Here is a 64766-nt window from a genome sequence, read left to right on the forward strand (position 1 = left end):
ATCCCATGATGTGGACAATTCCTCAACAATCGTTTAAACCTTTGGAATGATTCATAGAAAGTTTCACCGGTGATCTGCTGAAAGTTTCGAATGTTGTTGCGGGCCTCTGTGGTTCTCTGGGGGGTATAATACTCATCTAAAAACTGTTGTGCCAAATCTCCCCAAGTGAAAATACTAGCTGATGGCAACGATAGAAACCACTGCTTTGCCGCATCTTTCAAACTGAACTGGAAAACTACCATCTTCACCTCTTCCGTAGTAAAACCTTGACTCGAGATGAGTGCCCATATCGAGTTGAAATCAATCAAGTGTAAATATGGTTCTTCTGTAGCATTTCCATGAAATGTCGGTAATCCCGTTAAACTGTTCTGCCTTACCGAAAAAGTTCTTCCCTGTTTGACTGGAATGATGATTGGTAGAGGATTCGTAGCCACTTGTGGAATTAAATGGCTTTTAACGCCTCTGACTGGCGGTGGAACAAACGCCCTTGGAACTCCATCATCAAAATCATAATACGGCTGTTCATGGTGTTTTATCGTCTCGGTGCTCGATCACTCTGATTTTCTGGATGATTCTGTCTAATTTCTTGGTCATCACGGGGATCTTGTTGCTGATATCGACCCCCCTGTTCATCTCTGCGTTCCTCCTCATCCTCATAATCGTAACCAAAATCGTCCCCTATGCGCCAATTTTCCACCCGTGCACGAGCACGATCAATCTCGGGTCTTTCCTCTCTCAAATCATTGTGTCGTTGATGGTTCACTGAAGCTGATCTGATTGACAAGTTATCATCCATGTTCCTGGGATTACGGTAGATTGTGGTTTCTATCACGGTTAACGTTCTGGTTTTGTGGGATTGGTTGTTCTTGGTCATGTGGTTGGTAAAAATTTGGGTCTCTTCTGTTTCGGTTACTCATGGTCTTTTCTTTTGGTGCTATGAATTCGGGTATTTGGTTTAGTATGGGTTTTATAAGCTGCTCAGTTTCGTCTTGCTGTTTTCTCTATTTCGGGATCAAATTGGAGCCGCTCTTTCTCACGGGAATATCTCGTCTGCATCAACTTGTGAAGTTACCTGCACAGACACAAACACTAACACCCCGCATAAAATCAACGAAGAAAAATTAAAAACAAAAACTAAAAACTAAGCTAAACTAGCACTTTGCGCGTTGATTCCCCGGCAACGGCGCCATTTTGATCGATGTCGAAAGGTCAATCAAAACATTTATAAAATACCTTTACTAGCTAGGGCAAGTAAGGTCGTCTCCACAGGGAATCGGTGGAAAGTGCAAGTAAAGTTCATAATTATTAATTAATTAACTAAGGTGGACAAACGATGTCAAGCGATTTATAAAAGATGATTTAATAAAAACACACGGTTACTTGGAAAAGTTTGTAAACAATAATGGGAAAATAACCAAACTCCAGGGTTCTGGTTTTGCAACAAGTTAAGGAATTGATAAACTTCTTTGGACGGTTTCTTGTTAAAAATATGTAAATCAAAAGACTTAACTATTGGCTATGTTTATTGTCAGAACTGAATCCGAACAATTGACACGGCTTAATGAAAATCTAACTGATAATCGATTTTACTTATTGAAACACAAAATCAATAATATGGTTAATGATAAACAGGTCAATGATGAAAGAACTTAATCCTAATTGTTGATGACCACAAATCAATAACTGACAAAAGATTAAGCAATCAATATATAAAAACCGTTTAAGCACATAAGCAAACACAAAGAATTGATCAACCGAATGATTAACCAAATCCAAAGTTAAAGTTTAGAATAACAAAACCTAATCATGCAACTCAACCCTACACCCAGAGATAATTATGAAACCTTTAGCCTTGCATCTTGATCTTCATGCTCTTGATGGTTGTGTTGAGGAATGATTTCATGGATCAATTTTGTGATTAGGATGGGTTATGATGGTGGAATATCGCCTCCTCAAAGTCCCTCAACTGATAATTATTGAATGCATTCGATATTAGGGTTTTTGGGCCTTAAATATGGATGAAAAATCATCAAAATCTCTTTTTTCGTCAGACCAGACCGTAAGCTAAGATCTGGCCACCGTAAGCTACGGTCTGGAGACTCTGCTTTACGGTCTGTTAGGCCAAAACATTGTTTCCTTCATAGAATCTTCGTTTCAACTCCGTTTTCCTCCCCGTTTGCGGCCACATCTTCGTATTTCAATTCTCTATCATCTTAGAGATCATAAATTTCATTTCCACTCCATCATGAATGCTCCAAATTAGCTTCTTTAAGCTCCATTAAGCTCCGTTAAGCTCCGCACACCTGTAAACATAAAACCTATCAAAGTATTTGTGTTCGATACATATAAACAAGTAAAACACACAATATAAAACACTTAAAGCATTTACTTTTACCCACACATCACTTCGCGAACTATCTTGCTGACGGGTACCTCCCGAAGATGCCTTACCAGCAAAAGAAGAAATTCTTTGCTGATGTTAAGTTCTACTTGTGGGACGACCCGTATCTTTTCCGTAACAGTGCTGATAAGCTTATTAGGAAGTGTGTAAATGTTAAGGAGGGATGGCAAATTCTGAGCCATTGTCATGTGGGACCGACAGGAGGTCACCACGGTGCGAGTTCGACGGCGAAGAAGGTGTTTGATTCTGGAATCTATTGGCCATCGATTTTCAAATATGCTCATTTGTTCGTTAAAGGTTGTGACCGATGCCAACGTGTCGGTAATATCTCATCCCGGAATGAGAAGCCCCAAAATGCGATTCGGGTATGCGAGGTTTTTGATATTTTGGGTATTGATTTTATGGGCCCGTTCCCGTCGTCTAGAGGGAACAAGTACATCCTTGTGGCTATTGATTACGTTTCAAAGTGGGTCAAGGCCAAAGCCTTACCCACTAACGACGCCCAAGTTGTAGTGAGATTTTTGAAGAATCTTTTCTCTCGTTTTGGAGTCCCGAAAGCCTTGATCAGTGATCGAGGTACTCACTTCTGCAATGTGCAGATGGAGAAGATGTTGCAGCGCTATGGGGTCACCCACCGGCTTGCGACTACCTACCACCCACAGACTAGTGGGCAGGTGGAAGTGAGTAGTCAGGGAATCAAACGTATTCTTGAGAAAACCGTTAGTGTGAATCGTCGGGATTGGTCCGACAAATTAGATGACGTTTTGTGGGCCTTCCGTATAGCCTACAAGACTCCGACTTGTTTCACACCATTTCGGATGATTTATGGGAAGGCCTGTTATCTTCCTATTGAGTTGGAGCACCGCGCTTCATGGGCCCTTCAATAGGTTAATCTTGATTTATCCGTCGCAGGGGGCAATTGTTTCCACCAGTTACACGAGTTAGAGGAGCCCCGGGATCATGCATATACACAGTCATTTAAGTATAAGGAGCGGACGAAGGAACTGCATGATAGAAAGCTGAAGGGTAATAAGCAGTTCAAGTGTGGGGATAAGGTCTTATTGTATAACTCTTGGTTGAGGTTATTCCCGGGAAATTTGAAATCCCGATGGTCGGGACCGTTCACGGTCACTGAGGTATTCCCGTATGGCACTATTGAGATACAAGATCATAGCGGGAAGTTTAAGGTGAACGGTCATAGGTTGAAGCATTACATAGGCGAGCCGATAGCTGATCAGACAGTCGAGGTGTTCTACCTTGACGCATTCACCGAGACGTAGACGTGTTGTATGCGTCACTCAGGAGACAGCCCGAGTTGTAGAGTGTGTATTATGATTTTCTTTATTATATGTTTTTATTTTTGTTAGTTTATAAAAAAATTAAAAAAAGTTTTAAAAATTATTAAAAGTAAAAAAGAATTGAAAAATACAAAAACACAAAAATATGTTTATTTCTTATGTTTTTGTTTTCTGCTTTGTATGCCGCTACATGCGAGCGAGTTTGAGTTATTGCAGGTATTATTATGCGCATGGTAGCTCTAATGGCGTTTTGGAACTGGTTCTTCCGAGGTTGCGGCCGCGAATGAAATGCTATACGGTCGTTCGATTGATACACAGCTGATGAAGATTCTGCATATAAACCAGGAGAGTAACCCGTTCTTTGTTTTACTTTTGATTACTTTAAGTTTTATTTTTATTTTATTTTATTTATTTTCCTTGTTCTCATCGAGGAAGATTTCGTTCTAAGTGTGGGGACGAGAATTTATTTTACTTAGTTGTAGAAAAAAAATAAAAAAAGTAAAAAATAAAAAGTTTTAAAGAAAAATGTCCCTTGAAAATTGTTTTTGTTCTACGTTAAGCAGAAAATGATATTATTACCGTTGTGTTAACGAACTCTTGAAACTTTTGAAAAATATAATATAATAATAAAAGAAGAGGTGGTTTGCATATCTGATTTGGGATGTGCCGGTAGGCCCAACTAGCTTTAATAGTCCCCTTTAGCAGTTTTTATATATATAATAATTTGAAAAATGGTGAAACCGAATTTCTATGCTTAGGGAGGATTACCATAATCTGAGAACTTTGAGATGGTTATACTTAGATGCACTCAAACCAGCACACACCACATGTCCATCTTTTTACGAGCTTAGAAATAGTTATATATTTTAGGGTGATATAAAAGATTGAAAAAAAATGAAAAAAAAAGAGAAAAAAAGAGATGTATGTTTTGAAAGTTATGTGTATTATCAAAAGTTGTCCAAGAAAAGCAATTGTATTGAGAAAGTTATGTATTGCAAAATGCCAAAGAAGCATTATTTAAAGTTAGTAAAAGAGGCCAAAAATGCATATACTAGACGGGACTTAGAGTTTACGTGTTACCTTGGGGATAGTGACTCTGAGGATACACTATTGGGGCTCAAAGGTTCTTAGTCAATAAATTATAAATTAAAATTTATAGGACAAAGTCCAATAGTACGGGGGCTTGATTGGTTAGTGGCTGGGTTTAAGTGGACAACAATATCGGCAATCGCGATCATATGTCGAGCTATTTCTTGTGTTTTGATAATGATTAATAATCGGAGAGTTTGTTGTTTTTCACTTGGTTATGATCCTGTGTAGATTTCTTTTTCAGGGACGAAAAAGTGTTAAGTGTGGGGATTTTTGATGTGTTGTAAAACATATTTACTTTCCATACCTTTTACCATGTTTTAAGTGCTTAATAGTTTAATAAATAAGAGTTATGGATTGTTTTTACATGATTTTACAAAGATTGATGATTGTTTGTAGGTTATGAGTTTTAAGGAAGAAAAGTTTCAAGTTTGAAGATTCTAGGGACCTTAATGATCAACTTTGAAGACTACAACTCAAGGCCCGACCCATGCCCATAAGATCCAAACCTTTCTTGCATAATATATGAAGTTAATTAAAAAAAAAAACCTAAGCAAGCATCCTAGCGGCTCTCTTTTTTGGCGACCGAACAGAAGAAGAAGAATTTGTTTTGTTTGTTTGGTGAAAGTGGTTGGCTAGGAGAATTTATATGTTGTCTTCTTAAAAGAGACAACATATAAATTGTGTTTTCATTGATTGAAGTCACGTGGAGCAGCAACAATCAAGGAAATGTCAAGAATTTAAACCCCCTTTGGGGATTGATTTGCGTACAGGACAGCAAGGAGGAAAGAAAACAAAAAAAAATGTTTTTTTTGTTGTGGTGTTAATTGGGACAGCCAAGGAGAATTCAGAAAAGCAGCTCGGGATCGTTTTCCATCACTAATCTCAGCCATATACAATAGTAAAACATTCATAAACTTTGTTCTTTTGTTCAAGGTTCATAACTTGTTGATTTGATCTTTAAACTTGAATTGTTTTGCAATTAAATTGAAGATTGAGTTGTGCTTGATTGATATTGATTGTTGAATGAGTTTAATTATTTTTTGGTTGAGTTTTACGATGTTTACATTAAGTGTTTGCTGCTGTCCAAAAATTATGTTAGGCTAAACTTGTTAGTTCTACCTGGGTTAGATGAATATTGTTAGGTTTTAGTGAGTTTTATGGATTGTTGATCATCATGACTTGATTTGTTAATGAAAGTTTGGTTTAATATTGAATTAGGTTGTGTTTAGTGGCTGTTTTTTTATTAATTATACACATATACCTCTTGCTTTGATTGATTGAATCAGTTTTGATTGATTTTAGCTTGTTTGAACTCTTTACTTTGTGTTTAGAGATTGTTTGCGGGGTGTACAACCGTAGGGTTTATTTGGGTGTGTTAATTGATTGAATTCAACGGGTAGGCACCTTCTTAGAGACCGAGAGGTGATAGGAAGTAAGGTCGTCTCATAGCTTTAACTTGTTAAGATTAGGATCGTGCGAGAGCGGGTTCGGTTCTTGTCGGGTTTGTGTTTGTGAGCAATTAGTTGATCTGGTTTAAGTTAAACTAAATGGTTCCTCTATCCTTGGTTGTGTAGTATTCGTTTCCATTAGGGTCGTGTGTTGGTGAGACCGAGAGGTGAGTCGACATTAGAACACTTTAGCAATTCATTTCCCGATTTGTTCTTAAAATCAATTTAAGTGTAAGTTAGGGTTTGTTAGTGAGACCGAGAGGTGATCTAGATTTCTTGAGCGAACCTTAGTTGTGCCATCCTTAGATACCGGTGTCGTGAGATTATTCAATCCATTAGCTTATTATACCTTCAATATGATTCTTACCTAGGTAGACGTTTACTCCAATTGCAGTTAAGTCTCTAAGTTTTATCAAGTGGTTAGTTAAGTTAAGTTAAGTTAAGTTAAGTTTAGTTAATTAATTTAGTTAAATTAAGTTAGGTCAAGTAGTTAATTATTAAAAATTATTTAAATATTTTTAGGTGAGTCTTGGTTAGGGTTAAGTATTAAAAACGTTTTCACGTGTCCTTGTGTTCGATACTCGGACTTCCTTAGTTCTATACTATTAGTGATCGGTACACTTGCCAGTTTTGTGTGGTTTCTTTAGGAGTCCTGTTTAATAAATTTAAAGCTTAGTTGTGAGTTACTTAAAAAGAGAATTCATTAGACACACATCATTTTCCCTTCTCACTTATCAGCAAAGCCTACAAATGGCTGAAGTCACTACATGCTGGATCCATCACCACTTGGGCGGGCCTTCAAGAGAAATTCATAACCAAATTCTTTCTGCCATCTAAATACGCTCGACTCCGTGAGGAGATTTGTTCCTTCCGCATGAGATCCGACGAGTCTTTCGGGGATGTTTGGGAAAGATTCAAGGACCTACTTCTTAGTTTTCCTCATCATGGTTTAGATAAGTGGATGCTCATCGAGAAATTCTACAATGAAGCCACACAACACGTGAGAGAGATGTTGAACCAGACTGCTAACGAGAACATCCTCAAGAACAACGATCCCGATGAGTGCGTCGTCCTTTTTGGTGATATAGCAGCGAGCTACGAGGGGCACGGGGGCAGAAATTCTTCCACGTCATCGAGTGGAGTACTTCAGGTCGATTCGAAGACTAGCATGAAGGCCCAAATTGATGCTTAGAACAAACTCGTTAGAGATCTTACCGTTAAGAGAGTCGCGAAGTGTGAGGTTTGCCTAGGGGGTCACGACACCATTGACTATCTTGTTAAGCCTGGTAGCCATCAGGAGGAGTTTGACTTCATCAACAACCCGTTGAGGTATCAAAATCCCGCCTTCGACGGAAACACTGGCTGGAGAAATCAAAATAACTATCGAGGGCGACAAGCCAGTGGCTACCAAGCCCAATATCAAAACCAGCGTTGAGAGAATCTATTTGGGCAGGTCTGGAGAGTTCGGAACAAGTGGGCAGAGAGGAGAATAAAGACTCACTGGAGGACATGATGGCGGAGCTGCTAAAGTATGATGAGAGAAACCGAGTGACAAATGAAGCTAAATTCGCAGAATACGATGCTATGCTGAAGAACCAAGCCACATCTCTAGCTAATCTTGAGCATCACGTCAGAGAGATTTCCAGCCAATTGTCCGAAAAAGCACCAGGTTCACTGCTGAGTGATACCGAGAAAGACCCGAGAGGTTTCGCTAAAGCAGTGACTACCAGGAGTGGTGCATAAAAAGGAAGAGAGGCTAATCCTTCAAGAATTGTCACACCTGCGGTCGATGAAGAAGAGAAGGTGGACGAGGAGATCCAGATGGAGTGTCCTCCGGTCGAGGTACACCAGCAGCATATTCCAGCGAGTACGAAGCCAACCGATAAACCTTCATCATCATCAAACCCACCTCTGAGAGTCTATAAACCCGAATTGCCTTATCGTAGGATACTTCGAACGAACAGATACGAGGATCAAAACTCCAAGTTCCTTGAACTTCTCAAACATCTTCACCAAAACATTCCTTTCCTTGAGACACTCTTTCAAACAAGGAGAAGTTAGCTGAGGTCTCTTCTATTTCGTTAAGTGCTGGGTGCTTTGCAGTGATGCAGGGCAAGTTTCTTGAAAAGATGGCCGATCTTGGGAATTTCACCATTCCCTACATATTAGGTGACGATACGGTTCGACATGGATTTGGTCTAACCTTGGGGCTAACATCAATCTTATGTCGTATTCTATTTTTAGTAAGTTGGGTCTTGGCGAACCAAGGCCAACCCAAATGAGTATTCAGCTTGCTGATCGTTCTATTAAGTACCCATGAGGGGTGATCGAGAATATGCTCGTTTGTATTGAAAAGTTCGTCTTCCCGATGGACTTTGTCATTCTGGATATGAATGAAGATGATAGTGTCCCACTCATTTTAGGCCGACCATTCCTTGCCACTGCATATGCGTTGATTGAAGTCCATGAGGGCAAAATGATTCTGATAGTTGGGGATGATACGTCACCTTTGACGTAAGTCAGTCACTTAAACACCCCAAGTAGGCGGACGACTCCCTGGATTTAGTTGATACCATCGTGTCTCTTGTGCGGGAGGTTTTCACTGACATCTGTGTAGGACCTTCCTTGGACCCACAGATTCTCGATAGGGAGATTTCATAGGTCGAGATGGTTGCCATGACCGCTCAACCATTGATGGATGACATCGTGTCACCACCCCTAGATTCAGAGTCAGCTGTTGGATCGAGAGAGACGATCCGAGGGACTGACCTTCCGTTGAGAGCCCTCCTCCTTCCTTAGAAATTAAGGATCTACCCGCTCATTTGGAGTATGACTTTCTGGATGAGGAGAGGAAGCTACTCGTCTTCATCGCGCCTGCCTTGACGGAGGTCGAGAAGATGAAGTTGCTGAAAGCGCACAAGGAGGCGTTATGATAGAAGATTATCAACATCAAGGGGATTAGTCCTTCATTCTGCACTCATAAAATCCTCATGGAGGATAATTTCAAATTCGTGTTCAGCCTCAACGGAGGCTTAATCCGAAAATGCTAGAAGTTGTTAAGAAAGAAATCATTAAACTCCTTGATGCGGGAATCATTTTTCCCATCTCTGATAGCGCCTGAGTGAGTCCGGTCCAAGTGGTTTTCAAGAAGGGAGGCATGACTGTCGTCACCATGAAAGGAATGAGCTTATTCCCACTAGGACCATGACTGGTTGTAGAGTCGGTATCAACTACCGCAGACTGAACGATGCCACTAGGAAAGATCACTTTCCTCTGCCCTTCATTGATCAGATGTTGGAGGGTTTGGTAGGTCAACAGTACTACTTTTTTCTGGATGGTTTCTCCGGGTATTTCCAAATCCCGATCTCCGCAGATGATCAGGAGAAAACCACATTCACCTGCCCCTACAACACGTTTGCCTATAAACGCATGCCCTTTGGACTCTTTAACGCTCCAACCACTTTCCAGAAATGTATGTTGGCGTTCTTTCATGACATGATCGAGAATTCCATGGAGGTCTTCATGGACGATTTTTCTATCTTCAGGAATTCTTTCAATCATTGTCTCTCCAACCTTGATAGGATGATGGCTCATTGCGTCAACACCAACCTAGTCCTTAACTGGGAGAAATGTCACTTCATGGTACGTGAGGGCATCGTTCTAGGACATAGGATCTCGAGTGCGGGGATCGAGGTTGATCGAGCTAAAATTAAAACCATTTTAATCTTCCCCCGCCCACTTCTGTGAGATCCATCCGTAGCTTCTTAGGTCATGCTGGTTTCTATCGCCAGTTCATCAAAGATTTCTTAAAAAGTGCGAGACCAATGACCAAGCTACTGGAAAAAGACGCTCCATTTGTCTTCTTTGAATAGTGTATCGATGCGTTTAATCTTTTAAAAGACAAACTCATTAACGCCCCAATCATGATTATTCCCGACTATTCGTTGCCATTCGAATTGATGTGCGACGCGAGCGACTATGCCGTCAAAGCAATGCTTGGACAGCGGAAGGAGAAGCATTTCCACCCAATATATTATGCGAGATGGACCTTAAACAGTGCTCAGGAGAATTACACCACCACTGAGAAAGAGCTGTTAGCTGTGGTGTTTGCATTTGATAATTTAGGTCATATCTTGTTCTGTCCAAAACAGTCGTCTACACGGATCATGCTTCCATGTGTTATCTTTTCAGCAAGTAGGACGCTAAGCCTCTTCTTATCTGATGTATCCTACTACTTTTGGAGTTTAATATCGAAATCCGTGATAGAAGCGGACTGAGAATGTGGCGGCCGATCACTTGTCCCGTCTTGAGAGGGATGAGATTGGAGATGCTGGGTCAACATCAATGACCATTTCCCAATAGAGAATATCATGTTTGTCAGAGCCCGGGATGATGGCTACCCGTGGTTTGCCGATATCGCGAACTTTCTCGTTGATGGCTCCCTCCCTAGGAAGATGTCTCACAAGAAAAACAAGAAATTCTTTGCTAACATAAAGTTCTACATCTGGGATGACTCGTTTCTTTTTCGTATAGGTGCTGATTAGCTGGTGAGGATATGTGTGTACGTTGAAGAGGGGTGGTGGATTTTGAGCCACTGTCATGAGGAACCGACAGGAGGTCATCATGGTGTTGTTCTTACTGCTAAGAAGGCCTTCGATTTGGGATTCTATTGGCCTTTTATTTTCAAAGATGCTCATGCGTTCGTTAAAAGCTGTGACTGATGCCAACGTGTCAGTAACATCTCATCCCGAAATGAGATGCCCCAAAATGCTATTCAGGTTTGCGAGGTTTTTGGCATTTGGGGTATTAGTTTTATGGGCCCGTTCCCGTCGTTTAGAGGGAAAAATACATACTTGTGGCAGTTGATTACGTCTCCAAGTGGGTCGAGGCCAAAGCCTTTCCCACTAACGACGCCCGAGTTGTTGTGAGATTTCTGAAAAATCTCTTCTCTCATTTTGGTGTACCACAATACTTGATCAGCGATCGAGGTACTTACTTATGCAACACACAAATGAAGAAGGCGTTGCAAGGCTATGGGGTCACCCATCGGCTTGCGACTGCCTACCACCCAGAGATTAGTGGATATGTAGAGGTGAGTAACCGGGGCCTTAAACGCATTCTTGAGAAGACGGTTGGGCTAAACCGAATGGATTGGTCCGAAAAATTAGATGATGCTTTGTGGGCTTTCCTTATAATGTACAAAACTCCAACCGGTTCCACACCGTTTTAGATGATTTATGGGAAAGCCTGCCATATGTCTGCTGAGTTGGAGCATCGTGCTTCTTGGGCACTTCAAACAGTTAACCTCGATCTTTCGACTGCGGGAATTCACCGTGTCCATCAGATACATGAGTTAGAGGAACTCCGCGATCATGCCTATGCACACTCGTACAATTATAAGCTGAAGACCAAAGAGCTGCATGACAGGAAGTTGAGAAGCGATAAACAATTCATGTGTGGGGGCTCCATATTCTTGTTTAATTCCCGACCCAAGTTGCATCCCCGAAAGTTGCGTTCTCGATGGTACAGATCATACACAGTTAAGGAAGTCTTCCCGTATGAAGAGATTGAAATTGAAGACAAGAATGGTGAAAAGGAAAGCATGGAGGAAGGAGAGGTTTTGTGCCTTACAGTATCTTTGGGTTAGACGTTAGAGAGGGGTCAGGCTGAGGACCCGTTAAACCAAGCACTCTAGAGAGGCAGCCAGAGTTTTTGATTTATCTATTTTTATTTTATTCTTGTTACTAAGGATCCTCTAGATTAAAGCCGCTCGTACTCAATCTCCATTCTCCAAAAACTTGACGTGGGAAAATATATACAAATATAAATAATAAACATGAACCGCAACTAAGCTTAAAAAACCAAACAATCTATCCTAGTTCACACAAACGGCAAGTATATCGGTTGCGTATGGCAAACACAAGGAAAGTCCAGATATCAAACTCGAAGACACGTGAGAACGGCTCAGATTATAAACCCTAATCCAACACCTACCTAATAATACTTAACTGATTTTATTTTAAATTATTTTATTCTAATTAATTTAAACTAACTTCACTTAACTAACTAAATTACTAAGAAATAACTCAACCTAACGAAACTAACTGGAAGATTTAACGGGATTTAACGATAATGGGAAAGCGAATCACCTAGGTAGAATGACTTAACGACTGTAGGATGACTCGCATGCTAACACGTGTTGAAATCAGGGTTCTAAAGATGAGCTAACAAAGGTGAAGCCAAGGTAACTGGGTCCCTACGGTCAGTTCTACCTAGAAAACCCTAATGGCGTCTAGTTAACTTTTAATTCTTGGTTGTTAATTCTAAGTACCCTAATAACTCAACATTTGGTCCATGCTTAAATTACAAGACTCGCTAAGGTTCAAGCTATTATAAACCTAGGAGAAAAGGGGTAATTCAACACTAAGGACAAAACAACTCAACTTACAAACTTAACCTAGCCGACAGTGGGAAAAACCGCACGTGGTCTAGCAACGACAAACCCGATCAACTAACTAGCAATATAAACCGACACCTATGGTTTTGGTCCAACTCAACAGAGGTTAATCTACTGACTTTAATGAGTCAAATAACATAAACCCTAATGATACGTCTATCACAATCAATCAACACACAAAGTATTAATCGAACTATGCAATTAACACCTACAAAAAACTAATTCATGCAATAATAAATCACACGGGGCACATGCAACTTGATATATATCTAGGAAGCATATATAAACAGGATTAAATCACAAAATATGAACTTGACAATAGAAAAACAATCAACTACTTGTTAGGCACCCTAAACTAGTTAATTGTAACTGTTAAACATCAAATCTACGTGATTCAAGAAAGTTTAGCGAATCATATTAAACGAACATCAGATAATACTGATATAAACGATAAACATGTTCAAATATAAATGATTAAAACTTGTCTTATGGTTTAAAACTTCAAAACGAACTTACAAACGTTAAAATATTCAAAACAGAACAAAAGAATGATCAAACAATGAACTGACAACTTATTCTCTTTATTTCTTCGACCCTCAGACCTCTTTGGTGGATGGAATGAAATCTTAATCGATCTAGGGTTTTATCTCTATATCTAGATGAGTTAAACTTGTAATAAGTTAAAATATCAAAAGCTCGATTGGACCAGCCCACAAGATGACAAAATAGACGGGTTAAGGCTTTTGGCAGCTGGAGGGACATCCTAGTACGTCGCTTATCATGGGCTTCGTGGCTCAACCTGGTCGCGTGTGGCGGCCAAGTCTTTTTCTGATTTTTTTTCGGTTTTTAATCGCTTAAACTTCATATGAGCGCTCCGGCTTCTTCTCGATCCTTGTTAAGCCTCATTCCCACTTCTTAGGACTTGTTTTCCATGCTCTTCTCATCCACGAGACCTACAATAAATGAAAACATGTAATTTCATGCGATAAAAAATTGATATTCGTTAACAGTTAGTGCATAAAATGCTTATAGCTTAGGTCGTGTAATAGTTAGTGAAGTTGGAATATACTTTTATGTTTTAGAACGTATAGGTCACATAAATAGCGGATATGTACACTACAAATAAAAAGCCATTTAATGGCACATAAAAAGTGTCACAATAATCAAAGGAGGTGTCACTAAAGAACCATGTTAGAATGAGTGGCACACAAAAAAAGTGTCACTAGAAGCGCTACCACTAAAGCCTTTTAGTAACACTTTTTTTACCTGTCACTACAAAATTTTGGGCCTTTTGTGGCACTTTTTTTATAAGCCATTAAAAAAAATTTACACTTTTAGTGGCACTTTTTTTGTCTGCCGCTAATACCTTTTGACTTTTAGTAAACCTTTTCCTATGGCGCTATAAACTTTCAACTTTTGATGGCACTTTTTTTGTGTTGCCACTGCAAACTTCTAGACTTTTCAGTTGCACTTTTTTTTGTATACCATAATTTTTTAACTTGGTTTCACTTTTTTCAACTACAACTAAAAACTTTTTGAATATATAAATCATAATAATAATAATAATAATATCTTCACCAAGATTAAAATCTCGATCACATTCAAAACATATACCAAATATATGATAAATTTAAACTCTTAAGACAAAATATAAAAAAGGAAAGTTAAATAAAAACTAAACACTTAACCGGGCTCATTAATCTCTTTCGCCATCTTCAATTTTCATGCAAAGACCTAATAAGAAAAACAAAGAGTTTTCAATATGTAAACAATATGAACACTAACTTGAGTAATCAGCTTAATTATTAACCTAAACCCGTTCATAACCTATTGAAATAAACCATATCAACACTAGCCTTATTTAAGGAAGCAAACGAGCTGAGTGGCTTAAATATTTTAACACTTACATGTAACGCCATGACAGGACCTGAGCTTTTTCTTGTTGACTTTTCCAGAATCAGCCCGCAAAATAGACCTATTTTCTAACTCACATAAGAAAAGAAAGTAGTTAGTAATTATGATGAAAAAACATTAAATAGAGTTCACTACTTTGACTTTCGTAGAACTTACGAGGTTTCAAGATCCCAGTTTTAGACTAGTTTAAAATGATTCACATGATATCTTATGAAATCCAAAAAAAAAAAAACAATTAGTTTAATATTCTTACCTTGGGAGTTTTAGATGGTTGACAGTCCTAAAGGCGAAGGGTGACTAAAACAACCAATCAATCCAAATTGCATGTCAATATAAACAAAACAAGCTAAAAGATATTACAATTCAATATAAAAGATTAAAATACTCACTTTAGGAACTCAAAACTCTTGGTGACACATTCGCTTAAGTTACATCTTGGATTTTTATCATTTGTACCATCTGAAATATACGAAAGTGCCCAACAAGCATCAGCCAAAACTTAAATATCGTTTGAATGATTAAGTTGTTGAATATGCAGAAACGCAAGTCTTGTCTGTCAAAACAAATGAAAATTAGTAATAACAATTGAAGTTAGTGAAATGGAATCCTATAGCGATAATAAAAGACATTTTTTTAAAGACCAACCTAATCAAAAGAAACTCCAATCTCAACAAGGCGAGTAACATCTAACAACACCAGCTTGAATAATTTCTTTAATGGGCGGGCTGTTATTATAATTATCTAGAAACCCATATTAAAACCGTTAATTTCATATAAACAAATATGAATCATCACAAATTTACAATCTAACATGTTTTAGTCAAATTGGGAAGATTAGTCTCTCACATTGTTCATGGCCCTTGACAACATCTTCACACGAGTTGCAACATTCCTCATATGACTGTAAAAATCCGAGATAGTTTAAAAGAATTCACACATACATATTATATAAAACAAAATTAAAACATGCTGATTATGCACCAAAACATGAACCACAGTATGTCTCATTATTTTCAAGCCTAGCAGCCTACCATCATGTATTTGCAAAGGCTTCTCAATCTGTTGTTAAATATATAATTTTATGAGCAAAATATCAAAAACATTTTTATCTTTTTGTAAATTAGCAAAAGTAGTTTATTTGTCGTGTAGGATTTTTTGCAAGAAATGAACGACTTCATTTTTGTGTATCTTTGTTTTTATCAATATAAGCAAACTGCTCACAAATATTACTGAACATAGATAAAGTAATATAACTAAGCTAAAACCAATTATAAGTAAATGTGAACACATTATTGGGCCTAAAAAGTTATTAAAACTAGACTAAAATGGATATATTAACAAACTTAAACAAAGATAAACTAACAAACACCCCTCCCCCCCCCCCCAACTAAAATAGATATATTAACAAACTTAAACAAAGATAAACTAACCAACCCCCCCCCCCCCACCCCCACCCCCACCCCATTTCACTATAGTAATAAATAAAGCTTAGAGAAAATTATGTACACACCTTCAAAAGTAACAAATTTTACTATAGCAATAAATAAAGCTTTAAAAAAATTATGAGTGTTAATTATATATCATGAATAAATATTATTATATGAAATAGTTTGCGCCTTCATAATTAACAAATTTTAGTAAACGCATTCATTAACAAATTTTACTATATGAAATAGTTTTAGGATCTTTATGGATTATCAGTATGAGTAGTTGAGAACTACTACTTCTGGAACTTGATCTCAATCTTTAAGTTTGCTGCAGGAATGAAGTGTAAACTAAAGTCTAAAATCATAAAATAACATATTATTATAAGAATATATATATAGATCTAGTGAGTCAATGAAGTTATTATTATAATTAGATCTAACAGCTTCAGTTGACAGTTGTTAAAAGTCTAAAGCAGAATAAGTAAACTATGAGGCGTGAACTCAAAATTTGACTGGAATTTAAGCCAAATTCAACATTATCTGAACAATTTCTATGAAACTTCCGTCATAAATCAAGTATTTTGTTATTAACAACGCTAATTCGAATATACCGAAAATAAACTAACCTAAACCCTAACTGTCATGAAATTAGGTTAAAATTCAACAAATTACAAAATGCAAACATTAAACCAATCTAAACAAGCTAAAGTGAGATTAAAACAATAAAAATAATGGCGGACCTTTGAATCGATCGAATTGAGAAAGAAGTAGTCGGATAGGACGTATTGTGATGACTATTTGCCGATCAAATCGCAACCATTGGTAGCGCACAAACCAGCATAATCTCCGGTGCCGACGTTTGATATCGAACGAAGGAGAAGAGAATAGGCGGAGGCGATTGCGGTGGTGGTTATATTGGAAGAGGAGAAACAGTCGTACCTGGTAAACTAGGGTTTGAGAAATTGGGAAATATATAACATTTTTATATTGTTTTTGCAAATGAGTTTAAATGGTGGCAGTTCCCCCATTTTATTTTTGTTTTTTATATGTTTTATTTTTATCATATTAAAAATTAAAAATTCCAATAAATCTTAAATTAGTGGCATAAACATACTACCACTAAATCTTAAATTAGTGGCATTAAAACTAAATACCACAAAAAAGATATTTTATATTCAAAGATGGCATACGCAAAATGCCATTAAAAACTAAATTAGTGACATATAAGCTAAATGCTATTATAATCGTATTAAATTAGATTTTTAGCGGCATACGCAAAGTGTCACTAAAATCATAAATTAGTGGCATTAAAACTATGTGCCACTAAAAATTTGTTATAAGCAAAGATGACATAAGCAGAGTGCCACTAAAAACGTAAATTAGTGGCACAAAAGCTAAATGTCATTAAAAATGTGTGGCATTGGATTTTAGTGGCATACGCAAAGTGCCACTAAAATCATAATTTAGTGGCATTAAAATTAAGTGCCACTAAACATGTGTTAGTGGCACAAAATCAAAATGTCATTAAAATTAAGTGCCACTAAGCAAAGGTGGCATACAAGAAGTGCCATTAAAACCTAAATTAGTGGCACAAAATCAAAATGTCATTAAAGATGTGTGCCACTAAATGCCTTTTTGTTTGTAGTGGTACTTATATGGCGTATATGTACACATACGCCGGATAAGACATATACGCCGTATATGGTGTTTTTCATGTCTATAAATAGGTCTTTAGGATTATACGTTCATTGTCCTTCTGGTCCAAATTGTACTTGTTACGTAATTGTCATATCATATTGTACTTCACTACTATTGATGGAGATATATGAGAAATAGAGAGAATATAATGAGTAATCTTGTTGTTTTCTATCACGTTCAGGGATTCTGCACATTCACGTTGATTCGAGATATCGATCTACATCTTTTTCATGACACGAACACATTCCTACATGTGGTATCAGAGCTTTGGTGCTCGATATCGGAAAAAAAGACAAGACACGGTCGTTTCATGTCAAGAATCGATCTGTTTCTCAATTCATTAAAAGTTTGTTTCAGATTCGTTAAAGTCAAATCATGTTAAAGATATATGAGATTGTTTGTTTTTGTTTATAGATCAAGTCTGGAAAGGTTTGTTGGTTTTCGAGTTCGTTTACTTGCTTAAACGTAAAAAATCGTTAAAAAACGTTAAAATTGGCATGTTCCAAAATCACAATCCGATTGCACTAAAATGTTCGTTTTTATGTTGGGAACATTTCTGGAAAATTTCATGTGATTTCAAGCTCGTTTGATAGGTCAAATGTCGAAAAACGTTAAAATTGTTTTGGATGTTTGGACTTATACGCCCGGATATGTACATATACGCCCATATAAGAACTTATACACCCGGATATGTTCTGGATTTATATGGAGGATAAGTTTTAGGACTTATACGCTACAAAGGACTTATATGCCGCCAAGAACTTAAACGCTCGAAATTTGTTTAACACGAATTATAGCATCAATCAATAGAATTTGTCATATTGATTAAATCGAGGATCTAGTTATGTGATTAGTATAGATCGATAATGTTAATTGAAGGGTTGAGAGAACAAATTGGCAGAGTAACAGTATACTTTAAGAACACTTCAATTATGAAAGGCATGAACAGCCTTATATAGAAGACGAGTTGCCATTCGTTACACATCTTGTAACGAATGGCCTTCATTCGTCTTCAATACAAACGTTATCTCTATTGTATAGAGAATGACTCATTCGCTATACCCCATTCGTCAACATTCCATGATGAATGGCTATAATAATTAATGACTAAGGTCCATTCGTTAGACATCCTTAACGAATGGACATATACCTATAACGATTAAGGTTCATTCGTTAAACATCCTTAACGAACGAACTAAAAATAACAACGAATGGACTCATTCGTTAAACATCCTTAACGAATGAGCCATACATAGCGAATGGGTCTTAAATACATAATTGCCCTTTTACATTAAAATAATAATAAATTATAAAGACTATTACAAATACTCGAGACGACAAAACCGTGCACTAACAAACACCCCCTCGTCTTGAGCTCTGTTTATTTAAATTACTTGAATCTCTTAGTCTTTGATATACATCTATTTATACATATCGAATCCCTTGTAAAGTTATGTTTATTTAATTTTTTGAGTTTGGTTTAGTTTGTGTTTTGTTAGTCTTTTATTATTTAAGGTTTTGAGTCAAGTTTTATATGTTTATCGTGTTTTAAATCGTTTGGTGTCTTGAATGTTAAGCTTTAATTCTTTCTATCTTTTCATGCGAAGTTTATGCTCGTTTTGCTCATCATTGGTTACATGATTACTTCACTTATGAGTTTTGATTTATTTGCATGTAGATGGTGGCTTGAAAGTTAAGGGAAAGAAGGTCTAAAAGCTTCTATGCGTTACTTGGAGTTCAATAAGGATATCTAAGATGATTAATCAAGAAATAACAAGAAAAATCTCGTAGCCCCTCCTATAGTGCGCCGCGCCGCGCGGAGCCTAAGGGCAAGGGGGTCGCGCGGCGCCTAGTGCCCACTGTTCATCCATTTTGTGCAAATCCAAGCCCATATCGTTTATATATATACACTATTGCAAACCTAGACGGAGTGAGAACCTTTGGCAGCCGATTTTGAGAAGGATAACCAAGACTTCAAGGTGTTTTTGAGGCTAGTAATCAAGGAGGATCATAGAGCTTTCATACAAGTGTTCAAGGGTCGATTAAGACGGGTTCTCTCGTTCTTTATCTTTGTTCTTGTTCATTATTTTTCATGATGTTTCTCCTTGTTCTTTGGTTTAGTTATTTATCTTTGATTATGACTATTCTAGGCTAGACTTCATGTCTACCTAGGTTTGATTAACATGTTTGATGCATGATTTTTGCTTTGGGCTAATGTTTTGATTATGGATTTGTTAATTTAATAGTAAAGACTTGATTTTGTTTTGATGATGCATATGAGTATTTGCTATCTTGATTGATTATTAATTATTGCTTCACATAGATCTTTTATCTCTTGATTGTGTTCTTTAGATTTAGGGTTTATGTTTAATCATTACTTGGTTTTTTGATTATTGTGGTTGATTGGGCCCATTAGATCATAGAAGCTTGTTAATCGTTGATTAGGATTTTAAATGTTTTGCTAAATTCCAATAGCTGTAAGGTGAGGAGTTGTTCATGTGTCTTGATCAATTGCATGCTAGGATAGATTAGTGACTATATTCTTGATTATTGTGTTGATCCTTGTTCATGATGTCATGTTAAGTTTATCAAATTATCTAGAGTTTTGTGTTTCGTAAGATTGCTTGCTTTAGATACTATTAATTAACCCTATTTGATAACCGTAAAGAAATCAATATAACTGATTGCTTAATAATCTAATATTCATTCTTTGGGATTTCGTTTGATTCAGTCAAGGGTCCTTAAGGGTTTGTTAGATGAATACGTTTAGAAATCAGTTTTCATAATCATGTTATTGTCCATTGCTTGATGATTGTTGATACATGGGATTCTTACCTAGGTAGATTCCTTCTCTGATTGGTTTCGATCTCGTGATTAATTGCTTGTTTTCTCGTTTAGTTGCTTATTTAATTTCTTATATTAATCTTAGTTTAAAAACCCCCTATAAACATTAATAATAAATACTCGTGTCGTAAGTCGAGTCTAATTAGTTAATTAACGTAATTTATAGAGTCCTGTGGGTTCGATATTCCAGACTTACTTAGCTTTAGTACAATTGACCAGTTCACTTGCTGGTGTTTTGTTTAGTTGAGTCTTAGGTCTAGTTTTTATTACTTGTTTAATTTAGTTAATATTTAATTGACTGTTTTGAGCACATCAGTCTTCCAATATCGAAAACTATGAATCCCGAACGCATGACACACACGCACGACGCGTTGGAATTGCATAGCTCGATCGTAGTCTTCTTGTCTTTCAAACAAAATCTTATTCTCAAATAATACATCGTTGTCGATCTCTGATAAATTAACAAGCCACATCGGATCGATGACTTGTATGAAGTTAGTTTTCAAGCACTTTCCCAGAACAATGACCGCCTCGCCAGTCCTATTATCATAGTACAATCGATTGAAAATAGGTGAAGACTCTGCAGAAAAGTCTTCACCAGTACACGTTTCACGGTTTTAGGCGGTTTAACTTTAAGGAAAAGTTTCCTCCAACCCGTGCGAGGATCAATTTTATCAACATACTTACGGGTTGGGACTTGTGGTTTAAAGAATTTAAATCCATGGTTGACCTTGAAGAGCAGATGTTGGTGGAACCATTCTGCTAATCGATCTCCACCACGATTAATAAACGGCCGATTGACGAGTGTCCGCACATTCCAACTCGGTAATGAAAAAACGTCAGTGACATATTGAAAATACCGAACGCCGTTTTCCTGCTTAATTATACAGACCTTCAACTCAGAATCATACAACCAAGAAACAATATCACATTTAACTGTTTGCAAGGCCTTAAATGTCGTTTTCTGATTGGCTTTGGCCCGTGCAGCAGCATCCAGTTGTTGTGATCAACATTGTTATTGTTAACCACGGGACCTACAATAATCAAAAACATGTAATTTCATGCAAGAAACAATCGATAATTGTTAACGTTTAAGAATAAAACAAACAAAAAAATGGGATAAAACGCTATGTGTTTTGCAACACATCAAATATCCCCACACTTGAACCTTTTTCGTCACTAAAAAGTGAACTGCAAATGATCATACCCTAGAAAAAAAATAACAACTCTCGGTTTATTTATTATTTTATTTTATTAAAGCATCAGAAACAAATTGACGTATTAACCGCGATTGCCGATATATCGATCCACTTTAAACCCACCAACCGAGAATCTGAATTCACGAATGAAGCAAGAAATTATGCAATTAATGATTATCAATCACCCTATAGGTACCGTTAGAAAAGTTTAAAGTCCTAGATGATGTTTAAACCCACTAAACACAATGAATTTAAGTCGGTTAATGTTAAAATCAAGCTTTGGTCCATAACTCAAAAATTAGCCGTTGTTAGAGCATTGAACTTATATATTTGAGTTCGCGTAGTGATTTCACACCTTATTGTGTGAGTAACAAGCAGTTTTATGAAAGTTGAATATTTTGATGTTCATCGTGTAACTTCGCCGTCTAGGTTTAACAGGAGTTGACCAAATTTGACCTAAAATCTGTATTTACAGTTTCTGCAAAACTTCGCCAATTTGACCTAACTTCCGTATTTATAGTTTTTGCAAACCTTCGGCGAAGTTATGTTAACTTCTCTTACCCTAAGCGAAGTTATGGCAACTTTGCCTGTGGAAGCTGAAAGGTCATTCATAAAAGAATGCATCGGGATCAACACCCAACCCAACTTAAAATATAACAGACACCGAGTGTCTGAGTAAAAAAACAATAAGCAAGCTACACATGTCACAAACCACATCGAATACCGCAAATAGTCCCTTTTGTGAGAAACGTGTTTAACCTAGCACCATATAACTTACCTGAAGTTGACCAACCAAACCAAACCAAACATAGAGATATATCTAGCCATAGAAACCCATATTAGCACCAGAATATATAAAATAAACAAGGCATTATACTGGTGTTTGGTTGGAATGAGCCATGGTCTAGTGCCGTCACTTGCATGAAAACATGTAGATAAACTAACGTGAATGCATCGCGTTAGACGAAATTCCCATCAAACCACACATAAATAATTTGGAAAAATTATGACAAAAATGAAGTTTTTTGACCTCTATATATAAGCAGGTGGATCGTCAGGCGAAGTTAATGATAACTTCATCGTTAGTTGCGGTGAAGTTTTTCACCCATAAATATCAACTTAAACAACTTTGTGTAAAAATCGCATTTTAATATGTTAAATCCCGAGTAAAACCAAGTAACAATAAAAGAAGAAAGAATTAAATTAACCCAAAAGTTTTAAAAGTTTTAACACCTCGGATAAGGATCAAACATTCTAGGTTCGACCTTGGGACACTTTTCAACACAAACATACTTTGCTAAATCTGGTCCATTTTCGGTATTGTTGTCCACTTAAACCCATGCCCGAAATACTTACTTAGTGAGATAAGACCGGACACAATTTAAGTTTGTATGATCAAGTGGGACCCACACTCAAAATTCTAGAAACCACTACACCGAGTTTCATTACCGTTTTACCGGTCCAAGTCACTCCAACTTAACTTAAACCTTTTGCCACTTCATCAAAATAATTTTGACACAATATAAAACCTACAAACTATAAAGTGGTCCTTGCAGGAAAGATTGACCGACAGTAGTTTCCATCATGGTGGTTTAACTAGAAACTTGATATAGCTAGTGCTTGTGCACTTTGCTATTTGCCTTTTGGCTTTTATTTGCGTTAAAAATTTTTCATTAAACATTTTAGGATTGTGCCTTATTGATAATTTGACTCTATAAAAATCCACTATGTTGGACAATTTACAGACTGCTTCAAGACTCTAGTTTGCGCCATCGCGCAACATAGTGTTGGGAAAATTATGTCTTCCTCTAGCATCAACATTTAGGTATGCACCATCGTGAAACAAAGTACAGAGCTTCGTGGGTATAAATACATATACATAGGATTTATATACATAGAATATGTATACAAAAAGTAGGTTTTCATAATTTGTGATCAAGTGACCGAGGCTTGAGTATGACTCGAGCTTTCATCCCGGTCCTTACACAAGGCTTAGTTAAGTTAATAAGACCCTAAGATGTTTCCCACTCAGATAATGTTCATTAATTTTCAACAATTCAACGGTCAGATGGATTGTTCATTCTCAAGGGCTGAGTCTACCAGCACATAGGTTACAAGTCTTTTTGTTTTTGCTACAGTACTTTATATGTGGTGATCTTACTATTAACATATCATTTCCCATAGAGAGTGTATAAACAAAAACAATATATATATATATATATATATATAGTTTTACTTTTAAACCAAAAAAATAATTTGGATTTGTAATACTGTTTAGTTGAATTAACTTTGAAAAACGAGTATGTTCAAAAGCTTTAGTGTAATGATCAGCTAAATTATCCAGTGTGTCGACCTTTTCCAACATGATCAACTTTTTTTAGAACAATCCCGTATAAAGTGATGACAAATTTCAGTATGTTTAGTTTTTCTATGTTGTACATGATGATTAGTTACTGAGATGGCAAAAATGTTATCAATTAACATCAGAGTATGAGCAAAATTCATACCATAATCGCACATTTCTGTTGTATCCACAAAACCTATGAACAGTAACTTGAGGCTGCTTCACATGTGGGAATAGCAACTGAAGTATGTTTTTTGAACTGCCATGACACCAATATTCCTAGTGAAAATTGACAACCACCAGTAGTAAACTTCCTGTTTTGGTTACATCCCCCGTAGTCAGAATCTGTATATGCTACAAGATCCACGTCTCCTCCATTTGGATACCAAAGTCCTAGCTTTGGTTTTCCTTTGAGATACTGCAAGATCCTCTTTACTGTCTTCAAGTTTGACTCCTTGGGTTTTGCCTAAAAATGAACACACAAACAAACTGCAAAAATATCAGGTTTAGAAGCGGTAAGATAAATTAAAGAACCTATTATGGCGTGGTAATGAGTATGATCCACATCTTCATCACATTCTGGGTCTGGTCTTAGCTTGTATATGGCACAAATTAGAGTAATATATGGTGAACGTTATTCCATATTAAATCTTTTCAACACATCATGCACATAATTCGTCTGATGAATGAATCTTTCGGTCAACTTGTTGTACCAAAAGTAAAGTAAGCTCCCCCATAACACTCATCTCAAACTTTTTCTTCATGGCCTACTCAAAATCCTAACACATTTTCAATATTAATGCGCCGAAAATGATATCATCCACGTATACCTAGACCAACAGAAAATCCTTTTCATGCCAATTGACGAACGGAGTGTTGTCAACATTTCCTTGTTCAAAACCATTCTCTTGAAGATATTCTGACAAAGTCTCATACCATGCCTAAGGTTCCTAATGCAAATCATATAGAGATTACTAAGTCGATACATATGATCTGGATAATCTAGATCGGTAAACCCTAATGGTTGTTCGACATACACTAGCTCATCTACTATGCCATTTAGAAGTGCACTCTTGGCATACAATTGAAAGACTTTGAAGTAGCCTTATGGCTTCCATACGGGCTATGGCTTCCAGTTGAACACCCATTTTTTCCCTATAGCATGAACACCTCTAGGCTTTTCTACCAAAGTCCACACATCATTCTTCTTAAATTGAGTAAGGCCTCTTGCATGGCTTCAACCTAGGAAATGTTTTTTAAAGCCATTTAATAATTTTTGGGTTCCACTTGACTGATAAAGCAAGTTTAAAGACATTCATCAATTATCTCGGTCTCTTTCATTTCAACATAGACACAAATAGTTTCCGTAATACTTTTTTTTTTGTTTGCACACCTTCATTTGGGTTTCCAGTCATATTCTTGATTTGGTGATATTTGTGAACTTTCAGATATGAGAATAAGTTAACCACCAAATCGTCACCCAAATTTGTGTCAATCTCCCCCAAACTACTTTGACTATGGAAGGGATTATTAAAATCATCATCATTGCAATTTTCCATATTAGAGGTGCTTGGCTTGTCAATGTCAATACGTGAGGAACCACTTGATCTTGGAATAACAAGGTCCTACTCATCATACAACATCTGAGTTGCCAGTTTTCCTCCAAATTTGCATCATACAAGTTAGGAAAGTTAAAAGATTTAAAGAGCTTATTATAATTGAAAGCCCATTCGGATCCCGAAAAAGGTAAAGTTGTTGAGTAACTAGTAATGTCCGTGTTACAAACCACTTATATCCTATTCGTTGGTATGTTAAATACCCTTTTATTTGGTGATACAACTACGTAGCCAACAAAGAAACCTTCATCAGCCATTTCACCAATTTGAATTTTACTTTAAAATCGTGCAAGGGGATCCAAAAGGTTCAAATTCTTTCAGATTAGGCTTTCATTTATGCATAAGTAAAATGTTTTATTTAATCATTTAACAATAAGGACTCTATTAAGGATGTAACAAGCTGCAGCAACAACCTCTACCCAGAACATGACTGGCAGCTGGGAATCAGCTAGCATAGTTCTTAAGGCTTCAATTAGTGTCTTGTTCTTCCTTTCTACAACTCCATTCTGTTGTGGCGTATATGGCGCCCTGAACTGATGTTCTCCCTTTCTGTGAACAAAAGATCTCCATTTGATAGTTCTTGAACTCAGTGTCATTGTCACTTCTGATATATTTAACTCCTGCACCAATAATATTCTCAACCTTAGTGATCAAGTTGATCACCATTTGGATTGTTTCATTTTTAGTAGCTAGAAAGTAGACCTAAGAGTAGCGTGAATAATCATACGTAATTACCAACCAAGAGGATATTCCTCCAAGAATTTTGACGTTTATAGGCTCAAAGAGGTCTATATAAAGTAGTTCCAAAGGTGTGACTATTGTATTAAGTTTAGAACCTTTTATAGATGTGATTTTTTGTGTTGCTTGTTTTTCTTGTAGGAAATGCATTTGTCTTCAAACCCAAAACTCTTCAATGGTATACCTCAGACCAAACCGTTTTTGACAATACAATTCATTTTCTTTATATGGATATGTCCCATCAGTTGGTGCCATAACTCTGATTCTAAGGCCTTTGACAACAAACATGATTCTTCATAAGCTGTTTTGGTTGCTTTCATATCCACGATATAAGTATTTATCTCTCTGGGAGCTCTCATCAATATCCACTTCTCAAGAAACTCAAATCCTGGATATATAAGACTAACGCCTCTTCCTTGGTAAAGTGCATTGAATACCCTTTATCACAAACTTGGGAGACACTTAAAAAATTATGCTTTAATTCTTCAACATAACTGACCTTTCCCAACTTAATCTTCCCAATATTTATTGTTCCCATCCCTGAGATTTTCCTCCATTTTCACCAGCAAAACTCACTCTTCCCCCCTGAATACTTTTCCAATCTTGCAATAAATCTTTATTTCCCGTCATATGCCTAGAATAGCCAATGTCTACAACTCAGTTGTTGTTCATAGCTCTTTTTGACTGTTCCTGTACAATAAAAGAAGTTTAATTAGTATGGGGATCCAAGCCATTATGATCGTGGGTTGTACAGTCCTACCGAATAATGTCATATTCTGCCTATATCCATTACACATATGATGTGTGTTAGGAATTTGCTTAAGAGGAATAAGGATAGGTGGAGAATATTCATTGGCTTTTTAGCAGTTAAATTTTCATTAAATCTGTTTATTTTTTAGTTAGTTGATTTTGAAAAAAGTTTTTGTTGATCCCTTTGAAAAGGTGGAATTATCTTAGGAATCACAGTTTCCTATAATTTTAGATTTTTAGGTTTATGATTTGAATTCAAGTTTTGGCTGTTTACTTGTGGCCTCTGTAAAATAGTAACCTTACCCCTTAGGTGTTTTCCTTTCTTTAGGGGGCATATTCTAGCCACATGTCCCTGTTGTGGGTCAATTTCTTGCTCAAGTATCCTGAGCCTCAGTATCTTGTCAGTCGGGATCCCAAACAGGTTCGGTATCCTAAACCTATTATTTTTTTCACAAACGGATATATCTTTCAAGTAATCATCGGTGACTTAATTCGTATTAAGAGCTCATTAAATGCATGTGTCAAACATCTGTTACAAGTTTTGAAACTGCAAAGAGTAATGGTTGCATTAAAGACACATTAAATGGTCAGGATCCTCGTTGTCGGTTACGATTGTGAAGCATATATCATCTGAAAAACATGTTAATGACTCCCAATGGGTAGTAGCTTTATACTTGGCCTACAAGTGCGTGGAAATAAAGCTGACTAAGTCCGACGGCTCTCTTGAAGACTTAGTTAATAACTTTTATTGTCAAGATAATAATTTTACTATATAATGAGGCTATGATGAACAACATAGGACACAACTTGCACCACACTACTTACACTCTTGTACTCTAGACTTGTTCATCGATATTTCTCGAGTTGTAAACACTTTTGATTATTAATAATATTTTTGAGGCAGGCGGATAATTATTCCCTCCCGAGGTTTTATGCCAGAGATCCAAAAAGGGATCAAGGGATTTCCTTGTGCATCCTGAGCTATTTACCACTTTACACACACACACTTGCAATATTGTGATGAACATGCTACCTCCCTTACAAAGTTTGATCACTAAATTGCATAGGTAATTTTTGAACAAAACAGTTTGGCGCCCTCCATGGGGAAAGTGGTGTTTTTCATTTAAAATCACAGTTAGTTCAAGCTCAATCTGGAAATGACTTCTCAATCAAAGTCTACATTTTCTCCAATGCCATCCCCAGTCTTTAGAGTTTCACAGCCTCTTCCTCCTGCCACCTGTTGTTCAAAAAAAGGCGACCATCGTTGGGATACCCATCTCAGGATCAAAAGGACTTCTTATGCTCAAGTATCTTGAGAATCCATGGCAGAATTAATATATTCGATCTAGTCCTTGATATGATTGTATGAACACTCGATTAGGATTACTGTGTGTTAGTTTGTGTAACGAGAGGAAATTTGGATAGCACTATGAGGCAAATCTCAATAATAATAATGACTAGTTACTTTAGAACAAGTTACAAGGGTATAAATAGGTGTTGACTCGTTCGATATACATCACATAGCGAATGAGCATCACATTCGCTATACAACCATAGCGAATGACCCTTAATACTTTACTTCTTTTCATTCGTAAATAATCCTAATGATTGATGACCAAAATTGTCATTTGCTATACAGCTCATAGCGAATGAGCTTTGCAAAATACCAAAAATACCCCTATACATTAGATCTATTTCCAAATACGTTTAAACAGATACCGAGACGAACAATGATGTATCAACAAACTCCCTCTCGTCTCAAGCTTTGTGGCCTTCACATCTTGAATCTTCTTGTCTTCCAATTAGCACAAATATGAATTTCAAATGCATGACAAACACGAACAACACGTTGGAATTGCATAGCTAGCTCGTTGTCTTTGTTGTGTGCCCATCTGATTTGATTATGAAATAACACATCGTTATCAAACTCAGATAGGTTGAACAACCACATCTGATCCAAAATCCTAATAAATTCAATCTTCGCACCAGAACCCAACACCATTACCGCTTCACCCGTCTTGTCGTCATAATACCACCTATTGAATCTCTTATAAAAACTTTGAGGTAAAGTCTTTAAAGGGACTTTCTTCAAGGTACGAGGTGGCTTCACATTCAGCACCAACTTTGTCCAACCGGTATGAGGATCAATCTGATCCACATATTTTCTTGTCGACACTTTAGGAATGAAAATTTTAAAACCATAATTTACCTCGCGAACAAGATGAGGATGAAACCAATCAATAAGTTGATTATTTCCATGGTTCATGAATGGTATAAACGCCAATTTGCACAACATTGAGAGGATATCCGTGAATTGAACGTAATACTGAATGTCGTTCTCCCATTTCACGATACACACCATTAGCTCAGGTTCATACATCCATGAGACAATATCACCTTTCACGGTCTTCACGACAACAAACTTCTTCCTTTGATATGCAGACATGCGGGCCTTCGATTGCAAGTAGTTTTCTTTTTTAAGCGTATCACATTGTCTCAATCCACTTATTCATCTTCCTAGCATTGTATTGAAACATACCATCATAATCTTGTGTTGTCTCGGGTTCTTTATCCTTCTCTTTACCTTTACTCTTTTCCTTCTCCTTCCTTAAACATTCCTCAGCTGCGTCATAATGTTCAGTAGTGAAAACGAAATCCCATCATCAGTATTAAACTGTGTATACATGTCCGAATATTTCTCATCCGTCACATCTTCCATTTCAACATCATCAAAACAAGTATTCCCAGATGGAATACCTGAATCAAAACGAACCTCTTCAGTATCCTCAACTTCCACATCCTTCTGTCTCTCTAAGTCTTCCACATCTTCCTTGTTTAAGTTTAGAAGAATGGTGATCTGTTCTTTAGTCAAGATGTGGTCAACAAACTCGCCTTTTTCAATATCAACAACATTAGCCATGCTCATAGCAACCCCTCTATCATCAACAAACAATACCATCTTCACTTTCAAAGTGTTCACGGGTTGAACCTCAATCGAGTCATGGCAAACCACCAACTCCTTCCCACTCGAATCGCCCTCACTAGGTACATGACAATATGATGAAACACCTGGTTGTTGATCAAACCCGCCTACTTCAGGATCATTGTCATGATCCCGATCCTTCAGCTTCTTCAGCATATCTTCTATACAAGTCAGCTGTAGGATCACTTCATCTTGTTTAACAATTTTCTCCCCCCCCCCCCCCGAGTAGTTACCAGGATTTTAAATCCTGATTCTCTTTCTTCAAATACTTCAAAGCCTTCATCATTTGTCTCTGATCAGCGCACATACTCTCTTAGAATGGACAATCAGCAGACATGATTTTCTTGAAGATGCACCAAATTCATCAACTGAACAATTTGGTGTTGCACCGGCAAATTATAAAAGTTGGGATGAATGAGCTACATTGGCCCTTAAGGTCTATTGACAGACATAAATGAATAATCAGGTCTCTTCATCGGTCTATATCTGTTGTGGAGAAGATGTAGACAAAAGAGATTGCATAGATTGAAGCATCGATCTTGGAATATATGTGAAACGAGGATCTGTTGAAGCGGTTGTCATCAAAGTTAAAACCGGAGTACTATGTGAAGTAGTAGCCACCAGTGTAGTTTAGATGAAGTAGACACTACTGGAGTAGTCATAGTAGTAGCTACCGGAGTAGATACAACAACCCTTGGAACTTGTTGTTCTGGCTCCTGAGTAAACACACCAAATCCCCTTCTGGTTGTCTTTGGTTTACGCTTCTCAACCATTATTGCCTTACCCTTAGCCTTCCGTTTTCGTGCTGCAACACCACCATCACCACCTTGATCACCATCATCACCATCACCATGACCCTCACCACCTTCATGTTCCGAATCTAAATCTTCGTGAGTCCGACGATCATTAGGCGGAGCTTCATATATCCAACGATCACCATGACCCTCACCACCTTCACGTTCCGAAAGGTGTGTGTTCAAAGTTTTTTTTAGAAAGAAAGGAAATGAAACATAAAAACTTGTGTTCATTTAGGGGGGGGGGGGGGGTTGAACGCAAGTAGAGAGAAAATAGGAGGTTTTAAAGCATGAATGCTTTATTTCTAATTTGAAAAGAATTAAATGAAAAGGAAAATAAAAGAAATGAATTAAATAGAAGAAATGGATAAGAAAGGAAATTTTTATTTTCTTTTCTTTCGTTAAGTTAATTCGGGAATGCAGCATGAAGGTGGGTTAGGTGGGATGGATGAGTTTTATATAGTTTTTTTTTTTCTTTTTTAGTTAATGATTATATAATTACTAATATTATATATTACAATTAAATATATTTTATAAATATATGTATTTTAATTTATTTGTAAATATATAATTTCAAATAAATAAAAATAGAAAATGAATAATGATAGAGAAGGGTGCATACCCCTAGATTGAAAGGTGAGGTTGAAAGACGGGGAAAGCTGACGTGACGTATATGTGACGAGTGAGACAAATAGTGTTAAAGATGTATATCCCTTTATTTTACAAATAAGGCAATCTGATGGCTTAATAAACAAGGAGCGACCCGAGCGCGACACATAGAAGTTTAGAGGTTAAGTTTATATATATTTATAGATTATTTTTTAATAACTATGTATTGCACAACCATTTCGGTTTCTATTTAAATAAGCGTCTTATGGACCTTATCCTTCCAAGTTGTAACCAATATTCTATCTCGTTCCACAAAATATAATATTGCATAATTGACAGTTGTTCAATAAAGCAGGCCGACCTTTGTGAATTTATCCCCTTAATTAATTCATCCGAATTCTTTATCAAGCCTTCGCGGGACCTTAATTTGTTGACATTTTAACCTTACTTGCCAGTCCTTTGTAGATATTTAAACCAAAATCGAATTTTTAATCAAGTTGACAAGTAATACCAAACAAATTTCAATGTATCTGTTCAAATTATAATTTTTAATCAAGGTGAAAGTTTACCTATTGTTTTTCAAAAAACCAAATAAATAAATTTTAAAAGTTCACCAAACACCTCCTAAATTTAACTAAAATTACGAAACAAAAATTTTGCTGCTTTCATCTCTATTTTTATTATAAGAAAAAGTCACTACCCAAGAAATTGCTCCTGTATTTCTTTTTTATCTCTATGGCATCTTCATCCACCAATTACCCTGCTCCCACCTCTTCTAGCTCATGCAAATATGATGTATTTCTCAGTTTTAGAGGAGAAGATACCCGCAAGACCTTCGTCGATCATCTCTTCTCAGAACTTGTACGACGATCTATACATACATACAAGGACGATGTAAAACTACCGAGCGGCGAACCGATTGGTCCATCCATCTTCAAGGCTATTGAAGAATCACATATTGCAGTGATCGTATTCTCTAAAAACTATGCCGGCTCTTCGTGGTGCTTGGACGAGCTTGCATATATAATGAAATGCAGAGATGAGAGGGAGAAAATCGTTGTGCCTATATTCTATGACGTGATTCCTTCAGATGTAAGAAAACAGAAAGGGGAATTCGGAAAAGCATTTGCCAAGCAAGAGCAGAAGAACATCATCAAAGTTGAGTCATGGAGAAAAGCAATTATTGATGCAAGTAATCTTTCTGGATGGGAGCCTAAGCACTTAGCCAATGGGTAATTTTCTTCATAATAGCACTTTTCATAATCACTTTTAAAACTTAGTCTTCTCTTTTTTTAAAGTTATTGTTTGGTTTCTTCATATTTTTGTTTTTTGATAGAACTAATCACTAAATTTGAAGATGTGCTCACCAAAACAAACAAAAACCTAACTAACTAATCGGCTATGATTGGTTATGGGGTATAATCTCACCAATCTAGACTAATGTTGAAAACCAGATTTGATACAACGACAGTTGAAGTCCGGTCCGGTTTTGAAAACCTTAGTTAATACTGTAATCAGATTTGTTAATCAATAGTTCTAGTTTATGTTAGTCAACCTTCTTGTTCTCTATCAATTTTTGTCTTTGATTACCAACAATTGGCGTCAGAGTAGTATTTAAAGAGCCGTTTAAGAATTAAGAGATCGGTTATTGATCATCAGCATCTCGATCAATCAATCAAGAAGTGCTTAAATCGAGAACAATTAATTTGGGAATTGTCACAAGCACTGGATCTGATATTAATTATCCCAAACAAGAAGTTTACCCCAAATTTCAATCTCAACTTAAGATTAAAGTACATATATAAACAACATAAATAACTTAGATGACCCAACACAATAACCTGTTTAGAAAATATAGACAAAGGAACTAAAACATACAATAACTCTAAGCCTATCTGATGCAAGGCCAGCTTCAATTTGTCAATTCTACAACCCTCGTCAACAACATAAGAGAAAAGAGTTAAAATCCAAACATAAAAATGAGACATACAATATTATTTATTATACGAGTTGAACTTAGATATATATTTCAACAACTGAAGAGTCAATCACTATACGAGAATCGATCATCAACGTCAGTAATTGATCATCAATATCAGAGGCTAGCATTAAAGGACGATGCCATTGCTTTTTTTTTTAATTCGCCCACTAGCTACAATTGATCAATAAAATCTGAAGGAAGCCTTCTATTGCTACAGAAATTAAATCAAGAAGTTATAGGGCAGTGCTTATCAACAAATTGATCAACTGAAAGCAGAAGTAGGAAAGATTATAACGTTTTATTAGAAAGTTTAAAACTACATGTTTTAGAAAAGAAAATTACAATGTTTTAAAACTACATGTTTTTTTTTAATTTGGTTAACAACCGAGAAACATTTTATTATTTATATTGTTACAAGAAACATTTTATTCAAGGATTAAGTTATTACTCAACAAAGAAGAATTTAAATTATTAAAAGATAAGATAAATTCAGAAGCAATATATATATATAGCAGACAGAATTCCAGTGTCTAATGGGGACCCTACAATGGATTTCATTTTATATCTATCTATCCTACAAACATATCAAGAAAAAGAATAATGGATGGGTCCTTGGATTTATTTGTGACTTTGAGGAGCTGTATGAGATGAAAATCTCATGTACGGTTTTGCAATAGGGATGGGAACAGTGATGTTATCATCTACTATGATTATCTAACAGTTCAAGTACAGTTGATATAGTTGAAGCGCAGTCAAAATATGGTTTTTGGGGATGGAATTTGTGGCGTCAACCTATAGGGTTTCTAGTTTTTCTAATTTCTTCCCTAGCCGAGTGTGAACGATTACCCTTTGATTTACCAGAAGCAGAAGAAGAATTAGTAGCAGGTTGAGAAACCATTGTCAGTAGAAATTATTGGTTTTGATTTGCTTTGCGATTGAAAAGCATGTATACCGTTGTCATTTGAAACAAATGGTTTTAGATGTCCCTAGGAACCGGAAACCCCGTGTACTGTTCTCAGTAGAGACAGTTGAGGGCGATTTACTCTATGACTGAAAAATCTGTGTACTGTTCATGGGAGAGACATTTGGGTTTTATTTCATTTATAATCTAAAACCCGTTGACTTTCTCGTTACACACAGTTGGTTTTGAATCACTCTATGACTGAAAACCCCCATGTAATTTTGTCTATGGAAACTCGGTTTTGATTCTCACCGCAAACAGAAAACTCGTGTACTTTTTCGTAAGTAATAATTGGTTTAAATTCGTCCTAAGTATCATGGGTGTTAGCCCCAAAACCAGGAACCTCTTGAAACATAGTTATGATCAAATTAATTTTTTATCATAATACGAATGATAGGCTTTAAACATAACAGGGATTTGCTCATGAGACATAGTTTTCAAACCAAATTCAAACATCATAATAGAAACAACGTTCAAAAAACTTGCGTACCTAATGAATGATAACTGATTATTGTAAAATAACCACCCCTATGTGTGTGTGTGTTTATGGGTGGATGGGTGGGTGCTTGTGTTTATCTTTTTTTTATTTTTGACCATATAATTAAAGAAATGAGAAAAAAAAGATGATTGGTTGGTACGCAGTAGTTTTATCGGTTTCTCATAATTTTGTTGTTTTTCTTTTCTGAAATCCCAACACCCCCTCCTCTCTCTCTCTCTCTCACTATATATATATATATACTATATATAATACACCAAAAAAGGGTAAATTAAGACACTTATTTTTAAGTAATTTACAACATTTAAAGCATGAAGTACATGTGTAATTAAGGGTAAACTTGTCTTTTAAACATAATTCACTCAACTTACAAGTTTGCCCTCTCATCTTTAACAATATCATGTTTTTAGTGTCAACTTTAAACCAACTTCTCACCCACGATTTTTAAACGAAAATAAGTTTTTCATACGTTAATATTTTTATAAAAATATTGCACCATAAAAACGAGTATTTTATTCTCTTTATTTTGTATATAATATTATTATAATTTTTTCAATTGAAAAAAATAATATGTTACGTAGGGGTGTTCAATGTCGGTTTTGATTGTTTTTAAACGAAAACTAAACCATTAAAAATTGTAACCAAACTATTATTAACGGTCTGGTTCTGGTTTGGTTTAAGAGTTTAAGCTTTGATAATAAAATTTGCTTATAATGATTATTAATATAACCGTATCATCAATTCCAACTAAGTCAAAATATGATATTTAAAAAGATAAAGGAAGTAAAAAAAACGACTTAAAGTAAACAACCCAGTCGGGAAACCAAACCAATGACCAGTTTAAACAGTTTCAAAGTTTTAAGCCGAACCATGAACACTCATAAGTGTTACGTGATTAATAAATTCCGCGTTCAAAGAACCGCTGCATCGCGCGGGCACTCGTCTAGTATATATATATATAAGGGTGGATTAACGTACAATAATGGCTTATCGTACATTACGTACGCGACCTTCCAGAGTGTTAGATTAAAAACACGTGGTGGTAGTTTCGTAAATAACCCAACAGTAGTTCGCGATCAAATTCATTGATTACAAATCGACTATCCAAATTCGGAACTCATCGCTCTATCTCATCCAATTTCTAAACTCTAACCACAGCTTAAGGTATGAAATATTTAAAGTAAAAAACCAAATCAAAATCGAACGTCGTTGAACATCAAGAGATCTTCAAAATTAATCCAAAAAAATGATGATTTAATCAATCGAATTGTAGAAGTATTTAGATTCATCAATCGATTATGAAATTGCAGAAATAACGTACTCAATCGAGCTCTGATTAGGGTTCAAAATATTAAGTTTTAAACGTGCTGAACAAAACTAATGTAACACCCTTGGCAAACACAACATCGTCCCACTCTTAGGAAAATCCCACATCAGTCGTGGACAAGAGAGATCCTTGGTTCATAAGTAAATGTCCTACCTCTTCAATCACCAACGCGTTTTGGGCTTAGTTGACCGTGGAGCACATAAAAATTCCACGGTTAAGCGTGCTTAGGTGGAAGTAGTACTAGGATGGGTGACCTTCTGGGAAGTCTCCATCTGGCAACCAAAAACAAATCTGTGAGCTTTTCGTGAGCAGGGCGGACAATATTGGTGGTGCGAGGGGCCGAATGTTGCAGGTGGTATCAGAGCCACTCTTGTGTCGTTCGGGATGACAGGACACGCCTCATCGAGGACGATGAGTCCAAAGGGGGGTTGTTTGTAACACCCTTGGCAAACACAACATCGTCCCACTCTTAGGCAAATCCGACATCGGCCGTGGTCAATAGAGATTCTTGGTTCATAAGTAAATATCCTGCCTCTTCAATCACCAACGCGTTTTGTGCTTAGTTGGCTGTGGAGCACATGAAAACTCCACGGTTAAGCGTGCTTAGGTGGAAGTAGTACTAGGATGGGTGACCTCCTCGGAAGTCTCCATCTGGGCAACCAAAAACAAATCCGTGAGCTCTTCGTGGGCAGAGCGGACAATATTGGTGGTGCGAGAGGCCAGATGTTACAACTGAAGACCTTTAAACGTTCTGACAAAAAATAAACATATTTAAACATTCTGAAACGTTCTAATACTTTTTAAAAAGTTTAGAAGTTCAGAACTTCTAAACTAACAAGAAAGTCCAGAACAAAATGTTTAAATGTTCAAGCCAAATTCCTACCCTTAAACATTCAAATGTTAAACCTTTAAACGTTTAAGGTTATTAGTTTAAACCTTTATGCAAAAAAAATTTAAACGTTCAACTTATACGTTCATACCTTTAAACATTCTGAAGTTCATATAAAAAACTAAACACCTGTAACATGAAATTGAACACTGAAATGACTTCATATAATCTCGTAATCATCAAACAGTTATCAGTCAACCGTCAATTTGATAATCGATTCCATCATATGAACAAATATAGAACGTCTGCAACTAGGTTTCTGCAAATGGCGTATTTCAATTCAAATCAATAAAAGTGTGTGTATCCAAATGACGCCGGTGACGATGGTTGAATCGATGCAACGGTTAATTAGGATGGAAACGATTTGAAATAATTTACAAATGTGCCACTACGTGTTTTTTGAAATCTATGGTTGAGGGTGTCGCGTACGTAATATACGATAAGAGATTATTGTATTTTATGATTTATCTGTATATATATATATATATAGTGGGGTTAGAATAAGAAGTGGAGTGTATCTAAGAAGTGTAAGAAGTAATCTGGTGCGTTAGATATGTTGATCTGACGGTGGATATGGAAAGTGTGTTTATTGTGCGGTTTGTATTATTTTAGTTGCGGTGTGTTTATTGTGTGGTGTGTTTTATTAGATATAATGGTGAAAACACATTTTCTACACTTTTTAGGAAAAATATACTTCTTATTATAACCTTGCTCTATATATATAGGATTGGGATCATGTGAGAACTATTTTGAAATTAAGAACTTTGAGAACCATTTTTGACTACAAAAAACGCAAAAATTAAAAAAATATATAAAACAAAAAAACGCAAAAATAAAAAAAAGTAAGAAAACCAAAATTCTTATTTATCATCCTGGTTTCATAAAAAAACGTCTCGGTTTAGCTAAATTATACATATATGTATAATATGTACATATATGTACATACATGTGTTTTTTTATACACATATGTATAATTTAAGGTAAATGATAATGTACATAGGTATACATTACGTAACTAGAGATTAAATGAAATTATACACATGTGCATTACACGAAGTTTTTTTAATAAAACCGGAATGAAATATAAGATTTTTGGTTTTTTTTACTTTTTTAATTAAATTTTTTGTTTTGTAATTTTTTAAATATTTTTTTTTGAGATTTTTTTAGTGGTCTCAAATGTTTCTCAAAGTTCTCAATTTGGAAAGGGTTCTCTTAGGATCCTTACTATATATATATATATTGTTGTGTCACAAAGTTTTTGGATTTGTGTCCAAGTATATAACATACGTAAAGGTATGCAGGCATGAATCAAAAGGCATAAAGAAGATTGTTGATGTTATATCACAAAAATTGTTTTCCACAAGTACCTATGTTAACGTTGATGAAGGCCTTGTTGGAATGACTTCTCGCATAAGTGACATGAAATCACGATTACAAGTTGGGATACCTGGTGTGCGCATGGTTGGGATATGCGGGATTGGTGGTAGTGGTAAGACTACACTTGCCACTTCTGTTTATATGGATATTTGTCAGCAATTTAAAGGTTGCCACTGTATCATTGAAAATATTCGAGAGGAATCAAGTAATATTAATGGTTTGAAAGATTTGCAAAATAAACTTTTATTAAGTGTTTCCAACAAACTAACTGAAGTGCAAAGTGTCATAATGGGAAAACGTGAAATAAAAAAAACGTTATGTGGTCTCAAGGTATTAATTCTTCTTGATGATGTGGATGACGGAAAGCAACTTGAGGCTTTAGCAGGATCACACGATTGGTTTGGTGATGGGAGTCGAGTAATAATCACAACCAGAGATGAACATTTGCTAAATAAACACAGAGTAGATGATGTCTTCCGTGCGAGTTTATTATCACATGATGAGTCTATTCGTCTCTTCTATAAACATGCATACTGCAAGAATAAACCGGTAGAGGATTATGATACGCTTTCACGACGTGTAGTATCTTATGCTGCCGGACTCCCACTAGCGCTTATAGTTTTAGGTTCTTTTCTTTATGACAAAGACAAGAATGAGTGGATGGCAACCCTAGCTAGACTAAAAGATATTCCAGAAACTGAAATAGTGGAGAAGCTTAAAATTAGCTATGATGGACTTAAACTTGCTGAGAAAGAATTATTCTTAGATATCGCATGTTTCTTTAGAAGGAAGCGGAAAGATGAAGCAATGGAGATACTTGACGTTTGTGGCCATCACCCTGGTATAGGGATAACAGTTTTGAGACAGAAGGGTCTTATTACAACTTTGGATGGTATTTTTGACATGCACGATCTTGTTCAGGAAATGGCCTTCTACATAGTTCGAGGAGCTCGTCATAACAACCCTGAAGAATATAGCAGGATTTGGCGATCTGATGAAATCGAAGAACTGTGTTCAGGAAATGCAACTACAATGGTTAAGCAAATTTGTTTACTAAACATTTGATCACGTAATGATGCATACCCAATAATAATATACTTTGACCCAACACTTACACACATCCAGTTTTTCTCTATTGATACAGGAAAACTACAAGATTGAAGCGATACAATATGAAAGCAAAATTCTTTCATCCCACATTTCTAAGGTGCATTCAAACATGAAGAAATTAAGGCTTTTTATTATGACTACTCATTGGAACAAATGTAATATTACATTTTCTGTATTGCAGGACAACTACAAGATTGAAGCAATATATGAAAGTCTTTCTTCCCACTTTTTTAAGGTTCTTTCAAACATGAAGAAACTAAGGTTTCTTAGTGTGACTACGCATCATGACAACTTTAATGAAGGGCCTACTTTGCTTTCAAATGAATTGAAGTATATACGATTGTCTGGTTCTTTTGAATGGTCGTTGCCCCTAAATTTTCAACCAATGAAGCTTGTTATTCTCAAGCTGGATCATACCTTGCAAAACCATCTTTGGAATGGAAAACAGGTACTGTATATATAAAAAGATGCCAATATGCTTCGAAATTCAACATGGATAGTTTCCAAAGTCTAGCAGGTGGTCAATATTTTTTGGGAACTATGGTCAATGTAGAATTGTAGATTAATATTATCATAGATTCTTTTAATAGGTTTAATCTATTTTTAATCTCATTGATTGGTAGTCGATCATAACATAATATTAATAGGAATGTGATCCTCATACACCACTCCATGTTGACTGGACATGCCTATACGGCTCGTATAGGCCTATACGGGCCGTATAGGCTACGCATGGCTGACATGGGACAATAAACACATCTTTTTGCAGCCTATACGACCCATATAGGCCTATACGACCCGTATAAGTGTTTAAAGACTCGTATTGCTCCCTGACACACCATAAAACCTATACGGCCATATAGGACTATACGGCCGTATAGAAAACTTTTGCAGAAAAAGTCAGCCTGCCTTAAAACACTGTTAAGCGCTGCCAGAAGATTAATATACGAGCCTATACGAGCTGTATAGTGCTACATATTACTTAGTCAAATATGTTATGTAAATTTTAATAGACAATTTATTTTATTATAAAATTTCATATCATTCAACTTTTCAATATAAAACATAATTCTACATAAGTGAAACAAAACATGAAAGAGTCGAAAAAAAAGAGCGGCTAAAATTGCTAAAAAAATATGGTGCAAGTCAGATAATATATTTGGATGATGGCTACTTATGATGTTAAAGTCATAAATCACATAAATATATGGTTGTCAAAAAATTGTGTCCAAAAATACGGCTCATATAGGTCTATACAGCCCGTGTAGGACTATACGAGGCATTACAAACAATGACCGACAAAATGGTTTGAGAGGATCTTTAGCGGTATGGGAGGATCTAAGCCTATTAATATCCTTGTATTGAGTTCACAAAATTTAGATACAGTTTTTATTAAATAAATTAAACCGACAATCAACAATTATATAATATCAAATTAAATATTCACCAAAAGTGAAGTAATAATACAACCCTCTCTCATTGGGTAGAAGTACCTATGTGCGCGACACTTGCACATGATATATTATTTATTTACCCATATATGGCTCCAAATTTTGACTCTTCTGTACTTGTGTATATCAGGATTTGCCAAACTTGAGAACGATTGAACTTGTTGGATTGTATAACCTAATGGAGACTCCAGATTTTGATGGACTTCCAAATCTTGAAAGATTCATCTTGCAGAATTCTCCATGTTTAAAAGAGATTCATCCATCATTTGGACGGTTGGAAAGGCTTGTGTGCGTACATATACAAGGTTGTTCCTATCTTAACTGGTGCCCACCAATTACCCGATCAAAGAAACTCGAGACTCTAGTACTATCAGGGTGTAACGTACTTTTTAAGGTCTCAGATATCCAACAGAACAGTACGGGCAACTTAAGACATGTTAATTTGGAAAGCAGTGGTACCCAAAGTATAATAAGGGCGTCTCACGATCATGGGATCAAGATTCAATATTGTGCAAACCTTTTTGTTACTTGGTTGATCACATGTTGCAGCAATCTTGATGGTGACACAGAAGACCAAGTTGATGTAGAATGTTGTATAGAGGAGCCTTCCTTTATCCAAAACACAATCATTAACCATATAGGATTTCAATCTTTTCATAGAGGATTAAGAAAGTTATATCTCCGCTGGTGTAATTTGGTAGATGAAAACATGTGCTCTAACGTTTTGGAGTTCTCCAACTTAGAAGAACTTGATCTGAGAGCAAATGGATTTTCACAATTAAACTTTAGCCTTTTGCAACTCCCTCGGCTCAAATGGCTCGATGTTTCATCATGTACAAGCCTTGTGAAACTGTCAGAGCTTCCAACAAGCATAGCTGTTCTTATAGCTGAAAATTGCTGGTCACTTGAAACTCTTGGAAGTATTTCGAATTGTAAATGGTTATGGAAAGTGTCATTGATGGGGGATAACAAATTAGGTCTTCTTGTTGGTGACATATTGCTAGATTCCATGCTTCAAGTTACGGTTTACCTTTTCATATTCAACCTTGCTATACACCTGCCCGAATACAAGGGTAATCTTAATCAATCATGCATAATTCAATTTTATTTTTCCAGGGATATGCTATTGAACAACACTTCATCAGTTTCGCCCTTACAGACCTTAAGCTTTGGAAGGAATTTGTACGCATGAGGCTCGGTTGGAGTAAGAGGTTTACGTTACAGCTTCCACAAAATTGGCACGATGAATTTTGTGGGTTCATAATAATCACTGTTTCCACAGCATTCAAAACGCGTATTACCATGGATATCAAGCAATATCCAGAAAAGGATTATCAATTAGAATGTCCTAAAAAGGTTAATGATGCGCCCGAGCTTGATCATCATTCCACAGTATATGTTGCATACGTTTCATTTAGTTCATTGAGGCACACTGAATGGTTGAAGTCAGAAAACAGGGTGTTATTTTTTTCCTTAACCAGTGGAAATGAGTGCTCACTCATTGCGGAACTCGTTCCTAAGAGAAGTAAATTAGGTGATCCAATGCAAAGAACAAATGTCACGCTAGATAGCTCAGAGTTTTGGGATGAACGTGAAGATTGCAAGACCTTTACGATCCAACGTTTAGAATCAAAGTCCTCTATGAACATTTTATGGCGTCCTTGTTACTGGCACTAGATAGTGTTGGCTCATTTTTTGTTTGGCGCAACAGCCCAAGAATTAAAAGATAAAATAGGTTATTAATTGAGTTGCTTAATGACCAACTTAGAGTTATGAGGTTTCTTGTTAGCTAAGTTGGAGTTAATATTATAAATATGGTTCATCAAAGAGAATACACAAAATGAAATCGAGTTAGAGTTTATCAGGAGTCAAACCGCAGTTAAGGTTTGAGATTTGTAATCGGTTTCTTGAGTTATATTTTCTAATTAATAAATGAGAGTTATTTGTTTAGTCCGTATTTGATTGATTAGGACTTGAGATAGACAAACTGTGACAACCACACTTTCCGGTTAATATCTGTACATACTCTAAGCGTGATCACAAGTCATAAGTTCATATTTGGATTAATTTGCACTACATAGGGCTTACAAAGTCTAGCCAAGCCATGCATATCGTTATCATAGGCGGATCGAAGACAAGCCCAGTGGGGTCAGTCACCCACTGAGATTTAATTTAATGAGACGATATTAAGTTTTGTAGTGGTAATTTTGGTAAAAAAATCAATTAACACCCCTTATGGCTTTTGTTTTTTAATTAGCCCAATATTCTATATTTCTTCCGATCCTCTAAAGTGATAAACAATCTCATTCTTTCTTTTTAATGATCGACTAAAAAGATGTTAACTGTTAAACGAAGAAGATAAATATGCAGATGATTCATGAATATCAAGTTCATTTGGAGAATTAGTTTTACCCCTTGGAACCGCCATGGTGAAATATTTTTTAAGCAATGAAGATGTATTTTGCTTTGTTATATTCAGTGTAGTTCATTTTTACAATTTCATGTAATTTATTTTATTGATTATTTTTTACCCCCACTGAGTTAAATGTCTGGATCCGCCATTGATCGTTATCATACATTAGGTAATTTAGAGAATTACCGGTTTATGTACACAAACCCCCTTATCAATAAGAACGTTGGTGAACACATATATGAATCCAAAATGAAGTCCAAATGATCCATAATTCTCAAACAGTGCGTTACATGCTGAAATATCACATTAATTAAAACGTCAAGCACAAAACGAATGACACAGAAGATTGTATTTGCATGACCTTACATCAAAACACTATCTACGCATGAACAAACTTATATAAAGTGTGTGTATAATCTATATATGTAAGACACATTAAACATTCTCCAACTGTATAGGTGTTACTACACTTAGTATTTATTCAACCTACACAAGTTTATAACACAAAAACCATTACACCTATTAAACATGTGATTAAATATAGACTAACTAAACGCTAAAACTAAGCATAACATAAACAAACTAAACCCAAACCATCCCCATCCTCTCCATTGTGGCAGCCATCACCCAAAAGGGCCCTCTTGCCTTGTCTTTCACCAAACCGCTCTGGTGAGATACTGCACCTTCATCCTTCTTTCTCTTGTTAATATACAAGTTTTGAAAGCTTTGCATAATGAACTACCCAAGATTGTTACACTAGAAGATGAATGAACATAAACTAACCACTATAACCTTGTTTTCCTTAAATACATCATATAACTAAAGCTTAAACATGTCAACAATCTTTAAACAAAAGTTAATCTTTGATAAAAATAAGCCTAGATCTCATGAAAGTTGTTGGTGAAAGAGTGACACATTTTTGTAAACTCAAACATATTACCCTAGTTCTAAACATACCCTATGCAAAACCACGAACCTATGGCTTGTAATCAACAAATAAATATGTTAGAATCTGTAACATAAGGCATAAAATATTTGAAAAACAAGAAAAATCATGTTTATGAACTATTGACCAAAGGGTAAAGCTAATATACACCTACGAAGCACGTAAAAGTGGGTTAAGAAGCACAAACTCAATGGACTTTAGATTGTCAGATTTTATAACCCTGCTTCACAAGGCCATAACCCAATCAGTACTTAACAAAAATAGGTGATTCTTGAGTCTAGAAGTAAGTTCAGTGAACAAAATTTTAAGGCTCCGTCTATTGGCACACCCCATTTTTCTATTTGTACACCATTATATGGGTCATATTGATCAATATGATCCATATCAACCCATCTAACAGATAAAAACAGACAAAAAGCTGGCCATGTCAGTTTTGGTTTGGTTGTTATTCCAATATGTACCTTAATGGTCAATATGGACCATATGAACCTTAGTGTGAATTTTTTGTGTCTGATTAAGTTGGTTATAAGATGATATGTAACAATATGGATCATATGGGTAGTATGGACCATATGAACTTCACTGTGATAATTTTTGGTGCATATAAGTGTGATTTTTTTGTGTGTGATTAAGTTGGTTATAAAATGATATGTACCAATATGTATCATATGGGTAGATATGGAAACTAATTACAACTGATATTTGACATGAAAAATTAAAATTTGCATAAATATATAATCAGTTTGTACATACATAGCAAAATTACAACCTTTAAGTGAGAAGGGGCAACCTATTTTTTTGCTGCCCGTTTTTCTCATTGTGGCTTTACTTTTGTACTCGCCGCTAAGACTGCATTGAAGCCATACACTCGCGCCATTTTCTCCTTTTTTTCTTCGATCTTTTAGTGACAATGGCGTAACCGTTATCGGTTCCCCTATTCTTTACCCAATCCTTTAACTCTTCAAGGGAGTTAAATTCTTAAGAAAAAGACACATTTAGACTTAGATTTATGGAAATGGACGTAACTGAGTAGTTCTCATACCTGGTCAGTTTCGAACAAAACTATCGAGTAAGGGTCTTCCTCGTCATCCACTAAATCCTTCTTGATTTGTTCGTCTGCATATGCCTTGTCCGGATAGTTTTTATGTACGTACGAGGGTTCACTACCGTATTCGTTTCTTGAACAATCGTGTTGTGCATACGAAGGTTCACCCCCTTATCTATAGTTCGTGTAATCATGTTTTCGGTACGAAGATTCACCGTGATGGAGAAGCTCCTGAAACATGTTTGTGGTTAAAAGGTGAGCATAAAGATAAAACCAATTGTAAATTAAGAAATAGATATTTTGCCTGGTTTAGGTCTGGCAACACGGGTCTCTTGTCTTATGAACGAAAACCAGTGACGACCTCCTCCTCGTTTAGGGCTGGCTGCAGCGGTTTCTCTTAGGAATTAGGAATGTCTGACTGATCATTAAAATTTTCGCCGAAAATATAGTTCCCGTCCCACCACGACATTGTGACAATTTTGACAATGAGTGTTAATACATGTGAAAGAGAATGAATGTTATGTTTCTCACAGAGTCGTAGGTGATGGATGGTGTTATGGTGATATATAATTACCTAATATGCTCCATATTGGGCAATGTTGAGCATATAGACAAAAAAGACAGACTTGACTTGTGGTATGCATGTGATTTTAAGTAGGTAGGAAGATTCATGTTTTAGAGACCCGTATACTCGTGATTATAAGTTGGTAGGAGGGAATATGCTTTTGTCAGCCTCATATGCACCATATTGACCAATATGAAGCATATTGATTTTGAGTAGGTAGGAAGATTCATGTTTTGGAGACCCGTATACTCGTGATTATAAGTTGGTAGGAGGGAATATGCTTTTGTCTGCATAGAGGAAACAGGGTAAGCCTGATATGCACCATATTGACCAATATGGAGCATATTGCACCATATTGACCAATATGGAGCATATTGTGAGAGATTAGACTTGTGGGACCTATTCACTTTGCATATGATTCCGTGTATGTACAATCATGTATGACATAAAGCACTTTTGTGTCTGATTTGAGGCCATTTATGCTTCATATTGGGCAATATGGACCATATTGGGGGTGTCTAAATAGATGTGGGGGTGTGCCAATATCACGACCCAATTTTAAACCTAATTAGTTTTACACGATCTGGACTTAATTTGGTACCCCAAAACGACTTTACGTACCCCAAAACGACTTTACAAAACTTAGTGGCAAAAGTGTACTTCCCATCAGATTTTGTGTCCCACAAAAGCGAACATAACTCACTCTTAACAAAACCAAATCATGTGATTCTTTTGGTAAAAGATACCTTTGTGACTATGGTTTAAAATTTGCACTTTCTCCTCATGTGAAAATGAGTATAGGTCAGTCAAACAAAAGTTTTCTCACAAGCTGTCACTGAAACACGCTGCATGACCTTTGGACACCAATAAAAGGTTTTGAACCACTTTAACACCTTCAAAAAATATGAGCCTTAGTTTTTTGGAAACCTAAGACACATTTTCACTTGTAGTAAAATTTCAAGTCAAACAAATACCATGTGGTATAGGAAAAAATGTTATTTTACACCCTAAAATCACCGAAAATGTGTTAAGGACAAATATTCACATAAAATGATTACTACTAACTCTAAGTTACCAAATCCTAATGTGAAGCTTGCATGAGAACTTATAAACTTGTATTTAAGTGTTAATATATATAATAACATATATGTACTAATCTGGAACTCAAACGAGCGATAAATCACATAACGAATAACCAGCGGTTCATCGGGATGCATGATAACATATAACAAATACACCAACAAGTATATCTTTTTGGGTGGAGTTTAAACAAGATCAACTTATACGTTGATATTGTATTATGAGATTCTAAGTAACCGTAACTGCTTAGGTGACGGTAAGGAGATCACATGCTTATTTTCAATATTTGCTACCTATCACACTTGGAAAGTCAAAGGTGTCCATGGCCCCCATTTCACGGTTTTAATGTTTTATAAAACTCGGGGGAGAAACGTACTCGCTTGTTTTTGAAAAATCACCAATGCAGGATATTACTAGCCTGGGATGCATGTTGATGCGGTAAAAGAATACCGGAAACGTGACTCGTGTCAATGTCATGCTCCCAATACTCTACTTCCCAAGAATGATCTAATCCCGGTCTCATCCACATGGCCATTTAAAAAATGGGCAATAGACATCATCATGGGACCTTTCCCAGAAGTACCGGGGAAAGTGAAGTTTTTGGTGGTACCTATAGATTATTTAAAAAGTGGGTAGAGGCCAAACCTCTAGTATCTATCAGCATCATTACCATCAAAAAGTTTATTCAGGAATTTATCAATTGCCGGTTTCGCTTACCACAAACAATGGTCAGTGACAACGACACTCAATTTGCTAACAAAAACCTTCAAGAATGAGTAATAACAACACTCATCTGCCGGCCTGCGGAACTGCACATAAAACAAGTATTCACATAAGTAGCGTACCCGCAAGGGAATCGCCAAGTAGAAAGAGCCAATCGAAGTATTATAGACGGGCTCAAGTCAAAGCTAGGGACAAAACGAGCGGGATGGGTAGATGAACTCCCACGCGTCTTATGGGCGTACCAGACACTTAAGAAAACCATCCATGAAGAGACCTTATTTAGTCTAACTTATGGGACGGAGGCAATGATACTCGTGGAGTTTGGGTTACCTTTTGCCAGAGTATTTTTAATTGAGGAAGACAATGAAGCAGAGCTACACTGAGCCTAGATTTGTTAGGAGAATGAACAGAGTTGGCAACAATAAAGGAAGAAAAGTACAAGCGCCAACTCGAGAAGTATTATAAAAGCATAGTCAAGAAGTGCACATTTGTTAGAATAAGGAACATACTTGGCAGCAATAAACCATCACCACCATCCCCATGCCGCCACCACCTTCTCCACCACCTCCAGAAGAACGATTCAGAGGAATGGTGGAAGAAGGATCTTGAAATACTGAGTGAGGAGGGGCAGGTGGGAGATCACCAATAATATCAGCATCAGCTTTATCATCTTGAGCAGGAGTTTCCAATCCCCCCCCCCCTCTTCAATTTCACATCCCTCATTGGGGAAGGGACCGAGAAGGTACCTGAAATGATTTTCCCTTGTCGGAAGCAAGAGGAGACTGACGAGGAGTTGGAACCTTCTCCTTGATAACAGGACCAACGTATGATCCTTCACTCAATTTCTTCTTCTTCATCTTCTTTGATGAATATGCTGGATAATGGAAAGGCAATAAATGAAAAGGAAATAAGAATAAGGCCTAAACAAGAAAAAAAGAATTGTTGGAGAAGTCACAATTTTCTCCGCCAACTTGTCGAATAGGTGCAAGAGCATCCAAGTCAAGTGAGCCCTCTGATACGGTATGTTGAACAGTTGACTTCCCAACATCCGTAGTGGGCATATGTAATCCAGAAGCCTCACCTTTCAAAATCTTCCTTGATTTACTCTTCTCACCCTTGTGGGATTGAGAAACTTTCACCATAATGTCACGAGGAGAAACAAGCATCTCCGCATTAGGACTTGCCAAACTCAAATCATTAGAATTAGGGGACCGGTGTGATGATTCCTAAACTCCTCGCTAGTCTAAAGAATCACTTGCACACACCATCCACAACAAAAATAATTAAAGGACAAGGGTTAGGAATCGGCTCACCAGCCCGATCAACCCCTATCAATGAAAACACAAAGTTCTCACAAGTCTTATCAAGAATTGGAAGCTCTCCCTCCAACAAATCACGACTGATCATAACACCAGGTGAATCTTCAACAATGGACAAAAGAACACTTCCCATGGTTGACTAAAGAACAATAAATAGTTAAAGATACCATCCAAAACGTGGAAGAACACATGTAAAATAATACGTACACAAACTGTCACGACCATATATAGGAGCTTATGTAGCCTCGACCAGATGTGGCTCATGCCAGAAACAACCAAAGCAGATTCATATATAAAACAGAGAAGGGTCACTTGAGCAGTCAAAGTCTTGTACCAATACTGGTCTTCATGATCCTCAATCGTTTTGGCAGGGTCGAAGTAAGTCATAGGAATGGGGATAGCTTCCGTGCGGATATAAAAGAACTTTTGTTTCCACTCATACAAGCTCTGCGGAGCCACCACGAAAAACTTCACATCCTTGTCCCGTAAGTTAAACCAAACCAACCACCTTAGTTATGGAGCTTGTAAAAGACGTTGACCAATCAACAGTGGGACTTATACGTTGACTCCGACAACAAAAACCAGAGTAACGAAGTCGCATCATCCCAAGCGAATGAACTTGAGTAATGTGTAAGCCATATTTCAACAAGATATCACGAACGCAAGTGGTAATGGGCAGACGGAAGTTCCCCATGGCCAAAAAACTCTGAATATAGAGTTAACTTGCAGGCCGGAGCATCCATGGCGATGCTACCGTCAGCAGGTAATTCCGGCCCCCACTCCACCGAGACATGATAACTCAAAATTAGGGTTTCAAAGTTGGAACGTTTCCATTTAATAGTTACACTATCAATCGACAAACCACCACTCTTCTTGTTTGCCTTCTCACCGGTGGAAGAAGTCGCCATGAATCGTCGACAAACGTGAGAATCGAAGAGATTAGACGGAAAATCTTAAAGATGAGATGTTTTATTGCAGCGATGAAGAGAGAAAAGAGAAAATGGTGCAACCGACCTATTTATACTAACCGTTAGTGGAAACCTGGATTTGAAAACGAAAATATAGGAGGTCCTATAGGAATGCGACACGTCACGCGGGAGTTTCGAAATTTCAAAACACGTGCGAGCGTTGAACATGCATGCTGAAAGTTTCAAAGACACACTGCCATATGATGTCACAAAAGTTAGACCCACTTAAGGAATGATCTTACCCATATAGAAAGATCTAGTTACAATTTAGTTACAGTTTTATCATATATAATTTTAGAAAATTTTTACAAGGAACCAGAAAGGGTGAAAACAACAAAGCCATGAACACCAATTACCATCCGCTCAGGCGGAAGACCTAGAATCAAAGGAGGAAAACCTCCAAAAACAACAATCAACCATGGTTACAACAACCAAACAAACAACAATGTTTGGTGGGAATAAAGCATGGTCCAAGATCACCGCCAAACATGAGGAGCGTACCCAACATGTAGGCAGCGATTTTGGTCGAGTCAACATACAAGAGGTGATCAGAAAAGAAAGAAAAGACGAGAGAAAGTAGATATTGAAAAGAGAATGTGAAGAACAATGAAGCTCGATGTCTATTTATACTCCTAGAATTAAATGCGATAGCTAACAGCTGGATGCAACACATAAAAAGCACCAATAAAAAAAATAGCACGCGGCGCGTAAACATGGAAAGTTAATGCGTCGCCATGCAGCAACATGTGTAAATACACCTGGAGTAATTACAAGACAATGCCATACGTGCGTGGCATCACCACAGATATTGTCAGGAAAACAGTCAAAAGCTACCTCCATAAATAACCGTCATAGCTAAGCGACGACGGATAACTACAAAATCTTACAAACACAAGTCCAATATTCCACCCGCAGACGCAAACCATAGAAGAAACAATGGACTGTGGGGACTGATGAGAGGGGGGTAGGGTACCAAATAACCCACATGATGATACAAGGAAATGACAAACCCTCCGCAGATGGACCAATCATAAAGGGCCAGCGTTGTACCTGACTACAACTATGATATCTGTACGCCAGTTGTCTGACCAATCAGGGATCATTATCATGCTCCACCACAAAATTAGAAGGTTACATTGAGTGGGATAGCTGGCTTAATCATTTTCCTCCCCTTCGGCTATAAATACTAGAAGAGAACCAACGGTAAAGGGATCTGCAACCTTATTCTCTCTAAGAATATACCATCACTTACAATACCGATTCTAACGCCGGAGGGTGGCTACGAGAAGACTCCCTATTCTCTTTCTAGTAACAAGCTCACTGTGTTCGGTTTTGCATGTGGAGGTTGCCGGAACTCTTATTGATCGGTCTATAACAACCATCGGAAGAGCATTAATCTAAGCCTACCAGGGATTAGGTTAGTGTTTATCGATTCCCGGTTGAGACATTAAGCTAAGCTTACCCAGGGTTAGTCTAATGTTTCTTCAACCTTAATCTCAAATAAACATTTTTGCCACAAGTTAAAATATTAACGCCATCTAAAGTTTATAAATAAGAAAAAAGCTTTTACGTGATCATACCCTTCATGTTGCAACTAGGGCATTAAACCGTGATATTGAATATGTGTACAGCGTTAGCAAAGTGCTCAGATGGTTTGCACACAACTCTCGTATCGTAAGACAATATAAAATAATTTGAAAACAATAAAAACTAGTGGCCCAAAGTAAGAAAACAAAAACTTAAAGGACTCAAACCAGCTATCACACTTCACGTTAAGTCCAAGCAAAGTACCCATTTCAAGCAGAACCCTGTCCGTAGTGGTTGACGACAGACACCCACCGGAAAACATGGACGACGGCAGACTTCTGTCGGAGCTCCGGAAGGCGCGTGAGCTGGCGGTGAGTCTGGCGCGTGAAGTCGACATGAAGAATCAAAGAATTTGGGAAATGGAGCGTCATCAAGAAGAGATATCTTCCCGCCTTAATTCTATGATCGCTGAGAAAGATCACATGAACCATGCGTTCTCTGAAGGTACTTGGTTCCATCAATTAACGTTTTTTAACTGTTCTTGAGCTATCTGTTTGTGAAATTGATTGATTGAATTGCAATCGGATGCTTTAATTGTGATCTTTAGGTGTTTTTACATGTGGGTTTGATGAATTGGATATCAATGTGTACTGGTGATTCGTTAATTTGACGATAGGTTGCTTATTATGAACCCATTTTGCCCTAAATTTGACGTGGAATTGAAATTCACGGGTAATTAGGGAAATGTAGTATCTTTTGCCCCACATTCGGGTCACAACTGGACCCTTTTAGGTATTCTCAGGACATGAGAACCGACCCTGTTGTAAATAACCGGGTCTGATCGGTTCGGGTGTCACGGGTCTCACTCGGTTTATGTAAGGAGCAAATGGTTAGACCAGTCCCGAACCAGCCCAGTTTAATGGTACTCTTAGGACCCGAAACTGACCCTATTGTAAATAACTGGGTCTAATCCGGTTCGGGTCTCACGGTACTTTTTGGGTTTATGGTCACCGCTAAATGTGAGATCATAGGGTGTTTCATGTTGATTAATTCAACATAAAACAAGATTCAAGAAACTAATGAAACTTCAATGACTTGATACTTGTGTTAACTTATATATAAGGGCTTGTTGAGTTATTGGTTAATTATTACAACCTGATAATTAAACTAACATATACCTAGAATAGTCATGCATAAATGTAATAAATGAGCGATATCCGTTTATGCTACTAGGAAAGGGTCCGTAAATTTTAGTCTGGATAAGTGTCTTGTGGAGCCTTTCTTATTACTCTTGGACATTTTACCCATTATACTTCCAACACGATTACTAAAATCAGAAAAGTCGAGGTCATTAAATATTTCGTATTTTATGAGATATTTCATAGGTTCGGATGCCACAAACGATCTAATACTTCACATATATAGAGATTCTGAAAGTTTTTGTCTAGGTATAACTCATATGAAACGATCGTAACCAATTATGCATGAATCCCGAATCAATTCACCAAGTAGTTTTTGGAATTATTATTGAAAAAGACTCTTAGATCACTATGCTAGTATTTATATCTTTCTTGTTGAGCAATTTCTTAAATTTAGGGCCTTTCTTTGAAAATGTCCTTTTGGGTACTTTTCCCATTAGAAGCTTTTGTAAGAACCCAAATTATCTCCTGCACCGTTGCCTATGAAAGAATCCTTTTTGTTTTGTTGGAGTTAATACATGTAAGGCGAGCAATGCCAAGTTTTGCAAAATATTGCCATGGAGGGATCGTAAAGCATTTATCAATAAGTTGATAACTGTATCAACTTATAAATAATGGCATATTGGTTACTTACTACAACTTAATAATTAAACTAACATATAATTAGTCACAAGTTTCATATCATCAAAATAAATTCCACATGCTTCGATATTAATATGACCCTTTCATGTCATATTAAGGAATCCTAATCAAGACTTATTATTAGGGTTGTAAACTGAATGTTCAGCGAACCGTTCGGCGGTAAGTTTCTTTATGGTTGTTTGTTTAATCAATGAACAAACATGAACAATGAACTACATTTGATTGAATAAACGGATGAACATGATTAGAGGCTGTGTTTGTTCAGTTGTGTTCATTTATGTACGTTCTTTTACATTCATTAATGTTTGTTCGTTTACGTCCGTTAATGTTCGCTCATGTCCATTTGTTTATGTTTGATCACTAAAGGTTTTTTATATTTTCTTAATCTTAGTTTATTATGTCAAGCTCATAGCTTTATATTTATTTTGGGTCATTATGTCTAATGTTTGAGTTTAAGAATGTTGATTTTTTAATTTTCAAATTGATATATGTTTGTGTGTGTTCATTTATGAACTTGACAAACGAACATGAACAATATCATTTTGTTTATCAACAAACACGAGAAAGAAGTTCTGTGCGATATGTGTTGGTGAACCGTACATTTGTCCGATTAATTCTTAATGAACTAGTATAAACAAGGTCTCATTCTATTTTGTTCTGTTCGGTTCGTATAAAGCCCTACATATAACCATATTTTTGTGCACAATATGGCTTCAAAATGGTGGAAATTAAGCTAAACCATTTCATTTATTCCTACAGAAATGAGAAAGATGCAAGTGATTGGACTGCAAAACGCCAAATTAAAAAGTGAATTAGAGTGCCAAATAAGTAACATGCATTTACTCGTTCAAGAAAGTGAAAAGTTGAAGGATGAGGTGGCATGTCAAAGGAAAGAACTTGAACAAAGAGCTAACGAGCTCCAGAAACGAGAGACACAACTTAATAATGAACGCACGAGCTTTTACTTAGAAAAAGAGAAGGTACGTACGCTATATCTTTTTTGAAAGTTACAATAAATAAAGTTCCAATTGTGTTAAATGTCACGCAGATAGCACAAAATCCATTTGATAGCGATTATAGCATGACGGTCCATATTAATGGATTAAGAGATAGATTGAATGAAAAAGAGGAAGAATTGCATGATATGGATAATTTAAATCAAACTCTAATACTTAGAGAGCACATGAGCAACAACGAGCTACAAGCTGCACGCAAGGAACTAATAAATGTAAGCTTTTTTATCTTAATATCCTCTAAAACCGCAACATTTAATTAATTTGTTTTTTTTAATGAAGGTCTTACCACATATATTGGATTCAAATAATAGCATAATTGGGCTGAAAAGAATGGGTGAGGTGGCACAAAAACCATTTCAAGATGTATGCATGCAGAAATTTTCAGCACAAGATTGGGAATTAAGATCAGTGGAGTTAAGTTCATTGTGGCAAGAGAAAGTTAATAATCCAAATTGGCATCCGTTCAAACAAGTTGTTAAAGATGACAAAGTGCAGGTTGACTGTTTGACTAAGTTGACCAGCTTAACTTCTTAATTTCTCAACTTGATTAACTAATATATGTTATGAATACATTTTTGGACTAACATACTCTCAAAATATAGGAAGTGATAGATGAAGACGACAGTGATTTGAGGGAATTAAAAAGTCAATGGGGCGCAGAAGCATGCAAAGCTGTAGTCAACGCATTGTTGGAATTAAACGAGTATAACCCGAGTGGCAGATATGTAGTATCGGAGCTTTGGAGTTTTAAGGAGGGTAGAAAAGCTAATCTTAAAGAGGTTATCGAGTGTTTAGTTCAGCAACTGAAGGCTAGCAGATCGGCTAAACGTAGAAGGGATGGTCAACGGTCATAACTTAAATCAAGTTATGTGTATTGCATACAAGTTAAAGAGCTAGGAGGTACTTGAAACTAACTAGTGTTGTAAGTTCAGTTGTATGCTGATTTAAACTAATATCAACTAGTAATTTTTTGGCAGATGATGTTAGTTTTTGTTTTTCTTTTCTTTATTGTTTTTGAATGTCTACGTCACACACCTTCCAAATCCAAACTTATGTCCATCATGGGACTCAGTGGCGGATCCAGGATTTTTTTTCAAGGGGTGTACAATTTTTTGATGTTCCAATTTCATGGAGCCGGGTATAAAAATTCTGGCCGGTTTGACGGTTTGGGTCGGTTGATGGTTCGGTTCGGGTACGGTTTATCACATAATAAAAATACGATATTGAGATATAAAAGACATCACCATTGCAAAATAAAAAGACATCGTTATTGAAACATAAAAAAGACATCGTCATTGCAAAATAAAAACACAAAATATAAATATAATGGTCTTAACAAATTGAAAAAAGCATACCTAAAGTTGTTTCCTTCGAGTCTTCGTCTTTTGAAATCGTTGCATTACATTTTCGACTGAAACTTGTTGGAGGAATTCCCTTTCTATGTAACAAATGCATGAATCGTTCATGTATCCATCACCCATCCTATTACGCAAATCAGTTTTCACAATCTTCATTGAAGAAAAACATCTTTCAACACTTGCCGTTGCAACCGGCAAAACTAATGATAACTTTATCAAACGATAGACCAACGAATAATCAATGTGCAATCTAGTTTTCACCATCATTTTGGCAAGATCACCATTCAAGTTGGCAAACCGCTTATATTCTTTCATATTAGCAATGTAGTGGTCAAGTTCATATCTAAGCTTGTCTTTTTCATCAAAATCAAAATCATACGGATACATCTCGGCCAACTTTAACAAGTTTAGTTTATCAAAAACACTAAAATTACAAGACGGGCTCAAAGAACTCATACACATAAGCAAGTTAGTGGTTACCTCGTTGAAACGGTTTCCAAGCTCTTGAATTTGCATGTCGAGAACCGTGTTGAAATTATTAACCACATAATGGTCACGATTGGTGATGCCGGTCTTCCTTCTTCGATTTTTTGGGTCAAAATACTCAGCTTTCATATCAACCACTTCAATATCATATTTGGCACAAAAGGACGTGACATCTTCCAAAAGCGAGTCAAAGCCTTCAAGTCGATAACTTTTTAGGCCTTCACTAGTTAACTTAACTAACTTAATAGCATTTAACATATCTTGATCTTTTTTTTGAAGTGCTTCACACAAGGTGTTAGTAACACCCAAGATGTATTTCATCAAATGTAAATAGAATACAAAACTAAAAGTTTTCATGTATAATTGAATTCCATGTGCTTCACTTTTGTGAGCAGAAATCTCTCCCAAATTTTCTATATATTCCAGCACGTCAATAACACTAGGAAATAAAGTAAGCAAACGGTGAATTGTTTTTTCATGAGAACTCCAACGTGTATCCCCGGCTCTTGCAAGTGACAATTCTTGATTCTTTCCACTCCCGGTTTCAACTTCCGGATTCAATCCCAATCTTACTCTTTGACTTTCTCTTATCAAATTTATTCGCTTACAAGATGCACCAACAACATTTACTAAATTTGACACTTCTTTATAAAATTTGAAAATTTCATGATGTTTGGTTGCAAGGGCCACAACAACAAGTTGAAGTTGATGAGCAAAACAATGACCAAAATATGCGGAAGGATTTTCTTTTAAAATCAAAGCTTTCAAACCATTAAACTCACCGGACATGTTGCTTGCACCATCATATCCTTGGCCTCTAACCCTACCAATACTCAAATTGTGGCGAGCAAATAGTTTATCAATTGCAGATTTAAGAGATAACGCGGTTGTTTCCATAACATGAACAAGGCCAATAAACCGCTCCTTCACAAATCCCAATTTATCAACATATCTTAAAACCACTGCCATTTGTTCCTTTTTAGAAATATCTCTCGATTCATCAACTAATATGGAAAATACATCATCACCAAGTTCTTCAAATATCTTCTTTAATATTTCTTCTGCAAAACAATTACAAAGTTCTTTTTGGATTGATGGAGATGTCATTTGGTTATTCCCGGGAGCGTTACTTAATATAACTTTACCAATTTCTTCATTTAGTTCTCCAAACACTTTTAAGAACTCTATAAAATTTCCTTTATAGAGAGATTCTTCAGACTCATCATGACCACGAAAAGCTAATGAACCATTCAACAATGCTTTAGTAAGTCTAGCCGAAGCATGTAATCGGATTCTATATTGTTTTTTTTGTATATCAGTTCCTTTATCAAGGGCCACATGTATAGATTGAGCTTGGTTAAGTAAGTCTTCTCCCTTTTTACGTGCTTTGTTGTGAAAACTATTGCATTTACCAACATGACCACTAAATTTCTCCCGAGCCTTATTCCAACATCGCACCCCTTCACTCAAAAATGCATCGTTTTGTCCACACTCCTTAAACAAGTAACAATGCAAGCAATACGCTTTATCTGCTTTGACACTATATTCCAACCAATTTCCAAATTCACCTGTGTACCATTCCACATTAAAGCGTCTTAATTTACTACCATAATTTGTTTGTGGAAAATCATGTCCGGTTGGTTGACATGGACCTCTAAGTAGATATGTTCGTCTTATTTCATCTTTTTGACTTGGGTGATAAGATGAAATCGGTTGCCTTTCGGAAGGATCCCATGGAAGATCATCCAAATCTACTTTTGACGGTTTACTACTTGAAGATGATGACCCAAGGTTTGATGGTTCAGTTTGAAAATATCTCTTGATATTCATATTAGTAATACCTACAAATCAAATTCAAATAGCAAAAATCAAATATCAAAACAAATTAATAATTGCTAATAAATAACCAATCCATATAAGGACTTTCATGGCACCTGCTACATACAATACCCAATATGGCTCATGTTGTTATTATAAAATTTTCATGAAATAATTGTTTGTTTGTTGGTGAACACAATCAATGAATATGTAAGAACAACACAAATAATGATACACTCAAAAGCTTCTAGTATTACTGATTTCAAAGTTAAATAACTTGAAACACATGGCTGGGTTAAATAGTCTACATGTAAACATAAAAATATAGCAAAGAACATGTAGATAATATATAATTGAAAACAATATTAATATATTAATATTACAAACCGTGGAAAAGAGCCAAAGGATAGATATATGTAGCAAGTCGTTGCCGTTCGTCCTCGTGCTCTATAGGCCTGTAGGGTAGCGGCTGATAATTTTTGCAAGTAAAACCCTAAAATATTAAAACACATGTCTTATAAAAGGTAAAAAAAAACACAAAAAAAACAAAAACCGGCCCAATAAAGCCTCAAACATGGGACATCACCTATAGCTTAAAGTGTTTTAACCACTCCACCACTTTTTTAATTTAGTAGGGTGGTGCACTTCAATTTATAAGGGGGTGCACTTCATATTTTATATATAGAATTACACTATAATTTCGAAACTCGGGGGTTCCCGTGCACCCCAACCTCCTATATAAATCCGCCCCTGATGGGACTAGAACCCTCAATCACCTGGGGGTGAACATCTTTACTATACACACTGAACGTCACAAACCCTTTAATAGATGATTTCGCTACAAGTCCATTTTTTCATGAGCATTGTTAATACCGGTTAAGGTATTGATTTATGCACTTTTACATGTGGATAAAATAAGTGAAAACTGTTGTGGTTAAAAGTTACCGTTTCATCGTTCGCATCATGACCCGCAGTCTTTATGTGTTTGATGGCGCTTAACCTTTTTTTTTTTTTTTTGGGAGGGTGGGTGGGGGTTGGAGTTTTGAACATTCCTTTAAATCAGGGTTCTAGCGAGAATAATATCAATAAATTTTTATTTGTTCAAAAATACATACATTTTAGGAAACATAAATCAAATAATAAGCGTCAAAATTATCCCTTTTACAGTGGTTAGTTAACTGCAAGAATTGGCGGCAGAATAATGCTTTCTAAGACGAGAATTGAACCATTATATTATTACATGGGAAAACTACAACGATTTGTGAACCACCATAATTAAATTAATCTTGGCGCGTCATAATCCTTCAGGGTGGTGTTTCTATTTTTTTTTAAAATTACTTTAAATGATTTCTTACTCTCTATAGCGGACACATTTAAAGCGACCCCCGATCTTTGTACTAGCGTTTGCATAATGTGAACACTTACAAAAATTAGGGCATCAATCTAATACAAGACTCTACCATGGAGTATGATCACACTCCAAAGTGTACGAAGACAAAAAAAATGTAGACATGTGGCATTGTGGGTAGGGGTGTAAGCAAGTCGAGCTCAAGTCTAGTCTGGGCTTGAGCTCGAATTGTGAGTAGTTTGTCAAACTTTAACTGTGACTCGGAGATGACTCACTAATTATTAGTTATAATTTTTTTAATTAATATTTTTGGAATGACTAAACTTTTACCGTCTATCTACACGTGCCTACAGTCATTTTTATTGATATTTATTATTATAAGTTTTATATATAATATAAAATATTCTTTTTTATTGTTCGATTAAAAATTCAAAAGTCTAAGATTCTTACACCTATTTATACACATGCCTTCCATTACCAAAATGCACCTCGTTAACATTTACTTCCGAGATTTTTGAAGAATAAAACAAGTTGCAAAGAACCATTTATGTTGCATAACATAAGACTAGAAATTAACAAAATAATATTGTGCAAGCAGGAGATACTTCTGAAATCGCCTGTTCCCACCTGACTACACTTGAGCACTTAAGCAAACACGGTGACATTCGTATGAAACCCATTTTTACCTTTATGTTTTAGGTTGATTAACATGCTATTTTTACAAATTTAAATATTTGGGAATGCGAAGTGTGTATTATTAGCAAGAGTACATGTGATATGTTGTCATATTGTTTACACATCTATTTGGGAGTCCCCTACACACTTAGTGACTAGGTACCATATACTAGTATTGTCCAAACTGCTCGCCGCTCGCTCGAAAATTGCTTGAAAAATACTCGTTTGATTTCGGCTTGGTTTAGAGGTGAGTCGTTCGGCTTGGTCCGATTTGAAAACACACCAAGCACGAGCAAAGCCTCGCTCGGTACGGTTCGTTTTTGCTTGAATTATTTGTTATTTATTATATCTATACTATATATAAAGCATGAGTGAGAGACCTCTTAAATTTTAAGAGGTACCAAACTTGTTGCTTTAAATACAAACCATAATGCATAAAATTAAGACATTTTATGGGCAATTTTGTCTTTTGACAATTTTATCTTTTAGCAAAAATAATGTACGGTTAATGTTAATTTATTGAATAAAAATTGCAAATTTGGTCCTTTAACTTTAATTACATTTTGTTAATTTATAGAATAGTTACATATATACTCCTTATTTTAAACCAACTACCCCCATGACGTTTAAATGCTTATAACTTTTCGCATGTTAAATTATTTAAAAAACATTATACCATGAAAACGAGTATTTTTATTCTCTTTATTTTAAGTATGGTATTGCTATACTTTTTTTATTTTTAAAAACTTAATACGTTACGTGATTACCATTAAGAACCGGAAAACGGGTCCGGCGGGATTGCCGTTCGGGTCATGGGTCTAAAAGGTTAAGGTTGGAATGGGTCGATACACAAAAGATTAATTTGGTTTGGGTCGGGACGGGTTCGGGTCGAAAGGAGTTAAATCGGTACGGATTTCGGGTTATAACATTGTCAAGTGGAATGAGTGGCAGGTCAAGACTCATTCAATTTAGCGTTATGTGTGCACCGACACCTGATTGTGCGCGTACGGTCGTTTGACATGCTTACTAACACCGTACACCGGTTGAGCTTCCAATGCTGCATTACGAGCATATTATCGCCGAGTTACGCGTATACTGTTGTGAAGTCACGCACTTACTGAAACAGTAACACGGTTATGCGTTTGATGTCATGTTTGCGTACATACCCCGCTGCATCATGCGGGCACCCAGCTAGTGTGTGTGTGTGTGTATATACATATATAGGGAAAGGTTAATGTACAAATGAAATTAACGTGCTAAACGTGAGAATCAAGTAGAGTAATTATATATACAAGTAGAGTAATTATCATAGAGTAATTATGTAATTACTCTACTTGATTCTCAACGTAACAATTTTTTTTTTGAATTTTTTTTACACATTTGTAATATGTAAGTGTAAGTAATGTACGGAAAAATTACAGTATTTTTTTACACACCGAATCGACTTATTACACATGTGTAACTAACATTTAAACTTGTATAATCATCAAAAATACTTATTCTCTCTCCTGATTCATTTTTTAATTGAATTTAATCTCAGCCACATATTTCATACCATTTAATTAAATGTGTGGTCCAAAATTGAGTTCTCAAAGTTCTTACAACTCATCAAGTTCTCAAAATATCCCTCCCATATATATATATATATATATATAAAGTATTTTTTAAAGTTTTTGAAATTTCTCTATTTTATGTTAACTTTAAAGTTCAATTTTAAACTCTAGTTGCTTGTTTAATATATGTTTTCTTGCTAACTTTGAGTTTAGACATTTTAAGGTTAGAAGTCTAGACATTTTGAAGTTGAAAGTCTTGGATTGATGATATTATTTAATTTCAGAAATTTAAAATTAAAAAAAATTGTATGAAACCAAGCAAAACCAAGCCGCTCGGTTTCAAACCAAACCAAGTTCAAGCACAAAATATTGCTCATTTCTTAAATTCAATCTACTCGGTTCGGCTCACTTTCAAACCAAACTAAATATGAGCAGGTCTGTTTTCGATTTAGCTCGGTTCATGAACAACCTACCATACACTTCAGGTACCAAACATGTTATTGACATATAAACAATGAACCAAAAATGTGCTTTTATAAGAAAGAGTTACACAGAGCATTAAAGCATTTATCTTTATACAAAATAGTGAGATTAAAAATGATTTTTTTAGTTATAGCAATGCACAATGCCAATGTTACATAATTTGTATCTTTTTTTTGTTAAATTACATGTCAAATGCTTCTTCAGTACGTGAACAAAACATTCCACTTAACATTAAATATAAGTTAACTATATTTATTAAAGTTGAATCAAACGTTTTAAATATATTCTTATATGGAATGCAATACAATATTTGGTACATACACCGATTACGTAGTGATTTTCCTATCAAATACGATACCTTGTCGATGGTTCAAGACTTCAAGCTCACTTTGAAATCTAATAAACAACTTGAACTTACGATAACCATAGAGTTCATCATCATCATCATCGTACTCAGTATATCCCACCAATAGCAATGCTATGGTAGGGTCTGAGGAGGGTAAGATGTAGACAGCCTTACCTCTATCCCATAGGGATAGAGAGGCTGCTTCCGGTGAGACCCCCGGCTCGATAGTAGTTTTGAATCAAGCCTTGGACATAAGACACATAACACTCAATCATCGGGACACCGGCTGATTGGTGCATGTGCCCTTGTCTTTCGGCTATCAACGCCACCACATGATGCCTGATTAACCTTCCGCCACTTTTAACGTTATTTTCACGTGATTAACCTTCCGCCACTTTTAACGTTATCACGTTATTTTCACGTGATAACCAAGAGTTCATATGATATTAAAAGTATTTTAATAAAAGAGAAAAATAAAGCTGCGGGCTGCTACTAGAAGGCATAACCACGCTTCATTTACATGTTCTCAATAGCAAATAAAAATGAGAACAGTATTCTTGCCAGAAAATAAACTACATAAATTGACCCCCTAACCAAATCGGGTCTTATCCTAATTCTAACTTTCAAACCCGAAAATTGTTTCCGGTAAAAGTTTGTCCAAATCGGGTCTTATCCTAATTCTAACTTTCAAACCCAAGGCCTCTCTTTGATAAATTGGTGATTGACGAGTTGTCATCACCCGGGGGTTTTTTCCTTTGATCCAAATAAGATCAAAGGGTTTTTCCTCGCAACAAATCACGTTGTTCATTCCATTTTTATTCATACAATCGTTGTTGTTAGCATAGCACTATATCTCACAAATACGGATTTGGATACATTATCCTTAGCAGATTTTTGTCCAAAATAGAATGTATGTCATAACACTTGGTGGGATTGCTTTATCTCTAAGAGACTCCCAAAATTTTTGATCGCCTCGCCTAACATTCAATACACTATTTTCCTTCAAGTATCCAGTAAACAAAGAATAAGCTCGGTATTCATTAGTAACAAATAAAATATCATTTTCTAGTGGACCCGGATTTACCCTCAAACTCATTTTCGTAATACTAGTTTTAAAACAAGTTTTAGATTTTAAAAAGCACCCCATATTCACAACAAAAATATTTTTGAACTTCAAAACAACATTTAGATTTTTGTATGTGAAGTTGAGTTTATATATATTTGTTGACCAGCTCTTCCAAACCATGCATTCACGTGACTTCTTTTTGTTTGACCAAGAATTTCACCCAAAACATGTAAAGGAATATTAGTATAGGATTTGATATATCAAATATTGGTAAGGAATCAATTTGAAAGAGTATAAAATTCTTATTCTTAATATGCATAGAGAGAATAGTACATAGAACATGGGTGGAGATTTGATGTGTTTATTTTTTCAAATTCGATAAATGTTGGTTGATCGTATATTTTATTAGAGTTCTATGATTCAGAGTCTCCTTTCTTATTTGATCCCTTTGAATTCCATATTCGAAGTTGCGACCGGATCTATTCATTAAAAAGAATCGATTCAATACATTTCTTATGTACCTATGGGTGCTATGTTGGATTTGAATCAGATTTCGGATCAATCTATATTGATTGACTGCCTCCATTATGTTGTTGCTAGCAAATACCACTATTTTTGGTTTTGGCTCTTCCAAATCATTCCCGCAGGAGATCCGGACCGTTTTTTTTCTGATCCTTCGATAAAAAGATTCATTCTCTTCATAAAAAATAGGAAATAGAACCAATAAAACCAATAAAGATGTCGTTTTCCATTCATACCTGGAGTTGAATACCCCATTCAAGAATTGTTTTGGATTCAATCCATAGGAATCAAAAGAAAAGGCAAATCTCTTATGATACACCAGATCCGGCTCGGTTATTGATAGAGTGAATAAATCTGCCATTTCTTGAAATCTCTCTTCTGATTCAAAATCGTGGTGTAACGTGTAGCCTCCCCTGTTCCGGTCATGGAATAGATGAAATAAATAAAAAAATGGATTTTTGTTC

At 36.1% G+C, this 64766-nt stretch overlaps 4 protein-coding genes and 1 long non-coding RNA gene across 5 annotated transcripts; 3 read left to right on the forward strand and 2 right to left on the reverse strand.

The window, feature by feature from the left end:
* The first annotated feature begins 11493 nt into the window (after positions 1–11493).
* Positions 11494–11886, forward strand: LOC143632580 (uncharacterized). Its single transcript, XM_077101063.1, has one exon. The coding sequence runs from the start codon at positions 11494–11496 to the stop codon at positions 11884–11886; it is 393 nt and encodes a 130-aa protein (XP_076957178.1).
* Positions 11887–14309: 2423 nt separating this feature from the next.
* LOC143632591 (uncharacterized) lies at positions 14310–15857 on the reverse strand. Its single transcript, XR_013153539.1, has 4 exons — positions 15422–15857; positions 15256–15351; positions 14604–15163; positions 14310–14430 (listed from the first exon to the last, which is right to left on the reverse strand). It is a non-coding gene; the product is annotated as an uncharacterized LOC143632591 (long non-coding RNA).
* Positions 15858–32347: 16490 nt separating this feature from the next.
* Positions 32348–42881, forward strand: LOC143632581 (TMV resistance protein N-like). Its single transcript, XM_077101064.1, has 5 exons — positions 32348–32844; positions 38568–39678; positions 39935–40201; positions 41335–42222; positions 42321–42881. The coding sequence occupies exons 1-5, from the start codon at positions 32348–32350 to the stop codon at positions 42879–42881; spliced, it is 3324 nt and encodes a 1107-aa protein (XP_076957179.1).
* Positions 42882–52057: 9176 nt separating this feature from the next.
* LOC143632592 (factor of DNA methylation 2-like) lies at positions 52058–55614 on the forward strand. The gene is made up of 5 exons (XM_077101069.1): positions 52058–52294; positions 54391–54611; positions 54680–54859; positions 54927–55142; positions 55250–55614. Exons 1-5 carry the CDS (start codon positions 52111–52113, stop codon positions 55499–55501), a joined length of 1053 nt encoding a protein of 350 aa, XP_076957184.1. The 5' UTR covers positions 52058–52110; the 3' UTR covers positions 55502–55614.
* Positions 55615–56002: 388 nt separating this feature from the next.
* On the reverse strand, positions 56003–58321 carry LOC143632582 (uncharacterized). The gene has a single exon (XM_077101065.1). It carries the CDS (start codon positions 58319–58321, stop codon positions 56003–56005), a length of 2319 nt encoding a protein of 772 aa, XP_076957180.1.
* Positions 58322–64766: the final 6445 nt, after the last annotated feature.

Source organism: Bidens hawaiensis, unplaced genomic scaffold (assembly GCF_021521415.1).
Source record: "Bidens hawaiensis isolate Kalapana, Puna unplaced genomic scaffold, B.hawaiensis_p1.1 tig00006484_1, whole genome shotgun sequence".
Lineage (NCBI taxonomy): Eukaryota > Viridiplantae > Streptophyta > Magnoliopsida > Asterales > Asteraceae > Bidens > Bidens hawaiensis.

Excerpts from the sequence above, each read along its gene's own strand:
- LOC143632582 (XM_077101065.1), bottom strand. The coding sequence starts at position 58,321 with ATGAATATCAAGAGATATTTTCAAACTGAACCATCAAACCTTGGGTCA.
- LOC143632581 (XM_077101064.1), top strand. The coding sequence starts at position 32,348 with ATGGCATCTTCATCCACCAATTACCCTGCTCCCACCTCTTCTAGCTCA. Across the intron at positions 32,845-38,567 it reads CCTAAGCACTTAGCCAATGG|GCATGAATCAAAAGGCATAA; the intron begins GTAATTTTCTTC and ends AAAGGTATGCAG. Across the intron at positions 40,202-41,334 it reads ATCTTTGGAATGGAAAACAG|GATTTGCCAAACTTGAGAAC; the intron begins GTACTGTATATA and ends TGTGTATATCAG.
- LOC143632592 (XM_077101069.1), top strand. The coding sequence starts at position 52,111 with ATGGACGACGGCAGACTTCTGTCGGAGCTCCGGAAGGCGCGTGAGCTG. Across the intron at positions 52,295-54,390 it reads GAACCATGCGTTCTCTGAAG|AAATGAGAAAGATGCAAGTG; the intron begins GTACTTGGTTCC and ends TTATTCCTACAG. Across the intron at positions 55,143-55,249 it reads TTAAAGATGACAAAGTGCAG|GAAGTGATAGATGAAGACGA; the intron begins GTTGACTGTTTG and ends CTCAAAATATAG.
- LOC143632580 (XM_077101063.1), top strand. The coding sequence starts at position 11,494 with ATGTCTGCTGAGTTGGAGCATCGTGCTTCTTGGGCACTTCAAACAGTT.